The sequence below is a fragment of the Trachurus trachurus genome (assembly GCF_905171665.1).
Source record: "Trachurus trachurus genome assembly, chromosome: 8".
NCBI lineage: Eukaryota > Metazoa > Chordata > Actinopteri > Carangiformes > Carangidae > Trachurus > Trachurus trachurus.
In genome coordinates, this window is record NC_139905.1 from 6,294,593 (window position 1) to 6,355,540 (window position 60,948).

General features: G+C 43.9%; 2 protein-coding genes across 4 annotated transcripts in view; both read left to right on the forward strand.

Moving 5' to 3' along the window:
* Nucleotides 1–13,729, forward strand: part of tlk2 (tousled-like kinase 2) — a 20,035-nt gene extending 6,306 nt beyond the window's left edge. For 2 of the 3 annotated variants that reach the window (XM_083977961.1, XM_083977959.1), the window contains 19 exons: nt 1,030–1,107; nt 1,223–1,292; nt 1,384–1,427; nt 1,638–1,736; nt 2,656–2,757; nt 2,945–3,037; nt 3,257–3,367; nt 3,501–3,637; nt 3,875–4,027; nt 4,147–4,213; nt 4,450–4,547; nt 4,667–4,748; nt 6,078–6,169; nt 6,278–6,367; nt 6,510–6,679; nt 8,335–8,473; nt 9,844–9,955; nt 11,096–11,203; nt 13,012–13,729. In XM_083977961.1, coding sequence (XP_083834087.1) covers nt 1,030–1,107; nt 1,223–1,292; nt 1,384–1,427; nt 1,638–1,736; nt 2,656–2,757; nt 2,945–3,037; nt 3,257–3,367; nt 3,501–3,637; nt 3,875–4,027; nt 4,147–4,213; nt 4,450–4,547; nt 4,667–4,748; nt 6,078–6,169; nt 6,278–6,367; nt 6,510–6,679; nt 8,335–8,473; nt 9,844–9,955; nt 11,096–11,203; nt 13,012–13,185 — 2,019 coding nt within the window. In that variant the 3' untranslated portion in view covers nt 13,186–13,729. The remainder of the gene's footprint in view (nt 1–1,029; nt 1,108–1,222; nt 1,293–1,383; nt 1,428–1,637; nt 1,737–2,655; nt 2,758–2,944; nt 3,038–3,256; nt 3,368–3,500; nt 3,638–3,874; nt 4,028–4,146; nt 4,214–4,449; nt 4,548–4,666; nt 4,749–6,077; nt 6,170–6,277; nt 6,368–6,509; nt 6,680–8,334; nt 8,474–9,843; nt 9,956–11,095; nt 11,204–13,011) is intronic. The other variant, XM_083977960.1, reaches the window with a different exon arrangement.
* Nucleotides 13,730–21,096: 7,367 nt separating this feature from the next.
* Nucleotides 21,097–50,172, forward strand: mrc2 (mannose receptor, C-type 2). Its single transcript, XM_083977862.1, has 29 exons — nt 21,097–21,319; nt 26,345–26,749; nt 29,059–29,232; nt 29,382–29,546; nt 31,109–31,222; nt 31,492–31,635; nt 31,734–31,925; nt 32,764–32,918; nt 33,083–33,187; nt 36,197–36,312; nt 36,405–36,550; nt 37,747–37,964; nt 39,524–39,666; nt 39,796–39,892; nt 39,984–40,113; nt 40,260–40,292; nt 40,400–40,566; nt 40,854–41,022; nt 41,750–41,892; nt 42,101–42,212; nt 42,518–42,684; nt 42,778–42,886; nt 43,530–43,768; nt 43,884–44,046; nt 44,158–44,307; nt 44,572–44,685; nt 46,387–46,566; nt 47,300–47,323; nt 47,415–50,172. The coding sequence occupies exons 1-29, from the start codon at nt 21,193–21,195 to the stop codon at nt 47,633–47,635; spliced, it is 4,422 nt and encodes a 1,473-aa protein (XP_083833988.1). The 5' UTR covers nt 21,097–21,192; the 3' UTR covers nt 47,636–50,172.
* Nucleotides 50,173–60,948: the final 10,776 nt, after the last annotated feature.

A 60,948-nucleotide genomic window follows, 5' to 3' on the forward strand; every position in this document is an offset into this window, starting at 1 on the left:
CAGAGCATGGCATGGCTGCTGCCGCAGAGAAAATGGCGGCTCTCGCTAAGGCATCATGCCACAGCCACCCTGTATGACAAGAGATGAGATGTGTGTGGGGAGAGTGAGGGAGAAACGTGTCAACAAATGGCTGTGGAGAAATACAGGTTGGTGGTCTAAAAGCCCTTCAATGTCACCGAGCAGCTTCCTTCTTCATATTTTTTTTATTTTTTCCTGACCTTGAGCGGCCTCCCCCCCTCATGCCACCGCTGCTCCCCTTGTCATCTCTGAGTTGGCATAAAAGAAAAGAAAATTGTTATCCTTTGAGGACACACAGCAAGAAGAACATACATGGCTGCGGTAATGGAACAGAGAGGGGCAGCTGAAATTATTGAAAAGTGCATTTCCCTTTTGAACAAGTCTGATCAAACAGGCAAGAATTTTTTGGGGAGAAAGAGAGAGATGAGGGGGGGAGGAGAGGTGTAAAAACACGCTGTCATTCTCAGATCAAGCAGAGCATCTTTCTCCACAGAGAGAGAGAGAGAGAGAAGGCAGGAATGGTTAAGACGGTGGCGAACGGGAGAAAAATGGATGACATTATCTAAAGGTGACAGACGGAGGGAGGAATGGGTCCCCAGCAGCATGCCTAATGTTCAGCCATTTTAGGAGGGTTCAGTGAGAGAGCTCTTCGTGTGCTCTGAATGACTAAGTGCGTCTTCCTGATTGGTGGACAGTGCCGGCTGAATCCTGATGTGAATCATTTGACTGACAGGCATCATCGTCACCTAGGGAACTGGCGGCATCAGGACTGAATGATGCAGGTCTGGCTTCAGTGGGAAGTTAATGGTGATGGTTGGTTCAGTCAAACCCCCACGTCCCCCCTCGGCTCGTCACCCATTCGTTCTCTCTCTTGTTTTCTAACTCAGTGTGTGCGTTCGTTCTCTCTAACAAGTACATGTGAAAACCTTTTAGAGATAGATAGTGTTTTGTGCATATTTGTACCTTTTCGCTCCCTGTTTTTATGTATTTTTTATGTCTTTTTTTTTCCAGGGCTCGGGTCAGAATCAAAACGAGTCGTCCAATCAGAGTCTATGCAGTGTTGGCTCGCTTAGTGACAAAGAGTTAGAGGTGAGTCTGTGTCACACTTTTACAATTATTATTATTTTTTTTACACCACTCATCCCTCTGTGTCATGTCATCGTACGTTTGGTTGACCCGCGCTCTCTGGTTTCCCCCCCGACAGACGCCCGAGAAAAAAGCAAACGACCAGAGAGTGAGAAAACGGAAAGCAGACCACTTTGACAGCAGTCAAGGTAAGTTCGTATCTCTGCTACGATCTGCTGTCATAATCGAGTATTTCAAACCGCAGCCTCTCGTTGAACTCCTCCTTTCTCTCTCTTGAAGGCAAAGCCGGAGCGAGGGGGCATAAAATTAGTGATTATTTTGAGGTGAGTTGCAGAAAACCATCTTTTTTTTTTTCTTTTCCTTTCTCCTTCTTCTTCTTGTACTGAGCGTGTGTCCTCTACAATACCTCCACACTGGATGCGTAACTTTTCACATTTAATTTTCTAACACACTTCTCTCCTTTTTTTTTTAAAGCCATCTCGGTCTTTCCATTGAACTGCTTTCCTGTCCATCTCTCTTTACATGTGTGTCAGTTTGCGGGAGGTAGCGGTCCTGGTACCAGCCCTGCCAGGGGAATTCCACCAGTGGTCCGCTCTTCCCCACAACACTCCCTCTCCAACCCCCCTGTCACGGTGAGCATGTTTGCTCTATGGTCTGTCTCATGCTCCCTTTTGACTCTTCTTTCCTCCCATTTTGTTTCTCTCTCTCTTTCTCTGCTTGTTATTAACACCGATTACAGGAGAGAGGAAGAATCTGACGTGGTGGTTCTGTCAACTAACTAACATTCAGTCGCACTCACTCACTCACTGTGTTTTCAATCTGTCGTCATCGCCGGAGAAAGCAATCACGAAGAGCAGCGTTTGGTAGAAATGGAAGATACAGATAGAAATGCAAATACCTGCAGCACACACACACTCACCTGGAAACAGGCAGTTAAATGATAAGGGGGGGGTCTAGATGAACCTGTTGCTCACAGCTTTTGTAAAGCGGTGGCAGCACATCCAGTTAAATATGATGAATAGTTCAAAATCCTTGTGAAGTGTTTTTGCAGCGAGACTTTATTAACTTTTAACAGGCTCTCGGCTCATTTCAGTCTCTGCTCATTATTTTTATGCAACATGGACTCGTGCTTTATGATGAGTGGCAGCTCCAGGTGTTGAGAAATGAAATGAGCGTCTGTGTGATGGAGTCACCGTCATTATGGTTGTGTCTGAAATAACTTGATATACATAGTGAGCTCATTATTAAAATGAAAAAATACTTTCGGACACGACTCCACGGCGCAGTTATAATAATAAAAACGCTCCAGATCAGTGTCATCCACGATGCATTAACGTATTTATTGCTTGGTTAGTGTGTCTATCGATTATTTTTCACGCTGCATTGTGGGATACTACGAGTCCACTATATGGGGTATATTAATTCTCACTGCACTACAAACTATCAGAAACAGAATCGGCCTTTATTACAAACTATATAGTGAGTGGTGAGTGATTTCAGCCTGTGTGTGTGTGTAGGCTTTTCATTGGATGAATGTGTCTGGTCTTGCAGGTGCAGCAGGGAAGCCCCTCCTCCGTCGGCTCGGCCAACACCGAGCACTCGACGTGTTCGCTGAAGCCTGTTTCTCTGCACATGCTCCACAAAGCCACACAGGTACCGCACACACAGCACCTGGCTCTGCTGCTGGATGGTTTATTTAACACTGCATTATCATTGTTGTATAAAAAAAATCATCAAGTGGGAGATGTGGGTCTAGTTGTTGCATTGCATTTGTCACTGATACAGAATGATGCGTCATCAGCGTGTTAACCACTGTTCTGTCCTGACTTGTGTCCCGTAGTCTGACCTTACTATAGAGAAACTAACAGCGATGGAGAACAACAAGAACTCCGACCTGGAGAAGAAGGAGGGACGAATAGACGATTTACTCCGGGTACTAATCTCATAACGTTTCATCGCGGGCGTTCTGCTCTGCTGCCATGTTTTTAATGGTTTTCAGTGAATATCGTGTGGTCTTAATTTTTGGCATGTTAGTTGACACATTTCCTTCTTTGTGTAACATGTTTGTTTTTTTAAACTGTAAAATGGTGTTGATTCTTCTCGTCTGCTTGTCTGTGCGTTGTGTGTGTGTGTGTGTGTGTGTGTGATCCAGGCGAACTGTGACCTGAGGAGGCAGATCGACGAGCAGCAGAGGATGCTGGAGCGATACAAGGAGCGCTTAAACAAGTGTGTGACCATGTCCAAGAAGCTGCTGATTGAAAAAGTACGTAGGATATCAGAGTGATCGGGTCATCGAGGGGGTTGTGACTAATTTTAGAAGTCCTAATTTTAGCCCCGTGGAATCGACAGCGCCGGTTTGATGTCTGTGTTTTCTCTGCTCTCTCTCTCCCCCTCAGTCGAAACAGGAGAAGATGGCATGCAGGGACAAAAGCATGCAGGACAGGCTGCGGCTGGGTCACTTCACCACAGTGAGACATGGAGCGTCTTTCACTGAGCAGTGGACGGATGGATACGCCTTCCAAAACCTCATCAAGTGAGAGTCCTCATGTTCTAGCTTCAAACTTGATCCTAAATAGGAGAAACCAGACCAGAGAGAACAACATACGTTTCTGTATTTATTAGATATCACTTGTAATCTTTAGCTAGAGGGGGTAAAGACAGCTCCTCGGTCCAGGGAGCCAAAGAGCTGAGAGCAGATCAAACATACACAGACAAAGCAGAGCAATGAATCGGCTTCTTGATGTGACACTAATGCACCGGTCGTTTCCAGACAGCAAGAAAGGATCAACTCGCAGCGAGAGGACATCGAGCGGCAGAGGAAGCTCCTGGCCAAACGCAAACCGCCCTCCATGGCCCAGACTCCGCCTCCGAGCCTGGAGCAAAACAAACGTAAAAGCAAGGCCAATGGAACGGAAAGCGAAGCGTACGATGCTTTTGATTATTTATCTTCTCTCTTTTTTTTCTTTTTTTTGTTGTTGAAACGGCTGTTTTCCTTCTGCGTTCCTGTTGCACTGAGGTTTCGTTTCCTCTGTGTTCTCACAGGTTATCACAGGCAGAGTACCACGAGCAGGAGGAAATCTTTAAACTGAGGCTAGGCCATCTCAAGAAGGTAATGCTGTTATGTTTGGTTATAAAAGTTTTTTTGTTTCAACACGCAGCACTTGCTTTGGTTATTTATTTATTCGATGGATGGATGGATGGATGGATGGATGGATGGATGGATGGATGGATGGATGGATGGATGGATGGATGGATGGATATACTTTATTGATCCCAAGCTGGGAAATTACAGTGCAGTTTGGTTGTTTTATTAAATTTGCACCCGTTTGATATTGATCGTTGCAGGAGGAAGCTGAGATCCAGGCGGAGCTGGAGAGGTTGGAGCGCGTGAGGAACCTGCACATTCGTGAGCTGAAAAGGATCCACAATGAGGATAACTCCCAGTATGAGTTCCATTTCTTCTGTTGTCCTGTCCTTGTCAGTCTGTACTGTTGTGTCCCTGCCTTCTACTTCTTTCTAAACTTGTATTGTTTTTTGTGTTTTTCTTTCCAACCCCGTGCAGATTCAAAGATCACCCTACGCTAAATGACCGATACCTGCTACTCCATTTACTTGGGCGAGGAGGTTTCAGTGAAGTTTACAAGGTGAGAGAAATTACACAATGTCAGAGCTTTTATCTCATCTTCCTTGTTTTGTTGGTTTGTTGTTTTTATGTCATGGATGAAGAGCTTTTGCAAGATATTCTTTAACATTAGAACTCAGTTTCTTTGGTCGAGGCTTCCTGTTGTTTCAGCCCAGCTCTACTACAGGAGGACTAGTTTGCTGTTCCCTGTGATGTGTTAAATAGTTAGTCGATAATTATAAATGTCACACGGTTGTTTCATTTATATAATTAGTGGTTTTCTTGATGAAGCGTATACTTGGTAAAGACCTGTCATCCTCTGTGATATTGCTAACGTGCAGCACGCCCACGGCGCTGAAGCAACAGACAGATTTGATTTTATATCAAAACGTCTCTAAAGCTCATTTTTAGAGACAGTGTTTTCACAACGTTCAGCCTTGGTGAAGCAGCCTTTGTTCCTTAATGATCGTTGATTTCCACGACTATGGCAACACCTTGGAACCAATGCAGTCGAAAACAGCCGGGGCTGTTTTACAGACTAAAAAATAAGACACAGTATCAGGTCAGGGTCGATCATATGTTGATTCAACACAACAGTTTTCTGCTGCTTGATGTCAGAGATGTAGATTGAAACCTGGGGCCTGTACTGGGAAGGAGGCTTTGTGTTCATGATGCAGCTCAACAAAACCTTAAGCCCTGGTCAGAGTTAACACACTACTACGATGCTGGTTATCACCTTGGTTTGTTAAGTCCTGCTCTCCGCTTTGTGCTCTGTGCACATTCACATAAAACGGGGCATTTGGTGTCATATGATGGTGCGACAACGGCCAAGTTTATTCTTGGCCACATCAAAGTGAATTTACTGTATTAACTTCATCGATTATCCATCTGATTATCTGTCCTGCTGCGAGTCAACAACATTTTTCAGTTGTCTCCATAGACTGTATATAAAAGTAAAATATATATATAGCCTAATATAATGAGCTCCTGACGCGAGTCGGACCTCGCTAACCCACTAAACTGGCTTTGCAGTACAGCCTCTGGGTTGACATATACAGTTTATTGCACTGTTGAATATGAGCTCCTGTAGCTCCGAGAGTGAGTGAGCTGTGGAAACAGTTGAGGACGTGTGTTTCATTACATTACACTGAGTTGACATCATCAACATTTCAAAGTAAAAAATGATTGCAGCAGAATGTGAGAGTTGTTCCAACACCGTGTTGTTGTCACCTCGGTTAAAAATGATGAATGAACTGAAGCTGTTTAATGTGAAGAGAGAGACTCTCTCTGCGGCTGAGACGGAGTCGAGCCAAACACAGGTCACGACTAACGGGAGGAATTTATTTCCCAGGCCTTCGACCTCACGGAGCAAAGATACGTCGCCGTCAAAATCCACCAGTTAAACAAGAACTGGAGGGACGAGAAGAAGGAAAACTATCACAAGTGAGTGTTCACTCTCCAGCTCTTTTTTTTTTACTGCCACACTGTGAGTAATGTCTACTACTTTTTAAAAGAAATGGTGTAAATAAACTCTCTCTCTCTGTGTTTCAGACATGCATGCAGAGAATATAGAATCCATAAAGAGCTGGACCACCCACGAATAGTTAAACTCTACGACTACTTTTCGCTCGACACTGACTCGTAAGTCATTTTGTTTTAAATTTTACTAAAATTACTCATGTTTCTGCAGATTGTGTTCAACAGAAGTTAAACAGTTTGATCCTGCTGAAGTGGTTTGTAGATGTGGTTTCTAACCCGTCTGTCCGTCCTCGCTGCGCTGCAGGTTCTGCACAGTGCTGGAGTACTGCGAGGGCAACGACTTGGACTTCTACCTGAAGCAGCACAAGCTGATGTCAGAGAAGGAGGGCCGCTCCATCATCATGCAGATCGTCAACGCCCTCAAGTACCTCAACGAGATCAGACCGCCCATCATCCACTACGACCTTAAACCCGGTACGTCCCTGCCTGCACGCCGCCGTAACTGCTGCAACTCAGAGGGCCCGTCCACACGGATACAGGTGTCGGTGAATCCACATAAGTTTTTTATTGTTTCGACGTTTCATCAAGATGGAAACAGCGTTTTGAGGGCGACTTCCCAAACGGATGTTTTGTGAAATGATAACGTCCTATCCCCCATCGCTCTGACCTGTAACCTGAGCCACATAGCTGGACGTTAATGGTCTATGGACGTAACGTAACAACAACAGCCGACTACTGCAGCTGAATCTGTCAAATCATCATCGATCGTCATATTTGCACTGACACGACTCCCAGTCAACATTTAATCAACATATAATGTTTGGAGTTTAAATACAGCAGTGAGCTTTGTGGCTTCTTCTCTGCTTTTGGTGATTATGTGTGGCAGCGTTACAGGGTCACACACACTCCACACAGGTCTGGTGTATGTACGACAGCGTTTTGAGTCGTTTTCTATGGAGGCGTTTTGCATTCACTTTAAAAAATTTAAAAAAGCGCTATTTTTGGGAGTAATACATTTTTTCTGTTTTTTAGAGTAATTTTTTTCCCCGTACTTAACGAGATTTCAAAATCCCGCAAGAAGCTCCCACCTTAAAGTAACGTTTAACCGCTGCGGTCAAGCCTCCACTTCCATCATGGATCTATTAGATCTATTAGATCCATGATACGTATAAAATACAGTCGAGCTATCCCCTGGCATTGTTTTGTGCTATATCTATAAACAACAGTAAGAGCGTGTAAGGACTGATTTCAAAATAAAGGTGATCTTCTCAAACTGATTCAGTTGCATAGTTTGCAAGGTGATGTAGATTTTCAAAGGAAAAGCAACACTAATATTTCTTATTTTCACTGTGTTCCCTGTAAATTCAGATTGATATTGAAAGGAGACGACCTGTTATTACAGAACACCACCTCAGAGAGTGTCACTCAGAAAATATCAGAGCAGTCTGATGTAGCACCTTTGTTTTGAAACCACTCGTCACAATGCTTGCAGGTGGGAGCCTCTTGTGGGATGTAGAGATCTCATTAAGTCAGAAAAAAATTACTCTGAAAAACAGAAAAAATATTACTCCGAAAAATAGAAAAATGCAAGTGAATGCAATACGCTTCCGTAGTTTTCAGTGGATCTGTGTGTACGCAGATATTTCTTGAAATTAGTCTCTGGAGCAGCATTACTAGAAATAAAATTAGCAGTTGAAGTGACGCTGCTGCAGCTACTTCAGTATTATTAGTAGAGTTTTGGTTCTGGTTCAAGTGTTGCCCCAACATCATAATCATGATTAATGATTATCAAGCAGCTGAAGGGACGGACTCACAGGACGTTTATTTTCCTGTTAATAGATATGATTGAGTTGATTGGACCGAGCTGTGCTGAGTCTATTACAGTGTGGCCAGTGAAGGGTGAAATCAAACAGTGTCTCACATGTGAACAATTACATCATTTCGCCTCTAATCTAGTCGCTATTATTCCATTAAGATGTGAACACGGTTTATTATTACATAGTAGAACGTACGAACCTCCTGTGTTGAGCAGAGTTGAATCATCCACAGTGTAAATGTGATCATATATTTTTGTTTTTTTTTATGCTTAAAATGTGAAAATGAATCTTGACGTGTAATTTTCTGCTCAGGCAACATCCTGCTGGTGAACGGCACCGCCTGCGGGGAGATCAAGATCACAGACTTCGGCCTGTCGAAGATCATGGACGACGACAGCTACAACTCAGTGGACGGGATGGAGCTGACGTCACAGGGCGCCGGGACGTACTGGTAAGATCGCAGAAGGTGTCGTCATGTGTGATGCAATAAATCCTGCTTTTTATTTTTCTTTCTTTCTTTTTTTTTCGTTTTTTACCCTTGCCCAAACCCCTCAGTTCTTAAAAGGGTCAAATTTATGCCCGATAGTCAGAGCTGAAACATATTTCTCTACACTCGAGTGCTTCCCCCCACATCACATCACAGTCTGTCACGGAGCGGGTCGTATTTTTCTCTGTGGAGCCAGTTTACGCCAGAATTATATGGACGTTCAGAAGCTTCTCGCTGAGCTCCTTCAAGCCAAACCAACGTTTTAACCTCTGAAAATGACTCGATCCTCCATCTGCACTGGAAAGTCAGTAAATCACAGCAGCTCCCTTCATCTTATACGATCGCTGCGTCTGACAGGAGACAGGACGGAGTGAAGTTCTGCCAGAAGCAGCTTCATGTAGGAGAGTGAAAGGAGAGAAGACGTTCATTGTAGCAGAGAAAATGAATCGTTGCCCGTCGGCGGCAGTGGAGCTGTATTGATATTATGGGATTGTTACAGTTGAGGGATGCTGCTGTGATTAACTAGATACTAATCAAGTCATTTTCAGCCGTTTTTCATTAAATATTTATAATTGCTCAATCAGCTTAATGCCTGTAATCATTGATCGCCTGCTTTATAATACTGACAGACCACAGAACAGAAACATGTTAAGTACATAAAGACCAATATCGTACACACACACACACACCGTCTGTCAGAATTGATCGGTATCAGCTGATCTCACGCCGAGGATCCACTGGCGTCCGACACACCTCCCTGAGCTGTTCTCTGTCTCGCTCCCCATTGGACAGTGACCTCACGTCTCACAGATTAATTTGCATAAGTTGAAGTGGATCCCAGGCGTCACACATAGATGATCGATATCTGTAAAAAAAAAAAAAAAATGTGCGTTCTCGTCGAGGGCAGTTTTTCATCAAGCAGTCTCTGTATTTACCTCTAAAACAACTCTGTCTGGTAACGTTCTGTTATTATCTCATAGCGTGGTGAATGTGCAGGTCACAACTTGTCCACCAGAGCGTTGTGGAGTTGTTGGATTGTGTATTTGATGAGTTTGATGAGGGAAACCCAGAAATCCCATGAGCCTCCGTAGTGTAGCTCTGAGCAACTCGCGGCTCTGCTCCGCTGTTCTAAAAATAGCTTGCACCGACAAATAAAGGTAACGAACCTACTGCTATGACTATAGGGATTATGGCAATGGGCCAATTTGCCAAAATGTTTAACTATCCCGTTTTTATTTAGCCTTTATTTAACCAGGTAAAAAAGACCAGGAGGACTCAGTGATGAACATGTTGAGTTTTCATGTCATAACTACGTCTTTCTCTTCCTCCTGCAGGTACCTTCCTCCCGAGTGTTTTGTTGTTGGAAAGGAACCTCCCAAAATCTCCAACAAGGTGGACGTGTGGTCGGTGGGGGTTATTTTCTACCAGTGTTTGTACGGCCGAAAGGTAGGAAGAACTCTGAAGTTTATTACTGAAGTAAAAGTAAAATTATAAAGAAACTACCCACCGGAGAATTTTGTACATGTCGTAGTTACAGGAACTTAATTTTTAAGAGCTGGGTTTTCTTTAACAGTACTGGAACCGACCCTGTTTAATTGTTCCTTAAGGGCTGGGCCATTATGGCAAGAATCAAGATCATGATTAATTTAGCTTTTTACCTTGATTACGATCAGTCAATCAAACTTTATTTCTATAGCACTTTTCATACAGTTAAAATGCAACACAAAGTGCTTTCCATAATAAAAAAAGACCCTGTCCCTCCCCAGTAATGTGTGCTCTCTTTCTAGTCCAAGTTTTGGAGCAGCTATACTGTGATATCGTTTTCTTCGGAAGACCAGAAAGTAGAGGATTACAGTAGTTGATTCTGCAAGTAATAAAAGTATGTAATGACCTTAGTGACGAGTGGATGCACTCTGGCAAAGTCTTCCAGATGATAAAAGGCTGTTTTGGTCATGTTTATGATATGAGGTTGGAAATGGAAATTGAGGTCTGAGTCAAAGATGACTCGTAAGTTTTTTATCTGTTGACTTGGGTTTAGTGCCAGTGACCAGAGTTCCTCTCTCACAGCTTCAGAACCGATAACTAAGGTCTTGTCCACACGGAAACGGAGCGTCCCCCAAAACGATCCTTTTCTTGTTCCTTTTGAACAAATCTCTGTAACCACTGCATCGTTTATAGAAATATCTGCGTATGCGACTCAAAACGCAGTGGTAGATACACCAGGCCTGTGTGGAGCTTGTGTGGCTGCTGTGAAAGCTTCCCCGCTGTATTTAATATCAAACATTAAAAGGCAATTAAATGTTGTCTGGTCGTGTCAGTGCAAATAGGATGATCGATGATGATTTAACGGACGAGATTCAGCCGCAGTGTCTGAGGGACTGATAATAGTCGGCCATTGTTGTTATCGGCTCATATCAAGGCTCTAAATGTTGCTTTTGATTGTTTTCCCATTAATCGCCCAGCCCTATGTTCCTGTTTCTTTTTTACTTCTCTCATGTCTTGCCCACACTGTAGGGAAATGTGTATATACTGTATATATATTTTTGTTTTTCTAACAACTGCTCCTCTCCGTCTCTTTGCTCTCAGCCCTTCGGCCACAACCAGTCTCAGCAGGACATCCTGCAGGAGAACACCATCCTGAAGGCCACAGACGTGCAGTTTCCTCCTAAACCAGTAGTCACACCTGAAGCTAAGGTAGCGGACACTCACCCACCACCTCTGTGTTTCTCTTTCATGTGTTTACATCATGGTTTTGCTCTTGAGGAGGGAGAGAGGAAGGGAGGGAGGGAGGGGGTTATTCCTTAGAGTCAGAGCCATGTTGTTGAAATACATGTGTGTGTGTGTGGACACGATGTCTCAGCAACACTTTCAAGGAGCATCTTCAGATTTGTCAAACATCAACTGAGGCTGTTTAAGGTTCAAGTGGCCCAATTCCCATTTTTTCCTTTCATGTTGCACAGATCGGACCTGGAACATGAATGTGTAAACGGGGAAAAAAACACATGATACTGGATATTGTTAGATCGGGTTCAGGCCCCGTAACCGTTATATGTGGAAATACATCAGATACAAATCAGATCTAAACAGACAGATGGGGTATTCTCTAGCAATGTGAGTCGTATGTCATCAAAAATGCGTCGATAGCGCATATGCACGATAACTATTTTGTGAAACTGATACCGATAACATACCTGGAGATAAGAAAGACTGGTGAGCACAAGTGGACCTAACATATATCATGACATCAGTACTATAAACAAAACTAAAAACAGTTTTGACTCTTTAAATGAAGATGTTCTAGTACCAAGCCTTTCAGACATTTGCTAAAATATATCAAACAAAACTATTTGATATCTTAAATGAACATCTATTTAAATAAGGTGCAATACTTATTGATAAAAAAAAAGTAAAATAAAGACCTCTAGAACTTAAAATGAATACAAAGTGAAAAAGTTAATTCCACTAGTTAGAAATGTATATATACATGTGTGTGTTAGATTCAAACATTTCTATGTTAAAGCAGAAGTGAGTGATCCGGTCGTTTTCGCTAATGCTGCGTTCCAGGCAGGCTTTTGAAATCGTAAATTACAGCTTCAAGTCACAACTTACGACTTTGTAGCGTTCCAGGCAACCCACTCGTGTTTTTCCGACCTGTTTTACCGGTGAAAGTCACTATAACGGCCACTCGTAACTTCCGACCGGTGAACTCGTACCAGATCGAACTGGTACCACTTCACGGTCGGAAAAATACGAGTTTCCTTGAACGCACCATAACAGTCCTCGTCGCTACGTCACCACATTCACGGCGTTCCTTGGCTGCACACACAGCCCTGCATGCCGTTCTCTCTCCTCATTGGATAAAAACTGTAGGATACGATAAATGTTTTCTCTTCGGCTCAGAGCAGAGCAGAGGGACTGACAGACCCGTGTTTCAGTCCAAACACTCTATGTAAGTGATTGCTGTCGGAAGATATAACTATTTAAGACTTATATTAACACAAATATATCACTCACTTCTGCTTTAACCGCAGTGCTGACAAAATATACATTATATCTAATCGGGGCTATTCTTATTGGAATGACGTCATAATTTCCTGATATCGGGCCGATAATTATCGTGCAGCCCTCGTCATTTCCTTAAAACACGTAAACAATCGGACAAAAAAAATCGGGCATAGGCAACAAGTCAGAATCTGGCATCAAGGCCTGAAGTGTAAAGACTCAAAGATACTGTTTAAAGTTCAGTTTTGTTAAAAATGTTCAGCTGGATTCTGGAACTAGATTTTTTTTCGCCACACATAATTGTTTTAGTCGTTACTCAAGACTTCACACAGCTGTTGAGACAAAACTTCACACACACACTTAATATTTTCTGGATGTGACTCGACCGCGAGGCGGAGACTTTAGATATTTAGGATTTGTATCTTTTTTTATCTAAACACCATGAAGACGAACAGAATCTGAGCTCGCTCTCTAACTCTTCTACTCTTCTACCCCCCCAGGCCTTTATAAGGCGCTGTCTAGTCTACCGTAAGGAGGACCGCATCGACGTGCACCAGCTGTCCAGCGACCCCTTCCTCATGCCCCACATCCGGAAGTCGGTGGCGTCGTCGGGGACGCTGGGCATGGCCGTCGCCTCCACGTCCAGCTCCTCCAACAGCAGCGCCTCGAACTGAGCCCCCGCCCACCAGCGGACGGACTGAACCACCACAGAGAGAGAGAGGGAGAGAGTCGAACCGGGTGGGGTGGGGGAGGGATCCACTCCTGCTCCCCTCACCCCCCCCTCGCCTCCCAGCAGCATCCCACCTCCTCGCCATGAAGAGTCGGAAGACGACGGCAGAGATGAGACGTTACGGATGGGTTGGGGAGGGAGACCCCCGTCACCGTCACCGCCACCGCCACCCCTCCGCCCCCTTTCACCCCTCTACACTGCAAAAACTCAAAATCTTTCCAAGAATATTTGTCTTATTTCTTGTCAAAATGTCTCAATTTTAGTCAAAACTAAACACTTTAACTTGTTTTTAGACAGTTTTCACTTATTTCAAACACATTTTCAACAAAACGAGTTTTTTGTGCTTGTAATAAGAAAGAAAAACTTGCTCCACTATCCGAATTTGGTAACACTTTCCTTGAATAGGTATTCATAAGATTGACATAACACTGTCATAACCATGACATAACAGCTGTCATAAACATCAATGAATACTTATGACAGCTGTCGTTAAGTGTCATTCGGTAAGTTATGCCACTTTTGATGCAAAGTTGACATTATCTGAGATGTCCTTGTTATGAGAACTTGACATAATTTTTAAAGTTTGGCAATTAGGTCTGCTATGACAGTTTAAATTGTCTTTATGTCAAGTTGTCAGAACAAAAACATCTCAAACAATGTCAACTTTGCATTAAAAGTGACATAACTTACCGAATGACACTTAACGACAGCTGTCATAAGTATTCATTGATGTTTATGGCAGCTGTTATGTCATGGTTATGAATACCTATTCAAGTAAAGTGTTACCGATTTTTCTACTTATTTCAAGTGAAAATATGCTTGAAAGAAGTAGTGTCTAAAAAACAATCTACTTTTTAATGTGATGAGTCTTATTCAAGTATAATGAGACTTGTTTTGACTAGAAATAAGACAAATATTCTTGGTAAGATTTTGAGTTTTTGCAGTGTAATGCCCCACCCAGACCATCCCCTCCTCTCCTCCTCCTCCTCTTCCTCTGAGGGGGCGGCTCTGCTCTGCTCCGGGGGTCAAAGCCCTGGACGGCTCACACACACACACAGCGAGGAGAAAGGAGGGGTGTGAGGCGGGGGGGGGGGGGGCGAGGTTTTGTCAACACCGCCGCCACAGCGTCGGTCGGTCGGGGCTCAAGACGTTTTGGGATTTATTTCTTTTTTCTGCTAAACAAAAAAAGAAGAAAAGAAAAGGAGAAAGGAAAAAAAAGAGAGAAAATAATAAGAAGTATAGAAACTGCTTCAGCTTGGCCGGAGGAGACGGACTGGGGAAGACACACACACACACACAGAGACACACACACACCCTGCATGAGCCATTCTGGTCCGAGGTCATCTGAACTCTACAATCTCCAACGTTTTCATTGGTTCTCACCTCCCTGACCCGAACGGACAGAACCAACCACCCCCCGTTGCCCCACCCGTTGCCCCACCCGTTGCCCCCAGTGCTCCGGCCCTGTTCCTGTATCCAACCCCAAATATCTTACGGCACTACGTCATCCAGCCAAACCCCCCCCACCCAACCCCGACCCCACCTGCTTAAATTCCACACCCAGATAGTTTGTGACGAGGAGGGACAGACTCCCCCCTCCCCTCCCCCCTCTACCTCCCCCCTTCCTCCTCCTCCTCCTCCTCTTCCTCCCACCTCCTCGTCAAACTCCTGTGACCAAAGCTTATAACTTCCAGCTGGTGGCAGTGTTCCACCTCCGTTTTTATAATGAATGGTTTTAGAGTCGTGTTACGTGATGATGATGATGGTGATGATGATGATGATGGAGTGGAAGCTGTTGAAGAACGACCCCCTTTTACCTTTTATTAATTTTTTTTTAATTTTTAAAGAAAACACTTATCAATTTAACCAGTTTAATGGAGAAACTGTTGTGTTTTCTCAAGTTGCCTTTACAGTAATTAGAACTGTTATTGTTTTGTTTTTTGTTTTTTTGGATTGATGCCCGACCATAAACACACATATTTATTTAGGTATGTTTTGAATTTATTTTTATTTTTTATTTTTTTTGGCCAATAAAATGCAAGGGACTGGTTTACCTTATAGTACAGTGGAGGAGATTGGGCCTTAGCAGACAGTTGCATAAACCATTAAATACTATTGGTTAAAATGTGTTTGTTGTTCCAAGCGTCTCTCTGACATCACGTCTGCGTGTGTGTTTGTGTAGTCTCTATTTTGGTTTTTAGAGAACTGGACTCAGGAGAAAACTTCAGCGTTGCCACATGAGTGTGAAATATTCCCGGATGTGTTCATTTGAGAGTTCAGTTTGTTTTCTGGTGAGTCAGAAAAAGTCAGAGGGAGGATCGGACTCTGACCTGCTTCAGGGTTTTATGGATGAATATGACATTTGTACAGAGCTACAGGCTGAATCTGTAAAACCTTTTTAAATCTGCTTTAGAACCCAAAAAAACCTCAAAATCCAATATTTGTAATATTTAAAACAAGTAGGACCGGAGTAAAAACACACTGGCTGATGATGAGACTCTCCACCATCTGCCAAAATAAGAGCGTATACACACACACAGACATAAACTGTGGACTTTTATTTTTGTCAAACTATATTTTCCTCATGAGAAACACGGAGAAGACGGCGGATAACTCGCCAAGTTTCCTCCTCTTCACAGGATTTTAAACCATTAAGGAGAAAAACTATGACGGTGGTTTTTTACTGTCTGAATCTTAGTTGGAATATTTCAATGTAATTATGGCTTCTTCCCTTTTTTCATCTTCGTCTTCACATCTCAGGCTTCTCATGGGTCGACCACACCGAGTTGATGAATATGATGTGAGCAGATGATTAAAAAAACGCACACACACACAGTTGTACATTTTATAATACAGAGGAGAAACGGGAGCAAAAACTCTGACCTCAACATCAGACAGTTCAGATGTGTCACTTGTAATAAAAACAGGAAGTGAAGAGTTAAGAGTTAAGTTGAGGTGAAGCTGCAGAGAAAAAAAAAATTTGATTTCATCTTTTTTTTTAATGAAAATCTTTGGTCTTCTCTACCTTTTGATTTTATATCGCCATGGTAACCGCTGACAGGTTAACTTCAGCTCAAACAGTGACGAGACAAATCGCACTTTTTTTTTCCCCCACATGAACCAACTTGAATCCTTTTTTGTTTGTTGTCCTCGTCTCGATCCTCTGACAAGACTCAGCTCCATCAACAGGTTTGTTATGGTGGCCCAGAGAGCCCAAAACACTGCAACAAGGACACATTGTCACACACACTAATTCATTCATAAAACGTCATCAATCTGACAACACACCAGTTTGTTTCTCAACAAACACATCTATTATAAATCACATAATTGTCGTCTTAATCAGTGTTGGGAACGTTACTTTTAAAAAGTAATTAGTTATAGTTACTAACTTCTCCCAAAAAGTAACTGAGTTAGTAACTCCACTACTTCACTATATAATAGTAACTAGTTACCAGGGAAAGTAACTATTGCGTTACTTTTTCTTTCTTTTTTTTTAAGTTTAAATATGTCGAAGAAAGCATTTCACTCGCATTTGCCCTAAAAAAAACAAACGTGTGAACCGGAAAAATCACAAAAAGAAAGAGCACACGATTGGTCAAAAACTACAAATCCCACAATTATCTGGCCTCAACAATAACAGTAGTTAGTGTAAGTAAGGGAGAGTGGAGCTGTAGGTGAAAAGAGGAAACAACGCCACGTCTGGTCCTGTTCTATGTTGTTCGTTCACACGTCACCGTTTATTCGTTACGTCCGCGGTGTAAAAGGCCGTGACGCAAAGACGCGATTAGGCGCGAGACGCGGTATACGCGACTTTTTTTTTTTTGCGACGCTACACCCGATTCTTTTATGGCGACGGGACCTTCGCGTCTTCGTCCTTTTCATCGTGTTTGGCGGGAAGACCCGCAAGGGGCTTCCCGCCAAACACGAGGAACGCTTTTTTTTCGCTCGAGTTTATACGCGCGACCAAACACGAGATACGCGAGAAATGCGATTTATCGCTCGTTTTGACTTTGTGTAAATTCGCGTCTTCACGAGCCCGCCCATTTTCACTACAACAACAACATTTCTGCTCTCACCAACCATGGTTGAGGTCACAACGCTGCTGTAGCTGCTCTGGAAGAGTTCCAGCTGATGAGCTACAGAGACTTTAGAGTCAAAGAGCAGCAGTGCGTCGCTGTGTCGGACTGTTTGGATTTAATGAAGAAGCTGCACAGAGTCAGGTGAGCAGAAGCTCAGGACAAACACTTCGCTCCGGGACATAATGTAGCTACACCTCACATGTTCTTGTCTTTTACCTCAGGGAGATTAAAGTAGTGTCTGTTTCCACTTTCCCTCCGATCTCGGCAGCTTCCCTCTGCTAGTCTGTGTGTGTGTGAGGCTAAACTGTGTGGTTTGTGTACAAACTGAACACTGCCTCTGATTGGCTTAGCATGAAACCTTACTCTGCCTCAACCAATCATCATCACTTATGCGGTTGTCTCGTCCCTCCCTCCTCCCCCCTCCCCTCACCAAAGGAGAGGAGGAAAAAAAAACAACAGTTTAGCAGCTTCTGTCTAAGATGAGCCAAGTCGGAGGACAACGGCTTCACTGAGTAGTTTGTAACGCCCCTCATTTAATTGTCGGTAACGGTAACGGCGTTGTAACGGTGGAAATAGTAATTAGTTAGATTACTCGTTACTGAAAAAGATAACGCCGTTGTAACGCCGTTTATTTTAACGCCGTTATTCCCATCACTGGTCTTAATACAAAGTTCCCTGAGTCATTAACAGGAGTTGTGTTGCTCTGTGTTTTAAGTTGTTTTCAACTTTTATCCTGACCACTGTTAAAGGGATAGTTCAACCAAAATTAAAAATTTCACTCATTATCTATCACCCTCATGTCGACTAAGAGCTGGGAGAAGTTTCAGAGTCCTCCGTGGCTTCTCTGAGTTACAGCAGGGCTCCGTGCAGCACTGCATGTCCATATCACGGTTGAGAACGGGGCTCACTTTTCTTCGTCCAAAAAGACACACCAAAAAACATCCAAATACCTCCATACTACTCGTCTGTAATGTCCCTCTTGTATTGAAGCCCCAACATGAGAAATTGTTCCGCCGGTCGATTTGCACTGACACAGGCAAAGCAGTGAATTGAGACACTGGGAGCTTCCGCCAAAAACAAGCTTAAAATCTAGACTTATTGAATTTTTTTCAGAACAATTTCTCATGTTGGGGCTTCAATACAAGAGGGACATTACAGACGAGCACTATGGAGGTATTTGGATGTTTGTTTTTTGTGTCTTTTTGGACGAAGAAAAGTGAGCCCCATTCACAACCGTGATATGGACATGCAGTGCTGCACGGAGCCCCGCTGTAACTCAGAGAAGCCACGGAGGACTCTTGAAACTTCTCCCAGCCCTTAGTCGACATGAGGGTGAGTAGATAAAGAAATTTGAATTTTGGGTGAACTATCCCTTTAACCTGGGCCTGTATCTATCAAGCTTCTTAGAATTATGCGGCCTACCAACACTGCTAAGAGGTGACTTGTGAGAAAAAAAGATTCTTTGCTGAAAGCTTCACCTAAAAATTATTATAAGTGTCCAACTCACACTTTTAGTTTTAGTTTAAAACTGAATATTTTAGACATTGATTTTTGACATTGAAAAAAAAAATCAGAGGCCAAAAAAATTCAGTGCTAGAAATTTGATGGTTTTTAAAATTCAAAGTCTGATTTTGATGCTGAAAAAATTCAGTCTTAGAAATTCATATTCAAACTCAGATGGCACAGAAAAACTTCCATATTTTAGTAAAGTGTTGGACTGAATCTTAAGTGTCGGTCTCAGAGCTGAGTTGCGACAGTACTATGTGATGAAACTGAATTTTAGATTATGTCACTTCCATAAGTCCCTAGGAATTACCAATTGCTAAATGCAGGCCTTGTATTTAGAAATATCTCAGTGAATAGTTGATTGGCCAATGGGAGTGTGATCTCTTAAATAACTGGGGGGGGGGGGGGGGGGGGGGGGGGGGTGATTCTCAGACTTGAGAAAGTTGATATATAGCTTTTATTCTTTAATTTGAGAGTAAGACTGAATTCCTCAAATTCTCAGCAGTTAAGACTAAAATGGCACTGTTAGACGCTTGATAAATACGGCCCCTGGGCTCCTCTCAGAGAGCCCTGAACTCAGCCTAAAGATTTCTAGCAAGGAGTCAGAGTGATTTAGGAAGTTGCTGAGGGCAACTCTGAGTAAGGAGGGAACAGAAACTTGAAGCGAAGAGGTGTGGTTGATCTATAGATATGATTCATTCTGTTTTTAAGCTCTGGTTGGTTGTTAAAAAGGGAATTAAAAACAAACAAATGCACTCCTAGTGATGAACTGACAGTGAAATCCAGCCATCACAGAACTTAGACTGTATGGTATAATTATGGTAAATGGTAAATGGTAAATGGCCTGTATTTATATAGCGCTTTACTATACCTGTAACGATACCCAAAGCGCTTTACAGTACATCACATTCACCCATTCACACACACATTCACACACTGACGGCGGAAGCTGCCATGCAAGGCGCTAACCACGACCCATCAGGAGCAAGGTGGGTAAGGTGTCTTGCCCAAGGACACTACGGCAGCAACCGGGACAGAGCGGGATTCGAACCGCCAACCCTCTGATCATTGGACGACCCGCTCTACCACCTGAGCCACTGCCGCCCCATGAAACTAATTTTATATCATGAACAACTTAACACCTTTCAATAAATTTTGAGTCAGTTTTTTAAATGTCTTAGGATTCTTTGTGAATACGAGCCCTGGTTTTTTAACCAGTCAAAGACTTTTACCATCAGTCTCAGTGATTGTTGTTGTTGGATGGCGTTGTATGAGCGATCAAACACTGACACTGATTTCCAACATGGCTGCCAAGCTTTGAAACATAATATATAACAGGCAACCTACCAAATGTCTCATATACATCCTCACCATATAGTTAAACTTTTAATGTCCGTGATGTTTTGTTTTTTACAGAATTACATTTTTAAAAATATGGTAAAAATTACCAGTTCATGTTGATATTATATGTTTTATATCTACCTAGGCAAATGTATTAAAATAACATCAAATATAAATGTTTTTGTGATTAATTTCTGCTTAGTTTTAAACATGTAGCCTAACTATATGGATGTAAATTATATATTCATGTGACCTGCAGTATAGGAGACTTTATTATAATATCACATAGACATATAAATACAATTAGGGTTAGGTTGTGTTTTTTTTTTTTACAAAAATGAATTTAAAAAGTGTAACAAAGTGTTGATGTGCTAACCCATTATGAACAGTCCAGATTAATTTTTTATATATATATATATATATACATTTCTCTTTAGATCTGAACATTTCAAACTTAAACTGGACTCAGACTCTTGGAAACCACTATTTATGATATCAGAACTTAAAACCATGTAGGTCTATCTACATTTAAACAATGTAGACAGTTGTATCTGTGTGTTTATGGATTTATTTCCACTCCCTGTAGGTTTTACATTCAGATTCTTGCAGGTTCCTCCGTCTCAGTTCCTCCACAACAGAAACCTCGCCAGCCTCGGGGGCCGTGCGGGCATCCGGAGGTCCCCGGACCTTATGTTGGGAACCACACAAACACTGACACACATAGTCACACATGCACACACGCACACGCACACACACACACTGTTGACGCTGCTCCATTCATTTCAGTCTCATCTGACGGAGGCAGTCGGAGCTCTAGCGGCCAAACTCTCCACCAACTCTGCATCATCTCCGGCCTCACACTCACTCAGACACTCTGCGCTTCTCCGGCTCCACTTTTCTTTTTACTCCTTTTTTTGCTCTTTTTTTTTTTTTTTTTTTTTTGGAAATTTTGCAGCGTGTGTGAGCGTGCGTGCGTGTGTGTGTGTGTGCATGTGTGCGTATGTTGTAGTCTAGTTGTGAGCATGCAAGGCAACGAGCGTCACCGACACAAGGAATCCAGGGGAACATGGACAAATCGGCCACTTGTACTTTACAAATGCACTTTATATTTATTCATCTTTAGTCTGGAACTGAAGAGGAGCGCGTCTGGTGAGCAACAACCTCCACTCGCTTCATTTCATTCACGTTAAAAGTCGAGGAGGGGGGGGAGAGAAAAAAAACGAGGTGCAGACGGTGAAGTGTCGGTGCAGGGTTGGTTTTGTGTTTTTTTTGTCTTTGGCACCGAGTCGTCGTCAGAAAAGTGATCGGTTGTTGTGAGGTGTTTGTGCAAAACTGCGAAGCCTGATCGTGGTGGACGACTCGGTGCTTTGGTATGCCACGAACCAAAAGTCCGAGCAGTGAGTGGAAACAGATGTGGAGAGAAACTGGGGGAGGAGGGAGAGAGAGGGGGGAGAAGAAGAAGGGGGGCTGCAGGCTTCAGTTTGTCTTATTTGCATTTAGGCTATGCGTAAAGTTGATCCAAAGTTACGCACTTTTTGCACCGTTTTCGTGCAGTGGATGAGTTTTTTTTTTGTGTTTTTTTGTGTCTCTGTTGAGCAGAGCTACTTGTTGTGACGCGTCACTGGGCGACCTGAGGGCAGATGTGACCTTTACATCCTGTTACAGGCAGCAATTAACACGTCCAGTGCAAAGAGCCCGAGCAGACACAACATGAAACACGTCACACTCACAGGTTCTGTCCCACAGCAGCCATCAGCTCAATTAACCCTCTGGTTTATTATCGCCACCATCATGTTTTTTAGTTGGAGAGGTCGGAGGTCACTGACTGCACTCTCCTGGCTGGTTGTGTAGTTTGTTTTCATAGAGCTGCACAACATGTAAAACAAACCCTGTTCTGATTGTTGTGATTTCACTACAAATAGTGAAACACTGATGTGATTTTTGATGGTTTTTAAACTTGTCCAGATAATATTTTGGATTAATTCTTTAGTCCTAATAGAAAACAGTGCATCATAGGTCAGTATCATAGTTTTATTGTCAGCAGCATCATATGGAAAACAATAAACCACCTGTTTTCTCATCTGTTGTTCATTTTCCTTACGCCCATTCACCTCTGTGTTTGTTTATGAACTGTGTGTTTACACTCTCACAGCTTCACACACACTCTGAATCATCCCGAGGAGTTTCTTTATTTCTAAAAAAGAGAATAAAATGACTTGCACCCGTCTGCCATGCAGTCACTTTTCCCAGGTTGTGTTGATTTGTTTTTATGAAATGTTGTCTCTCTGGATTTATACAGATTGTTTTTCATTTTTCATTTTCTTCCTCTAGTCGGAGTTTAAGAGCGAAAAGTGTGGGTTTGATCTGTGTTGTTGTCCTGAACTCTCCGTCGCACTGCGAGATATTTAATCGAGTTGATGTTTGTCTCGTCTGAAGCAGGAAACAGAGGAGCAGAGATAAGACAGTGACAGAGAGTTTGAGTGCGAGGGTTAAAACTTCAAACAACTCCAGCTGCATGTGGAGTGGACAGTTTTAGTTGCTCAGGCTGAGCACACAGCAGCTGGATGATCCGTGGATATACTATACCTGCTCTGTGATCAGTGCTGCTCAGTGAGGGTGGAAAAGTTTCCTGACTTGCACTTTTTTCTTTTTTCTTTTCATGCGCCCTCTGGTTTCTAAATTTGAGATGCACTTTCCCAAAATGTTCCAGTTCCGTTTCTGAGTGTGGCTGCAAAATGCAAATAAGCCCTGTCCTCCTCCTCCTCCTCCTCCTCCTCCTCCTCCTCCTCCTCTTCTCCCTCCTCCTCTCTTTCCTCTCCCGTGCTTCTTGAATGAGGTAAAACTTATCCTCAGCCTGCGTTGCCTCACAGGCCGGACCACCATAAAACACCAAAGAAACAAACACAGCAGGCTGGAATTTCCTGCCTGTTTGTCCATTGCCATTTTATCACACTGACCCGTCCAACTGTTTTTTTTTTTGTTTTTTTTTACACTTCTTATCCTCAGACTTTTGTTGTTGTGTTGTGGGAGAGGAAAAAAACAGAAAAAAAAACACTCTCTCCATTTTGGATCTTTAGATGTTAATGTGGAGTCAAACAAATAACAATCCATTTAGTTTTAATTACCTGGCAGAAGCAGCGAGTCGCACTCATCTGTCATCATCATCATCACTATCATCACACACATCCACCAACACACTCAGGCAAAAACTTGTTATTGATTAGTCGGTCACATTCCTGAGCATTGTCCTCCAACCGGCTCCAGCAGATGACCGTATTGTGGAGGTGGAGGATTCTGGGAATATCGGCCTGTGTTGGCGAGCGTTGTGGCGCCGGGTTGTTCTTGGCCGAGGGTTTTTCAGCCTCTCTCTCTCTCTTTCTTTCTTCCTCTTCTTCTTCTTCTTCTTGTTCTTCTCCAGCAGGAAACAGTCTCCAGCATTTGGAGAAAGGGAAGGGGGGGTGACAGGGCGAAGAGGAGGATGAGATCACAGCAGGAGAGCTGTTGTGGCTTAGCTTTTCACAGGGCTCAATGGCTTAAAGTTAATCTGGAATTCTGCACTCTCTCTGATTGCCCCGCAGTTCTTCTCACATCAAACATCCCGTCGCGTCCCCCTCCAGACTGGAATTAAAACTGCTTTTTAAAAAAAAAAAAAAAATGGCCTTCTTCTCTGTCTGCAGCCTCGGCCTCAGGTCGTCTCGCTGCTGCTTCTGTAGCTTTTTGCCTGGAAGTTCTCATATTGTCACCATATTCATACTGAGCTCACACACACACACACACGTACACTCTTTTTTCTTTTTTTTCTTCCTATACTGGGGTTTGTTCTGGTGTGAAAATCTTCCCACAGGCCGAGTCCTGTGGTGTGTTTCTAGAAGTTTAGTTTCCATTGTGGGAGATTTATTGACGCAAGGGTGTACCAGCATCCCTTTTCTCTGGAAATGAACGAGAAGTGAAACCAAATCATGAGCCAACCTGTGTTTTTTTTTTAATTATTATTATTGGCCGTTGTGACAGAGAGATCCTGAGGTAATCAATTGGCCTAATTTCCCTCTGAGTTCTGCATGATGCATCAGGTTTTGTCGGTGGTTCAACTAGGTTATGGGAGATTGTGACAGTCTTCACTGTTTTCACTAATTGGGGATTATCAGTAATGGAGTATTGATCTGGTGCAGATCACTGATGTTTTTGACTTTTAAACGATTTTCAGATTGTTGCTTGTTTTCGTTAATATCTCGTCCTGTTTTGGATTAATGATCCAGACAAACGGCCTCATCCGAACATCATTCTTAATAAGACACAGTGTTTGTTTTTGTTTTTTTAAGCTTTGCTTTCATGCAAATTCAATATAGATTCATATATTGAATTGATATATCTCATATATGTACATGGGGAACTTTCAGAATGTGGAATTACTTCACCTATTGACATATTTACATCCATGTTAAGCCCATACAATGTGTTTACATGGACATGCATATTATGTAACTATATAGCCATCCAAAAGTCAATTTCAGTCAATATATGCTGATATCATAAACGAAATGGTCACAACATGTCATAGCCAATATACGTAAATCCATTGTTCATTCATGTGCATATATACATTTCACTATGGATGTTTCATATGTTTTAAAACGTATACAGAGGATGGATATATCTGATACATATGACATAGAGACATATGTATATGTCTATGTATAGTTTAAAAGGCTTGTTTTCCCTGATCCGAGTGTTTGATGGTGAGCCCAGTGGAGGCGCAGCAGCTGGGTGTTAGTCACTCAGAGATGGATGGTTTTATAAAAAGAGCAGGCTGGTGATTATATCTGATTACACACAGAGCACTTTCAAACTCACAGCTGAGCGGCTCTGTTTGCCACCGAGTTAACGCTGCTTCTGAGAAACTCGACCACAGCCAGAAAAAAAAAAAGGGGGCGTGTCCGTCCGTCGTCTCCCAGATTACAGGGATCTTTATGAGGGTCCTCATGAGACGCCATTGTCTCTCTGTGTCCATAAAAGCTGCAGCAACACCAGGAGAGTTTAGGAGCCCGAGAGGCCGGGGAAGTAGCTATATACCCACATGGGAGAGTCGTCCTTTTCAACCCAAAAGCCCAGTGATCTTTCCCACCTTCTTCCCCACTTCCTGGCCCCTCACAGGAGCCCGCCGAGGAGGAATGCCGAGGCTCTGCCGTCCCTCCTCTGAATCCGAATCTCAGCTCTGACGGAGCAGATTTCAGTTTATTTTTGGGGGATGTGTTTTTCTAACACAGTTTTAATTTAGAGTCACTCCCACACTCCTGACATGCATTTCTTTGTCTTTTCTTGTTTCTCTCCCACCTTCGCACACACACCAGCACATTCACAGTCCTGGAATTGTTTCTTAAATCTTTCTTCCGAGAAAGAAAAGAAAAACAAGAGTTAAAGCTAAAAAAACACATATTTTTTTAAAGGAGAAATGGTGTCAGGTTTTGTTCCCGAAACTCGGAGTCACTGCGTCTGGCGTCCAGCCGGCCGGCGCTCTGGAGGTGTCAGCTTCAACACATTTAGTGGCTCTTTTACTCTGTTTGTTTTGGAGAGTGTGGATGTTTATGAGAATACTGTAGCACCTTTCAAGCAGATACGGCTCCTCCGAGGATCAAGACCACGTGAAGCCTGTAAAGACATCAGTGTACAGTAGTGAGGAGTCAGACTGAAAACACCTCACCCCTGAGGATCGTTACAGCTTCGTGTAAATGAATCAAATTCAGTGTTAACATGTTCACTTACACGTGTGAGTCAGATTGCCATGATAAGTAGATCCACCAGCAGAAACCCCACAGCTCCGACTGAACGAGGTTAAACCGGGTGAATACTTCAGACCTGGTGAAATACTTTCAGCTGTAATTGCGAACCTTGCGTTAAAAACATGTGCAAGCACTTTTCTCACTTTATTGCATGTCATTTCAATTAGTTCCTGCTGAGACCCCTGTCATATAATGTGTATGCAGGGTTTCAGGATTATTGTTGGATGATTAGAGGATTAATAGCACTGACGTGTGTCACACAGTCGTTGTTATAACCCGGCACCGCAGCTATTATTGGAGGTATTGATCCAGTCCCTGACCTCATCTCTTGCCTCAGCAGCTGCCAACATGATCGACTGATGCCATTGTTTTCCTCTCTCTTTCTCTCTCCGCACAGCGCCGCTGGACTCTGACGACTTTGCTTTCTTCCACGAGGGCACCCGGGGGTGCCTGGGGGTGCGGGACCACTCCCTCATCCTGTCGCCCTCCTGTGGGGAAGCCAACCAGCGCTGGAAGTGGGTGACCCGCGGGCGCCTCTTCAACTTGGGCTCCTCGCTCTGCCTGGGCGTCACCACGGGCAACGTCTCCTCCAGGTCGGACAGGTCTCCTCTGGCGGTGTACACCTGCGACCACGAGCCGCCCAGAGTGCGTTGGACCTGGAGCTGCGGCCAGGTGCTGGAAAACCTCAACAACTACCTTCCCTCGCCCTCGGTCTGGAACTCCTCCGCGACCCCTCCCCCTTCCAAGCTCAAATGGAGCGTGCACGGCGGCGTGCAGGACCTGTGTGCCAAGACATATCGTGGTGAGTGCAGTCACAGCAGCTGCAGCCTGCACGAGAAGGCCTTTTCAGATAGTCATTCTCATTGAGGTAGAGGTCAGAGTTTAAAGGTCCCATATTATGAAAAACAGGTTTTTTCTGGTCTCTACATACATAAACTGATCCTCCCTGAGCCTACCAACTCCTAGAATGAAGAAAGCAAACGGGTCCTGCATCAACTCTGCAGCCCACCGACTGGTAAAACGGTGCTAAAACAGGCTGTTCAGACTCAGCTCCTGTGATGATGTCACAACGGGAGCGAGGCCGGCCCCTCAGTGCGATAAAACGCCTACCACGTCTATTTCTATGGCTGCTGTGCACAGCAAGAAACTCCTGAGCTAAATTGATGAAATACCGACCAATTTTAAGTCATAAAGTGGTAATAATCTTTGCCGTGTACAGTAACCATGTTACTTAAAGGTGCAGGCACAGAAACAGCTTGTTCTCAGTAGAGCTCATTTCAGCGACTTTTAGACAGCTGACATTCAGGACCACGGATCAGTTTGGGGCAATACATTTCGAATACAGTTTAGTTGGACGTCTGACAGCTGAGTGAAATTGAGTAAAAAGAGTATAATATGGGACCTTTAAAACAAGTTAATCCAGGTTCAAAATGAAGCCAAGTTTTGTTGCATCCTTTCAACTAAGTTTAGTAAAGACAATCTTGGGCAACAGGAGTTGGAGCATAGGTGGTACTGCTGTGTGTCTGTCACTGCATTTATTTTGTGACCTAGAATCTTCTTCATCACAACTCCAGTGGGTTGAGTCTGTCTTCCAGTTTTCTCTGAGGAGCTAGATTTTGGTCGATCCATCTAAAAAAATGCAGCAGTTAAACCTCAACTTGTGGTTTAAAGCTAAGCAGAGATCACAGTTCAACTGGAGTCTAAAGTATTGATGCAACAGAATTAAACAAATGAATCCAAGATCCAGCCTCAACGTCACTTTCCTGGCCGATCAAGTCTGTAAACAGGAAAGTGTTTCATTGATCTATCTAGAGACATAAATAACACAACCATTTAGAAATAAGCAATGAATAGAATGATAAAGTCAAACTCTGATGAGATCATCAGAGACGTTGGTCTGATTCATCTCCAGATGTGCTGACCCACTTGCTGCTTCACTGTATGTTGCAGACAGAGCCACTGTTGTGAATGCCACAGCTGTATCTGATCAAATGAGGGAATCTTTTAGGACAAGTGGCCGTGTGCCAGCCGGAGAGCCAAGGAAAACATAGCCGGTGTTTGTAAACTGCAGTAAACACACAGAATCGTCTTGGCCCTCAAGTATATTTGTATTTATATATAGTTTTCAGTCCAGATTAAACCCGACCATGGTGGTTTGCAGCTAAGCCTCATTTCCGGTATCAGATGTTCTGATGGCTGCCGGTTGACAGACTGCACTGTGCTGCTCTGTCTGTAGTTAACAGGCTCTGCTCGATTGCAATTAAAACCAGATCTGACGTGAACGTAAGACCAGAAAATCTCTTCTTCACTTTCTTCCTCCTCCTAAGTCTTTTCCCTTTTCTAGTGGCAAGGGAATTGAGTGCATTGACATGTTTTAACTTTCAAGTGTCGATCTTCACAAAGTTTCTTTGTGAAGTCGACTCGCGGCTGAGAGAGAAGAATACCTCTGACATTAGTCAGCCAGAGAAGCAGCTCCAGACAGCGGTGGAGCGGAGAAGAGGGAAGTCAGGGAGGGAGCTTCAGAAATCTTTTCCTCCCTCGTTTAACATGTCTGCCCTACTTTCCATTGGCCCAATGTGTTTTGGTAACACCACAGATCCAGCCTCTCCCTCTCCCTCTCTCTCTGTTGCCCTTTTCCTCACACCACACTACACTGGTGGAAAGTCGAGGCTCCTGTAGAGCGATAACCTCAGGGTATTTTGTCAAACTGCAGAAATCTGATACAGATAATTAGTTAAAAACCTGTGTGAGATCTTTGAAAAATCCTGATCTTCTCTTTTTTTCTAAGTCTGTAGCTGCTCTTTCTGTTTTCACATAAAGTTCATAACAAAAGACCCATGGTGTTCCTTCCAATAGGCCTGTTTTTATTTGTTTACTCTTCCCTCTGCTGACCACGGGTTGACTTTGCTGTTTTGACTGGAACTTCATCCTCTATTTCCACCCTCTGTTTGATTATCCAAGTCTCTGAGAAAACAGATAAGGTATTTGAGTTCAGCACAGTGTGCAGCCACGACTTTAGACAACACACGCGAGGAGCATCTCTGCTGCTGCATGCAGGGATTTACCTCCCCCCCACCCCCACCCCCTCATCCTCTCTCTACTCTCTGGCAGAGATCTATACCATCCAGGGCAACTCTCACGGCCGCCCCTGCTACCTGCCCTTCCTGTACGACGGCCAGTGGTTCCACAGCTGCACCAGCATCGGCCGTGAGGACGGTCACCTCTGGTGCGCCACCACCTACGACTACGGCAAGGACGAACGATGGGGGTTCTGCCCAGTCAAGAGTGAGTCATCGCTCTGCAAGTTCAGCATTAAGTTGTTTCACTGGAAACTTTGTCAGGAACTCGATGAGCTCCCCCACAGTTTCCTCCTCTGATCTAACTGGCTCCTTGTCTTTCTCTTCTTTTCTTTTTTTTTCACTCCTCGCTGGCAGGCAGCGGCTGTGAGACTTTCTGGGATACTGACCCGCTGACAGACAGCTGTTACCAGTTCAACTTCCAGGCTACGCTGTCATGGAGCGAGGCTCGGATCAGTTGCCAGCAGCAGGGGGCAGACCTGCTGAGCATCACCAAGCTGCACGAGCAGACCTACATCAACGGTAAAGTCAGCTAACTCCGATGTGTCGACAGGTTCTGGAGCTACTCGTCTGAAGTAGACTGTGATAAACATGTTGTGTTTCGGTCAGAACCTTCTTCAAGAAATCATTTGCTCTAGTGGTTATTTCCAGTTTACTGGTCCTCGACATTATCACTGCAAATAGACACACCACCAAATAATACCCTGAGAAATTAAAAAGGAAATACAAATCAATCAATGCTCAGTAAATAGTTTAACTATTGATTTACAGGAAATATTTTGGCCATATGTAAATTGTAAATAAAAATGAATGTAGCCTCAGTGACGCCACCCACAGCTTTCTGTAGAGCATTTTTAAAGCTCAGAGTGAGCTGCTGAGCCGTCACCATCTTGGCAGCACCTGACTCCACCTCCTAACCCCTAGATAATCCAAAAATGGGAAAAGAGAAGGGGCCTGTGGAGCTGAAACTTCGGCGAGATGCAGTACAGTTGAGGAAGGAAATATTTATTCCCTGGGTGGGTTTCTTAAACTCCCCAACCCCATAGGGTCAAGGTTTGGTCAGAGTCCATTCAATTTACTGGTTGAAACTGCAGTAAAACCAGAGTTTCTCCTATTATTATTAATTATAATACTGTATTGACATCTTATGAGACTGATTTGAGCTTTTTCTGGGATGTTAAGCAAACGGTTAAAAATGAGCAGCTAAATAATGCACTCCCACTACCACTGACTCTAGTGTTGTATATTGTAGTTTTGTTCTAAACAATCGTGATCACTCCAACTTAAGAGACAGGAAGTGTCAACCATTGGCTCTTCTTGTAATGTGTTAACCTTTACATAAGATATCTTTGCTTTGGCACATTTAAATTTGTAGCAACACCCTCAATATCTTCAGAACTTTAAACCTTAATAAAATCAAAATGAGTGCATTATTATTAATAATTCATCCCCTGCAGAGTCGTCACGCAGGGGGAAATAAGCTGTGGAGACCAAAACAGTTTCTCTACCAGGCTGTAAACATGTTTATTTTAGCTGTAAAGTTGGACCTTTTAACATGGCAGTCTATGGAGACATGACTTACTGTTAGAGACTCACTCTAGTGGCCAGGAGAGGAACTGCAGCTTCTGTCACTTCAGTGATCGACTTTTTTTTTCAGGTTGCTGCTTGATTTCCACTTTTGTCTCGTAGATTCAATTTGAGCCTTTGTCTCAGATTTAACAACAAGAATCAATAGCGGTGAAATGTGCCGTGCAGCGTGATGCCTCACCGGCAAACACAGACTGTTTGATTTGCTCCTTCACTCTCCCAACAGGAGTAATTGATTTTTCGAGGGTGTTGTGACCCTGCTGCTGATATCAAGCCACGCTGAGGCAATTCATACACAACTGTTCTGTCATTTACCCAGCGCTGTGTTGACAGTTAAAATCATGGCTGACTGGAGAGGTCGTGAGGCCTGAGTGGAGGCGGAATATCGAGTGTTTCCTTTTCTACCGTCACAGAAGTGCAAAGAGAAAGCAGACTGAGTTTGCTCGTGTCATATTTTACAGCAGCTGAGCAAGTTGTTGTGCTTTGTGCTGTTGTAGGTTTGCTGACTGGCTACAGTGCCTCTTTGTGGATCGGCCTCAACGACCTGGACATCAACGGCGGCTGGCAGTGGGCCGACTCCTCACCTCTTAAATATCTCAACTGGGAGCAAGGTTAGTGTGTAAAACCAAGTCAACCCTTTCTGCCCTTTTCTAAGCTTGAAGCATGATCTTTTTTATATCCCAGAGACGCCTGAATGAGCATGCTCTTTTCATTTTTAGCAGCACTGTGCTCTGAGTTCAAGCACTCACTTGGCGGCCTTCCAGCGCAGCCACACTCTGTTGGTCACTGCAGTATTTGGGGGTTAAGTGCCTTGAACGAGTGCGTCTCTTGACAACAGTGACATTCTGTAGAGGTTTACATTTCTCCCTGTCGTCCTCAGACCAGCCAAACCACGCTGAGGAGGAGAACTGTGCTGTGATCCGCACTGAGTCATCAGGTCGTTGGCAGAACCGTGATTGTTCTGTTGCGCTGCCGTACGTCTGTAAGAAAAGGCCCAACGCCACCCTGGACCCCTTCACTACAGGTCAGTGTGGACGCATCGAGTCTGTTCAGGTGAAGCAGAGCGGTGTCAAAGGGCCACGCTGCAGGATTCAACAGGTTTTTATCTCTCTGCTCCTGCAGATTCGTGGGCAGATGATGAGAAGTATGAGTGTGATGTGGGCTGGCAGGCCTTCCAGGCCGGATGCTACAAGCTCACCTCAGAGAAGACAGACTGGGATACAGCGCAGAAAACCTGCCAGAAGATGGAAGCCAACCTGATCAGCATCCACACTCTGCCTGAGCTGGAGTTCATCCTGCGCAACTTGAAGAAAGGTGATTTGTTAATTCCTCTTTCTTTATGCTCCTGTAACTCTTCTTCCGAGTTGCTCTGTTGCCAAAAATGAAACAGAACCCTCACAAATCACATTCACCCTTCACTTTGTCTTTATTTAATCTCTTTCTGACACGTCAAACTCGGCCCTGTGTTAACCTGCTCTCTTTGCCTGTGCTGCGGGGTTCCCACTCGTCGTCAAATCAAAGGAATAAAATGTGCATTTTCACAGATTTACCCTTGACAGAGTCTTTAATGTTTTTATGTAAAAATGTAGAAGAATAAAAAAAAACATCACGCTCAACCAAGAACAAAAAGAAAGAACAAGAGTGCGTGTAACTGTTTTTGAAGTGCAGCAGGTTCGTAAAGAGTTCATACACTCAAACCTATCACAGCACTCTTTATCTATTTTTCTAGTTTTCTGTTTCTGTTTGAATCTCAGTTGAACAAACACGTCCATGTGTCAGATGTGAAACCTTTAAGAAAAATAATTAAAATACAAACTGGGAGATTTGGATGTTTTTCAAAAATATAGCTAAACATTCACTAAGTGATGGCTTCCAGCTGTTTTCCTACATCACACTATTTAGTCATATCCTCACATCAAACCTTAACAGTAGTGAGAACCAGATCTTTTTCCTCTCTTTCTTTCCTGAGCTGAAAAACAGCTCGTGAAGTGAAGTGAGGAATCAGATTTTTAGGTCATGGATCCAGCTCCGGCTTAATTATCCAACCTCATGGAAAATGTGAGAATTTCACATTAAGGTCATAGTTGGATCCCACTTCTCTTTTCCTCCACCGTCGTCCCACTAACCCGAATGTATCTGTGTCTGCTCTCAGACATCGATCAGCTGTGGATCGGCCTCCACGACACCGACATGCAGATGGACTTCCAGTGGACCGACCACACGCCCGTCATCTTCACCTACTGGCACCCGTTTGAACCCAACAACTTCCGCAACACCCAAGAAGACTGCGTCTCCATCTGGGGAGCTGTGAGTTGACCCCTTCACGCAGCCTTTGCACTGACCCCTGAGGCCCCGGGGATTCCTTCGCCTCACAGTGAAGGACTCTGACTGTCGGGCCAGTCTTCTACGTTTGTATATATCTAACAGCTGTCCTCTCTCTGTCTGTTTGTGCCTCTGCTTTTCATGTGCAGGAGGGCCGCTGGGATGACAGCCCCTGCAACATGACCCTGCCCTCCATCTGCAAGAAACCAGGAACAAAGAGTGACGGGAAGCCGCAGCACCAAGACTGCAAACAAGTACTACTCTTTTTCTCTCTTTGCATTCGGCACTTCATTTTTCCCCATGACCTTTTTGCGCTATAAAGAGTCTATTCAGATCTCCTGCAGCATTTCAGAGCTCTTATTCCAGCTGCTGACAGTCTGCAGTGTTACACCGAGCATAATTATTATTCTAAATATTTCAGCCATTCCTTCATCTCTGCCCCCTTTTTCCCAGAGCTCCCCTTCATCGCTCAACCCTCCACCGGTCTACCAGTCCGCCCCCAGTCTGTAACTGTAATATAAATCACTCCCTGAAGACTTGGAGGCTGAACAGGCTACGCCAACCAACGCACACACTGACACATACTTCTTTGGTTTAACAGATTTTTCCAGTTAAACGCAAAAGACATCATATTTTTCAAAGGGAGCCAATGTTTGTCTCTTCATTCAACAAGTGTAAATAGTCCATACAACATTGATATTCCCACTCTTTGTACCTACGTGGTGAATTGAGCCACATCTGGAAGATCCATCAACAGCTCAGTGATTTCACGCTTCATAATTCTCTCCATATGAGACTCAACATACCTGACTCGTCCCTACCTGAGCAACAGCCCATAATACTCGCTGTTCAAGTGCTGAGATTAGTGCCTGAGTGATGTGTGACCAGAGGTGGACACGGTTCACAGCTCCACCTCAAGTCCTCCCGGTCAAACATGAGACCAGTACAAGTGAAAGTTTGTCAAAGTTAAAGCACTGAGGTCTTGATTTTAAAGATATTTAAGTATCAGAAGTATCAACACATTGCTGTATTGTTCTGCATTTACAGAACTTAATGGCTCTAATGGAATAAAAAGCTTGTAGAGGATGGGAATGGACAGAAGTCATTTGACCAATCACAGCATGAAAACATTAACTACTACAAGCTGTGTGTCTGTGATTAAATAAATGATTCATATCTCAACATCATGAATGTTTTAGTCAGTGATAATGTTTGGTCGTGTTAAACACGGCCAACATCAAATCTAAATGAACCGTTGTTTGTTTCTGAAGCTTCAAACACAGACCTCAGATCAGATCTTGGTCTCTGGTGAGGCATCATCTGTCTCATCTTTATCTCTTCTAACGAAGCATCGTTGGGACACTGACAGGTTCAGACAAGACTGACAGGAAAGGAGAAGGCTCTGAATGTTTTTTTCTCCTGTGTTCACCAAAAAATAGATGAAAATTGAGAAGAATCCTTCATAGAAACATAATGGAGTCAAAAGTACATTATTTTTCTTTAAACAGAGTAAAAGTCAGAAGCTTCTAAAAAGATAATACTCAAATAAAAGTACTTTATCACTGTCCACCCCTGAGTGTGATACTGGAGCTTATCAGAGAAACCATAGAGTGTGTCCTTCTGTCTCTGTGCCCTTCAGCAGTGTCGTGTTTTTGCGTGAGTTGATTTACGGTGCAGATGATCTGCTGCCGAGCGTCGTGCTGCTCCTCAGCTGTTACGTCTCAGTGTGGACGGACCATTTGTTTGGCGTAATGAATCTTTACCCCCTCTCTATGGGAGGGAGGCATTATGGGTGGTAATGTGACAGGGGTCATTTGGCGTGGCACCCGCTGCAGGGCCCCGTGTGGCAGCGCCGCTTTGTTTTCCAACAGATGATCTCATTCTCACGCAACATGTGAAACAACAGCAACAGAAAGCTGCGGCGAACGCTGCACCACACGATCCCCCTGAACCATTTACCACATCCAGAGCTGAGCTCATCTCTCAAACAACTCCGCGGATCGCTCATTACTGTAACGCTGCCATTTTACCCGGTTGCTAACTCTAACTCGCACCGCTCCTTCTCTCTCCTTTCTGTTTCCAAAGACGGTGATCATCAGTGGCTTCATGTGTGATTAAACAGCGAGATGAGAACGCACTGATTGCTAATGTCAGACGCAGCCTCGGGTGGAAGCAGCTGCTGAGGCCCCTCAGCCACGGGGGAGAGGGGGGTGCCTGGAATAATTGAAAATGTGAACTCTCTGGGATCCTGTCTTCATTTTTGTGAATATTTAACTGTTTGAAGATACAGTTCCTGAATAATGGGCCAGCTGTCCAGATGTTGTTGGATGGGAAATGTCAAATTTTGGCACTTTCTAGAAGAAAGAGAGGAAGAGTGCCCTCTGTCTTCAGGGCCTTCAGGTGTCTGTTGGATCTCCACCAAATGAACAAGCAAATCGAGAGCATGTGGTTGAGTCATGCATGATTTATAAAGGCTAGACAAGCATCAGTCGTATCGGTGATATCAAGCGTAATATCACCACACACACAAGGTTACGGGAATGAGCTGTCAGTCGTTAGACGGCTGATGTTTTGACTGTACGACAGAGAATAGAGAAATGAGTTTCAACAGATCGAGTATCTGCAGTGGGTTTGATGGCTGAGCTTTGTGATGTCGGCGTGATTGCACAAAAAGCCGGAGGTTGAGCTTATGCACACAAAGCTGTCACTGCTTGTGCAATATCTCCCCCCTCGTGACCCTCTGTGAGTTGGCCGCTCTCTACGTCTGTACACGTCCACAGCTGCACTACTTGAGCTGGCAGGAGGGAGCGAGGCCAAGGAAAGTTATTTCTGCAAGCGCAGACTTGTTCTGTCTTATTCTGCCTCCGGGATAAAGTCGGATTTACTTTTGTTATGAGTGATAAAATAAATTGTTTTCGGAGATACCTTCTTCACAGAGGTATCTCCTTGGTGGTATCTGTTGCTTCTACTTCACAGATGTGAAATTTAGTGGGAGGTTTTCAGGGCAGAAGAGTAAAGTGTTTGCAGTGGAACAAATATTTCTCTTCTCTGTGTTATTTGATGCTGTGTTTTCCTTGAACTGTTCCAGTTTGTTGCTGGCCTGGGTAAGTGGTGTTTCTGAAACATGATCGGTGTAAATGCCCTGAACTCAGTGGGCTGTGAGTCTGACTCGCTTGAAATTTAGCACAATCCATATACAAAACATTATCTGAAAATCACAGTGATGGGAGAAGTTTCCAAACTTCCTCTTCCCTTCTTGTCAGGGCTGGAAATGGCACAGTCCAGCTTGTTACTGGGTGGGAGAAGATCTTCTTTCCTTTGATGAGGCCAGGACTTCCTGTGGCGACCAAGGAGCCACCCTCGTTACCATCACCAACAGGTAATACACAGCAACACGCACATACTGTACTTTAACATATCAGTCTGTTTGGTCACTGGCGATCCCTAAACGCCTTCTTTACACCCTCAAAGGTTTGAGCAGGCTTACATCAACAGCCTTTTGTTCGGTCGCTCCGGAGATTCCTTTTGGATTGGCCTCACCAACCAGACCAGCCCCTCTTACCGCTGGCTCAGTGGGGATGAGGTGTCCTACACCAACTGGAACCGAGACCAGCCAGGTTGGTCCCAACACATCATGCTGAAATGAGTTTGTTAATGATTCACTCCAGTGGAAAATTAAGTTTTAGGGAGAGATCAGTTTTAACACCATTTTTAGCTCATGCGTCCTTAAAATCTCTCGATTATTTCCATTCTGCTCTATTCATTGGTAGCACTATCTTCTCTCCACACTGCTGATCCGCTTCTTTATCCTTGTTGTTATGATTCCCTGAGGGGATTATGAAAGTTTCATGTAATCTATAGCTGGAGATTTTCAATTGCCCAAATCATGAGTTGCATTCTGAACCAGAGCCAGTGGTGGAATTAATCTGCAGAGAAGAAGCTGGATTGTTCCCAGGTGTTTCTTCTTTTGCCAGGATTCAGATCCAGAGCCTCATCCTGTGTTTCCTGATTTGGCATCTGTGGCATCAGCTTTGACTGGTTGACAGTTTGCCCATCTGAGAAGACAGCGGGCGTATGCCCTGATGTTAACTTAATGAACCGAATCTAGATGGGCGTGTTGAGGAAATTGTAACTGAAATCGTGGTAGTTTTGTCTTCCAACAAACTGTCATGGCAGCAGCTCAGGAGGGAGGCAGACACACAGGGGATTCTCCTTTTGAAAACTTCATCCCATTGTGGTTTTTGGATTCAGATTAGCTATAATTTATAAACCAGACCTTCAAACATATTCCTCTAGTCTTAGAGTCACTGATAGATCCAAAGATATGGACTGAATGACCTCTGCACAGATTACAGTCCTACGATGGGTTGACTGGTTAAAACTATCAATTTCCACCTTTGTCTAAAGATTTTATTCACATGACAAGATTTGTTGTAATGACACGTCATCCCTGTTCCACCTGCTAATCCACCTGGGGTTGTTGCACCTTAGGAGCTGTAGTAGAAAGACTCAGTGTTGCCTTCAGCCCTCTGGGGGGAAGAGCAGAGAAACTACAGAAGAAGCTGAAGTTTCTACCTGCAGCTTTTTTTCTTATAAATCTCATCCTGTCATTTTTGAAAATATTGATATGATGACATCCATCACTTAAAAAAAGACGCTGATGCACATACAGTTGATGAAGCTATGATCCATAATGAGGAAACAATTCTCTTCCTCCGTATCATCATCCTCTTATTTCCTCACGTGTTCCTCCGTGCAGCCTCTCTTTCTCTCTCTTTCTGCTCACCTACATTTCACCCTGTGTCTATTTCAGTCAACGTCGACCGCGGCTGTGTTTCCATGGCAACGGGCATCGCAACAGGTCTGTGGGAGGTGAAGGAGTGTGCGTCATCCAAGGCGAAATTCATCTGCCGACAGAACCAGGACACGTCTCTGAGCCCCGAGCCCCCCGTCCCTCAGCCCACCCCGAGTCTCAGCGGCTCCTGTCCCAGCGGCTGGAAGAGCAACAGCAACCTGCGCTATTGCTACAAGGTTCGTCCCACAGACGTGTCACACCATCATCCCACTGCTGGAGGAGCTTCTTCTAACTTCAGACACACTTTACTTTACTCTTTTCATGACTCCACACACAGTCCTGTTTCCAGGCTGGTTGTGATGCATCTTCCAGAAAATCAGTCTCTGTTTCTTTGTTTAATTCAACTGAAACAGTTGGAGAATTTTATGACCAAGACTTTACTGTAGTTCTCAAGAGCTTTTTGTTTGTTTTGTCTGGTTGGTCCATCTGTACGTCCGTCCCGTTCTCATGGACACAATATTTCAGTAACGTCTTCATATTTTAAATAAACCTTCGTTAGGATTCAAGTATCCCTCAAAAAACACAGGTTTAGCCCTGATCTCAGTAAGTCCTTGAAGGAACTTCCTAAACACTAGGATTCAGGGACAAACTGATGAAATGTGTTGTTGCTCAAGGGTCAAAGGTCACAATGACCTCACAAAACCATTTCTCAACACTTCACACAACAATTCATGACATTTAAAGGGATAGTAGCATTTTTTTAAAGTGGGGTTGTATGATCTACAAATAGCCCCTAAGTGCTTTAATTGCAGTAGAAGACTCTCTGCACTCCTCCCGTTAGCAACGCCAGCCCATAATAGCCCTGCCCAGAGATTTACAACATACAGTGTTGTGAACAGACCCAAAGAAACTGCCTATTTTCGTGGCCTAAAAGAGGTTTTACCTGAAAAAAAATACACAGTTCCATTGTTTGCTATAATATAATTTTTTCAATCCCTTCAAAGTTCAGGAAAAACACAGTTTTTATTTGGACCTAACCAACTCACGTATCCCTCCGGCCCAGGGTTAGTGCCCGCCGATCAGCAGTTGCTGGGCCGTAAAGTATACCCCCGCAGCCCCCGCGAGGCGGGGGGGCCCCGCATGCCGTGGGGGCCCCGCCCCCGCCCGTTAAGCCGGGTTTCCACCGAATCAATGGTCCTTTTTTTTTTTTTTTTTACACCGCAACATATGGTTCACGTCATGATAACTTATGTATTTTGGCCATTCAAGCTTCCACAGTCCATAGTTCTCTTCTTTGTTTGATATTCCAAGACAGTTTTGGTAAAGTAACCATGGACAGCTCCTAGGCAGGATTGTTCTGCTGTTTTGTCGCCGCCGTCAACCCCCCCCTCCGTCATCGCGGGGGCCCCGCACGGTTACGTTATGGCGCTGAGCAGTTGGTTAGGTCCAAATAAAAACAGTGTTTTTCCTGCACTTTGAAGGGCTGGAAAAAATAGCAAACAACGGAACTGTTTTTTTTTTTTACGTAAAACTTCTACTGCAATTAAAGTACTTAGGGGCTATTTGTAGATCATACAACCCTACTTTAAAAAAATGCTACTATCCCTTTAATACAAATGGTAAATATTTTAAAACGTTAAGTAGATGTAAAGTGAAACTAGTCTGAGTGGCGGATGATACAACTGCAGTGACCATAGTTCTGTCAACACAATCTGTAATCTTAATTCTCCAGCTGCTTGTTTTTTCACCCTTTGTAATTAGACTGTTATTACATATGAGTGCTACCTGTGCACAGGTGTTTCATTCCTCCCACCTGGAGCAGAGGCTGAGCTGGCTGCAGGCTCACCTGTACTGCCAGAGACATGGAGCCAACCTGCTGAGCGTCAGCGGCCCAGAGGAGGAGCACTATGTCCTGCAGGTCCTCCACGAGGCCTTTGGGTAGGTGGCCACCTCTGACCAGGTGATGCATGATGATGATGATGATGATGATGATGATGATGATGATGATGATGATGATGATGATGATGATGATGATGATGATGATGATGATGATGATGTATTCCACAGGGAATCTGAGGACCATGAGCAGCATTGGTTTTGGATTGGACTGAACCGTAGGAACCCAATGGACAACGGCAGTTGGAAGTGGAGCGATGGACTGGCTGTGAGTACAGACAATGACGCCTAATGATTCATTAATTGTGAGTTAAAAATATTTTGAAACAGAATCTCTTAATCTGTATTTCTGGTCTCAGTTCACGTACCAGAACTTTGGCCGCTACTATTACAACATCCGTCAGTGTGCTGCAGCGGACCTGGGCACTATGACCTGGCTGGCCATGCACTGTGACTCTGAGCTGGACTGGATCTGCAAGATTCCCAGAGGTACAACCACATTGGACCTTTCCTTTGTTCTTGTTATTGTACAGTTCTGCAGGTTTCAGTCCTAGAGACATCAGACCTGGGGTTGTTTGTTGCTGCTTGTTGGTTGTATGTCATTCATACACCCTTCGTTGTTCCTGTGTTTTCAGGAAACGCTGAGAAGGATCCAGAAGTCTCTGAAGGTCAGTCTTATTATTTTCTCATCTTTTAGCTTCACTTCTCAACATGTTGAATAATCTCTCTAGTGTTTATTTGCACCTTCCTTTCATGTCTCGCCGTGGTTGGTCAGGCGCCAGTTCACCGGAGTGGATTGCCTTCCAGGAAGCCGAGTATAAATTTTTCGACCACCGCACCACTTGGGACCAGGCCCAGAGGATTTGCTCCTGGTTTGATTCCTCGCTGGCCTCCGTCCACTCAGCTGAGGAGGAGGCTTTCCTGGCCAACACGTTACGCAAGGCACTGGACACTTTATCAAAATGATTTGATTCATAAAATGTTATTGATTACAGTGGTTTTAACTAACAGTGGAGCTTAATCTGGGGGAAAGCATGAGATATACTAAACACTGTGTATGAAAGTCACCACTAATTATGGCCTCTGTGTTCTGTATGGTAACCACACTGTGTGACCGCACTTAGGGGTTGTACAATCGTATATTTACAGTAACACTGTGTTGTAAATCTATTTCTAAAGGACACAGTGGCCTCCACAAGGTTTTTTTACAGTCTCTCTCTAATGTTCAGATGGTGAAGGTAGAGGGCGACAACTGGTGGCTGGGGCTTCACACCTACGACAACGATGGCCGTTTCCGCTGGTCCGATGGCTCTGTGCTTAATTATGTGTCATGGGCTCTTGGGAGGCCACACCCCCTCAGCCGGGATCGCAAGTGCGTCCATTTGTCCGCCAGCAAAGGTAAAAACAGCCGGGATACTATTATTATTATTAGTTTATTTAGGGGACATTGTGCAATGACATTAATCATTTACAGAAAATGAGAAGATGGTTGCACCAGATTTAACTCACAGCTTATTTCCATCTGCAGTCCCAACATGTAACATATAACAAACAGACAAGAAACGCAGACCACAAACTACTATACAAGAGATATACACAAATACACAGTAGACAGCACATAGACAATACAAAAAAACAACAGTTTCCACATCTAAAAAGACTAGATCAAGTGCAACACACCTGAGAGAGGTGTACCCTATCCTATATAATCAATGGAGAGAAAAGCTAAGTCTTACAAGATACAAATATAAAACATTTTAGATTTCCACAGTTCATATTCCATAAGATTTTAAGATAATGTCATGAATTGGGTGCATTGAGAAATACTAAGATACATTTTTTAAGAGACTAACTGAGTAACAAGTGCCATTGTTTTAGATAATAAGAGAAATTTAAGTAGTTTGATCTGCTTTTCAGGGTTTCAGGCAGCTTGTTCCATTCTTTGATGGCTGTCCATGAAAAGACAGATTGTTTTTTCATAACAGAACGTGGCTAAATCAGAGGTGGTGCACTAACAGGAAGCCCCCAGGAAGAATAGCCGATGCTGCTGCAGGTGCTAATGGGGATCCTAATAAAGAAAAGAAAGAAAAAGAAACACAATGTTGTGGTTTTCACTTCCCAACAGCGGACTGGGCCGATCAAAAGTGCCACTCTGACCTGCCCTACATCTGCAAGAGAGTGAACGTCACTGGGACCATTCCTCCAACTCCATCATCCCCCCACCCGCCTGCAGGCTGTCCTGATGGATGGGCTTCCTACCAGCATAAGGTAGAGTACAACACAACATAACACACCAGGATTTCATCTCCCTGTGTATTTGCCATGTTAGTTGTTTAAGTAAATGTATAAATAAACACACTGTTCCAGTTTGGTAGTGAGTGAACAGAACAGGAAGTGCATAAGATGTTTTTTCCTGCTGTGCTGTCCCAACTTAACCCGATCAAACCTAACCCGAGCCGTGCTGCTGTTTCTGCAGTGTTTCAAGGTGTTCAGTGATCAGTCATACCGGGTCACATGGTCTGCATCCAAGTTGAAATGTGAGACAGAGGGAGGTATACTGGCACTGGTGTCCAATCATCTGGAGCAAGGTAATTACAGCAGATTACAGCTGGCATACACTCACAGACAGAGGAGTGGTGGTGGTGGTGGGTGGAGGGTGGAGGGTGGAGGGTTGACCCAGTTTAAGTTTCTCAAGTTACTTTTTTCCACTTGGATGTAGATTATTATTAGGTCTTATTATATTTAGAATTTGTGTTATGTGTCTTTGTGGGCAGCATCACATTGATGAAACTGACTAGACTGATTTCCTGTTTATCACCAGTTTAGAACTTCATATTTGCACTTACCTGTTCTTTATGTCACGTCACCAACATGCATACCGTTTCCCCCACAGCCTTTGTCACCACCCTGCTGAACAACGCTAGTGTTGACCTTTGGGTGGGGTTGACCTCCGACTCCAAGGGTCATTTCCAGTGGGCCAAGACAAGCCTGCTCAGCTACACCAACTGGGGCCCCGGGGAGCCGCTCGATAACAGCGGACCACACCACAACAAAACACGGGTAGGAACTCGCCAGAACTCACCAATCGCAGCTCTTGTCATGTTATCCTTCCATGTTACTTCCTGTTCTGATGATGTCACTGTCACCTCGTAGGGAAACTGTGTGGTGATGATTCATGGAAACCCGCTGAAGAACACAGGCATGTGGGCCTCCCGAGCCTGTGAGATGGAGAATAATGGCTTCATCTGTCAAAGGCATCAAGGTGCGATGTTCGATCTTAACCACAAAATTTTAAAAGTTATCACCTGAAGCACAAACAGAAGTGTGTTGATGTAGCGGTTTTGGTACTCATCCTTGCGTTGTGTAGTTTTAACATACGAGGCAGACCTTCACCGTTGGCAATCTCGCCGTTTATTATGCACACATGGACTGACCTGGTAGAGGAATCAACATTTACAGTCAGTCCAGTTCTTCTTCTCTCACACACACACACATAGGCTACACGGCTGAAAAATGTTAAATGAAAAGAAAGTGCAGGGCAGCTAACACGTGTAACCCTAGCCATTTTGTAAACAGAAATAAGAGAAAAACACCGTAAACTTTTTATGAAAAAGGACGTGCTCGACCGTTCGGGAGCTATATGCTTAAGAAATACAACTTAAACCACCCCTTAGTATTGAAATTAAAGTAATTAATATGAAACAATAGCGGAGCTCGTAGCTTGTGCACCTACCAGGGAAGTAGCAAAGTCCGACTGCTGCACGACCCTTATCCACAGGGGTGATGCATTTAATTACCATAGGAAAAACAAGTGTTTGTGTTGTGTGGTGAGTTTTTATGGAAAGTGGAATCAAATTATCTTTAAACTCTGTTACATTGACACATATTGTTGTTGTTGTCATCAGTTCAAGACAAACCCCCAGCACCCGCCCTGATCCCCGCCACCCTGTCAAAGCCCGTGGAGCTCGGTGGAGTGACGTACCGGGTGGTGGAGAAGCGCCTGGACTGGACCGGTGCTCTGCATCTGTGTGAATCTCTGAATGGGACTCTGGCCACGGTGAAGGATCCCTTCCAGCAGGCGTACCTCACGCTGCTGATCAACAGCCTGCGCCGGCCGGCCTGGATCGCTCTCTACAACTACGGAGTGAGTCAATTTACTTTAGAAGCCCCATAAAATGAAGATTTCCATGTCTTTTTTTTTTGGTTGCGCAGCTAATTTAGGTAGGTTAGGATATTAATAGTTAATTTCATGTTTTCAGGGACGGAGCTTCACCTGGATGGGTGAGGAGGAAGTGTCATATTCAAACTGGAAAGATGGGGAGCCCAATCAGATGGCTGGATGTGGTCACATGACAACTCCTGGGCAGTGGACTATGACTCCATGTGATGCTAAACTGGATGCGGCCATCTGTCAAATTAGTGGTAGGCTATGTATATGTGCAGCAACGTACAGCACCAGGGGGTTCATTTTATAAGGAATTAAATGAATTATTTAATTAATTAATCTTTCCCTGTTGTTTCTCTCTCGGCCAGATGAGTCTGTGAGCCACCAGTGGAGCTACCCCGGCATCTGCCCCCACTCTCTGGGAGAGTTTGCGTGGGTGCCTTTCAGAAACCACTGCTACGCCTTCAACCTACAACGTCTTAAACTGCAGCAGGACGCACGCATGTCCTGTACAAAAGGTAGGAGGAATAGCTGCAGACTGAGCTCGCTCACAGTCCTGTCGAGCTGCCCCCCAACAGCTCATGACACTCAATTGAAAACCAATTAACACACTTCTGACCTTCTGTAACTGCAAACATGATTGACCAAATTGATCAATATGTCTAAATTTAGAAGTGTTTCATCGAGCCTCATGCACCATCGCTGAATCTCTCTCTCTCCGTGATCAATTCTGGTTTGTTCCATCTCTCTCTCTCTCTCTCTCTCTCTTTTCCCTCCTCTAGTGGGAGCAGAACTTCTCTCTATCTTGGATGAGACGGAGAACGGATTTGTGTCGGAACATATCCAGAGCTATGCAGAGCAGGCACATGGAGCTTGGCTGGGCATTAGTGTGAAAGGTCCAACCACACACACACACACACACACACACACACACACACACACACACACACACACACACACACACACATACACACACACACAGTCTTTCCCATTTTTTTCCACAGCCGCACACTTTTTAACCTTCAACTTTTCAAAAGTTTAAATCCAAGCTTATTAATTTAAAGCTATTTTTAGTCAAATTATCTTCCTCTGCTTGCAGATAATTTCCCTAATTTAATATATTTAACCTGATTGATTATGATTTTTTTTATAGAATGATCATGAAAAATTAATTAAGTAGAGTAAAACCTGATTAAGACTGTTTCGCTCATGTCTAAATGTGATAAGGCAGGTGCGGTAAGTTCATTTATTTAAACAGCATTATTATCACACTATTAGATAATTAGAGCAAAGTACCCTGAAACATGCCTGGGAAGCTAAAGAGAACAACTAGGCTAAATAATAGAAAAACTCTACAATAGATGATAAACTCTGTATTAACATCAGTATTTACAACCTCCTGCAGTGACAGAGCACCGGTGTTTGCGAACATTACTCGATATATTTTGTACTGGTAAGCGAAGCCAGCACTGGTAATGAAAAGGTGAACTATCATTACCTAGCTAAACAAGACCTAACAGTTCATTAGCTAGACTGTAAGTTTAGGCCAAAGTCAGAAACTAGCAAACAGTGCTTAGCCACAGAACGTCACAACAAAAGTAAGAAGATTAATTCTATTAAAGATCAGCTATATTCAAACTAGCTGTTAGATTAATTAAGTTTAAAGGGTAACTATGCAGGATCTTTACCGTAACTATGCTACATTTAAATACATTTGTTAAGTAAATGGCCGAAAACAAACCTTGAGCCTCCGACCCGGTGTCCCAGCTCGATCGTCTCGGCAGCACCATGACACAAATGCACCCCGTAACCGGACAGATAAGACTACACAAATATACGTCGTAACGCATATGATAAAATGTTATCCACCGATTGCTTTCTCGCCGGCTTCGTTGAAAACAAATGCCATCCGAGAGGAGGGTTAGCAAAACAGAGGACTTGCATAGTTCCTCTTTAACTAGCCATAGGCCATCTGCCTTAGGTTTAACACAATCTACTTCAGAAAATAAGTTCAGTTAGCTAAATTCACTACAGCTAACATTAGTTAGCCAAACTGTGATTTATGGTCTTATTTAGAAAATTAGGGCTCATCCAAAATACTTACCACAATCTAATGTTGATCATACAGTAGCCAAACAAGTTAGTTAAATACAGTTTATCAAACATTGGTTAGCTTTACAGCTTACCCGTTTGTATGCTAAACTTTAACGTCTTAGGGCTTAGGGCTTAGTTAGAAGCTAACATTTGCATTCATCGGTAGATAATTACCACAATTTAATTAGGAAACTAAATAAATTCAGTTAGAAAAACTTATTAAGTTAAAAGTTTGGCTAAACCAGCTAACATTATCTAATTTCATTTTGGCTAACATAGGTTAGTTAAACAGGTTAGCTACCGGTTATTTAGCAAAACACAACCTGATTGAGAAAACAGTTAAGTAAAAGTCTATAAAACAAGCTGCAATAGTTGCTGCTACTTACTGTACATTCAGCCACAGGAGGGAGGGAGGGCCCAACTTTTCCCAATACAATGCTCACCCTGTTTGATAGTGTTTACTTTTCTGAGTATACGGTTGTGTGGTTGTGTCCCTGCTGCAGGTAGAACTTTGGTGTGGAGCGAGGACACTGAGATGTCGTACGCCAACTGGGAGGCACACGACCTCGCCTTCTCTGTCCTGTCTCCAAACTCCTGCTTCTGGATCCTGAGCAACAGCGGCCTGTGGAAGCCGGGCTCCTGCAGGAACCGCACACACGGAGTCATCTGCAAGCGGCCACGCAGTAAGCACACACACACACACACACACACACACACACACACACACACACACACACACACACACACACACACACAGATTATTAGGACAAAATTGCATTTTAAAGGGACAACGAGGAGTTTGTATTTGGTTATAAAAAAGTCTCATATAAATGTGGATGAATGACGTTACCCACTTGTTATGGGTCAATTTTTGATAAATATATCGTTTTGTCTTTATAGTTATTTTGATAATATTACTTAGTGGTCGGCTTGCCCAGCATTTCCTACTTTCGGTTTTGCAGACACTGCCCAGCGGCGGCGGGTTATGGGGATAACACCGCCGGATCGCCGTTTATGGTCGGAACTACGACAGTATCTGATCGTCTTCAAACCTCCGACTTTCATTCTTGATTTGAAAACGTTCTTGGCAAAATGCTTTCGCTTCCGCCCATCTTGCGCCGGTCCAAGAATTTCACCGTGCACGTGGAGGCTCATGGGAAATGTACTGTAGTGTGAAAACACCTTGCTTTCCAAAACTCCTCGTTGTCCCTTTAATAAAGTTAACTTAAATAACCTTTTCAATGTTTGCTCACAGCATACATGGAGGATGATCCTGCAGGAGTTTACATACAATATGCTCTCATTTAATCCAATAAATAAAATTAATATTACTGCTGTGCATTAGAGTGGGTTGTATCAGCTAAACTTAAAGGTAAATAAAAGTAATGAATTTACAATCCCTTCTTCCATTTGCAGGTGCTGAACCTTCAGCTGTAACAAGTAAGTATGATCGCCAGCTGTCAATGTTTGTACCTGAACCATGTTGTGTTCAGCTGCTAATCCAGACTTCCACCTTCTGTCTCTGCCCCAGTGGATGGAGACCATCTGCCCACCCTGATCGTCGTCATACTGACGGGCCTGGTGCTGGTGGTCCTGGTTGTCGTGGTGATCTACTTGTACCGCCGGCGAGCCATCGGGGCGCGGGGGTCCTACGAAGGAGCTCGCTACAGCCGCACCAACTCCAGCCTGGCCGAGCAGACGGAGAAGAACATCCTGGTGTCGGACATGGAGCTGAACGAGCAGCCTGAGTAGCAGGCCGACGCTCTGACCCGAGACCCAAGACCCAAGACCCAAGACTGGACCCGACCGGACGCAGGAGAGGCTGAATTCGTTGTGCTGACTCAGAAACACATTGTGGCATTTTTATGTGTTTGTCTTTTTTTCCTTGTTTCTTTTGAAACCAAAAAAAAAATGCTGAAGGGCTGTGTAGAGCGCAGCAGATGTATTTGTATTTACTTTAGAAATTGAACCCCCTCGACATTTTTCAATCATCCTTTTACAAAGACTTAACAGTTCTGCAAATTTCTCTCCAGACCAAATCGGACCACTCCATATGAACAGCGAGAGCATCCGTGAAGGCCACAGATGGATCCACTGGGAGTTTTAGTTTTATAGCAGCTGGAAAAGTTCAGCATGAAATGGGTTTTATGAAATGACTCCTCGTTGTCCTACCCTGGTGCCAAAGTTAATTTTTTTTTTTTTTTTACTTGGTGTATATTTCTTTTCTTGCTCCCATTTTGATTGAAAGACTTATAAAGCAAGAAAAAAAAGGACAATCACAGCCACAGATTGGCTCTCAGCTAAACAAAAACCCACTTTGCCTCTGTCCTCTAAACACGCAGTCAGTCTACTCTTCTTCAGGACCAAATTCATTTTTCAGTTTTGTAATTTTCCATGCCATGACAGTATTAACCTTGAGGTGTGTTTTTGTTGTTTGTTTTGTTTTTGTTTTTACTGCGTCCGCGTCCTTCTCGTTGACTTTTTTGTTTGTCATTATCCGTGCAGCTGCAGAGAACTGTTACTGATGATGCATGTGTGCTTTTTGTGAGCCTGCCTCTCTCTCCTCCTGTCTGATCTGACACGTCAGCACCAGCTGTGGGACGAGCGGAGCGGAGGCGGGTTTGGGGAGGTCGGGGGGGGAGGGGGGGTCCAAATGTGAAATGTGTGGAAGGTGACAGGGACCAGTGACCTCAAACCGTCTGAGGGCAGTACACTAAAAAACTGTGCACATAAGTAGAACCTAGTGTTGAAAGCTGGTCTTTAAATAGACTCCATTGTCTTTTGTCTTTTTTCTTTTTTTTGTAATGGTACAGCAGGACTTGAGGTTTGTCATCAAATGAGCTTCTACGGCTCCGTGTACGTTCTGGCACTTTCTACTATTATCTTGTTCTAAATCAATCTTCCGTCGTGCGCTTGCCTTTAGTCATTATCCTTAAGATTCAGCTGCTGCTCTGTGATTCCTAACTTTTTGTTTCTTTTGGCTCCTTGTGCCTCCATCTGGAGCTGATTCAGCATTTTTTAAGGACAGTAATTTTCTTTGTATGCACCGTGAGAAAAGAAAAAAAAAAAAAAAGGTCTTCTTTTTGCAATTTGATATTTGTCTGATTCATCATTTTTATGGACCACAATTAACTTTTTCTTTTTTAATCGCCAGGGTAATTTTCTCTCATTCCTGTCTTTTCCTTTTAATGACGCAGGTTTCATGATGTCTTTTTCACTCCAGAACAACTAGGTAAAAGACATTTGGAAACGTTCCCTACTTTTATGGGATAATTGCCAACACTTGAACCTCTCGTTGCCCCACTAAGGAAAACATCCCTCATGTGAACGACAGTGTTGTATATACAAGAGCCAAAAAATGTTTTAAAACAGAATTCACTCTTTCGTAAGAAGAAGAAGAAGAAGACCTCCTGTCGTTTGTTATTTTGTTTTTTTTTCTCACACTTGTACATTATGACCATTTGCCTGTTAACATTTTTCTGTCTTTTTTTTTTCTTCTCTTGCCTCTTGAGTGCATTTCTGTGCTGCTCAGAGAGGAATGCTTTGGAGCCGTTTCAGTCTGAGGCTTTTGGTGTTTCACTGAGCGGCTGTGAAAAAAAAAACTGCTTTTTTTTTTTTTGCTCCTTGAGTTGGACTAAGATAGAGGGGGAAGGTAGGAGGAGAGGGAGTAAATAGGAGTGTGTGTGTGTGTGTTTGAATGTGTGTGTGTGTGTGTGTTTGAATGTGTGTGTGCAGTCTCCAGCTGTGGAATGTTGAGTCGGCAAGAAGAGCTCAGTGGCACGTCTGGAACCAATCAGAGGAGGAGGGCTCAGGGACATGAAGGGTCAGAATGAAGATTGGGGCAAAAAAAAAAAGAGGAAAAAGTTGAAAAAAAAAAACATATGAAGGAGAAAAGTAGGGGAGGAGTGTAAGGAGGAGTCGTGGATGTAGAGAGAGAGGAAAAGCAGTCGGCAGGAGGAGAAGGAGGAGGAGAGCTGTCCCAGGCTTACCCCGGCCTCTGCTGGTGGTTCACCGTTACAGGTCGGCCTTCTCCATCCATGTGTGTGTGTGTGTGTGTGTGTGTGTGTGTGTGCAGGAGATGTGAACTCGCCACCGAGGCGGTGACGTGAAGATGGTGTGTGTGTGTGTGTGTGTGTGTGTGTGAGACCCTGGTGAGATCACGTCTGCGCTGCAGGCTGCCTCACGTCCCTGTGAAGTTACCTGAAGCACCTGTTCAACTGTTTGTCTGTTTTGTTTTGTTTTGTTTTTAAGTTTTTGTGTCATTTTTATATGAAATGAATAAAGTCTATGTTCTCAAAAGTTTGGCTTTAAAACTTATTTGTAGTTTATTATGACTCTGATGTGAAGATGGTTTAAGTTTTTTACCTGTTGCAACTTTGGAGGAAATTACAGTAATGAATGTGTAAAATGTTGACTGTGATGTTGATAAATGTCCACAAGAGGGCACACCTCGCCTGCTCTGTCCCATCACTCCTCCTGCTCACAGCCACACAACTGACCCACACTTGTCAGTCACATGTTGAGACGTGACACTGTAGACAGGCTCTGTCTGCAGCTCAGCTCCTACTGCTGTTTGTTTCTCCTTAGATTCATTAAATTAAGACGTCCTTGTCAACACTGACCTGAAAACAAAGAATGATATTTATTGGACCACAAACACACCATGGTAACAGTGTTTTAAAAGAAGCCTAATAAACCAAACAGACAGAAATAAATGTGTTTGAGACCAAGCAGGGACAGAACCTTTTCAAAAGTAGCTTTGATTCCGACTAAAAACATTTCAGAAATACAAATGAATGAAATAAAGTAAAAGCTTTTACAAGAGGTCAGGTGTCCTAACAACAGAGGAAGGATGCACATACAAACTAATCAGCCATATTAGAATACAAGGACAAAACCATTCAGTAGAATCAATACAACCCCCTTACCCCCCCCCCCCCACCCAACAGTTCTTGGTTCAGTCCAGTTCCTGGTCCCCTGTATTTATCCAGGCTCCGCCCACGCACACCTCTTTTGGCCAAACCAGGAAGTAGGAACAGGTAACTCAAAAACACAAACAGAACATGATTAATTCCACTTATCCGGACAGAACAATGTGAACCAAGTGTATAATAAGAATAATACAGTGTGGTGACAAAGCACAGAATGAAAACATAAAGAAACCAAACAAAGTGTTGTGATTGTGTTTGAGCTCCCACAGCTCCCTCCAAAACAACAAGCAACAAATCCTACTTTTCTGTTTTATTGATTAAATATCAGTTTTAAATGTGAAAATCATCAATGTTATCCAGTTAATTCTTCTGTTTATCCTCTGTTTAGTCCACCACAGAGACTCTTGACCTGAGCTGGGATCTCAGTCCTCCTGTCCCCCCAGCTGGACCACAGGTGGACCGGGTCAGCAACCGACACAGAGACAAGTGTCCCAACGCCTGCTGTGATGGGAGCTGGTGTCCTCCTCCTCCTCATCCTCCTCCCAGAGACCTCCACCTCTGCAGCATCACATCTGAGCTGGTAAATTGCTTGTTATTCAAATCAAACTGGCTCTGTGTAATCCGTCTCACTTAGGACGGGTGTCAAAACGCCGACTGCACGCCGCAGGCACTCAGTTTAAAGCATCCGGGTTTGTCTTTTTTTCCCCCCACCACTTGTTTATAAGTTGCACAGCCCCCGCCTGTCATTTTTAATGTGTCTCTGTGGTGTAAGGGAACTATCCTGGAGGAGTTTTAGTTTTTTAGTTTTTGTACTTATACTCTTTACACATTACAGTGTCTGTCTGCTGAATGTCAGAGGCTGATTTGCATTCAGCTGTAACCTGTTGTTAGATATTACGCCGGTCGTGTTGTATTTATCGCTGCACCCTCCTCGTCCTCTGTGAGACATCAGGTGTGTTTCAAAGTATCTCAGCGGCTGAGGAAAAACATTTAATTGAAATGTTTCCCTGGCAACAGCTGAAGGAAATCTGAAGTGTTATATATACAGATTGATATGTGTGGTAGGTATGTGTGTGTGGGACCTTTTCACCCATATCTCCTGCTGAGAGAATCTGGCCTATCGAGCTTTGCAGCTACAACTTTTCATTTTAATTACTCTGCTTCATCAGGTTTCATCCGCATTTTGGTTTTTGTCTCTTCTTCCTCATTCGACGCCTCACTGAGATGAAATTGGGGGGAAGGGGGGGTGAGGATGTGAGGTGGAGCAGGTCGAGCCATGAGGAAGGTTTCATGGCGGCCCGTGCAGGCTTCTGTTTGCTCGTGTAGGGAAGCAGCCATCTTGCCGTAGGCGGCTCGAACGCACCTGTCTGGAGTTTAAAGACAGACAGTGACGCCTGAGCTCTCTGCTCTGGGAGAGAACAGAACAATATCACTGCTTCACTCCCTCTTGCCTCCTCTGAAGTGCTTGACTAAAACCCATCATGATTAATTAACCGACAAAAGAGGAGAGGATGGAGAAAGAAACTCCTTCAAACACCTCGGCTCATGCCTAATCAATGTCCTCTTAATTTGAAGGTTTGATGCTCGGATCGTTTTTTTCTCTCGTGCTGTTCACAAACTGCTGTTTATTTTTCCTTCCTCCCACTCCAAGTTTTCTTCCTATCTGACAGTGTTGGCACTGCAGGTTGAGGGAGGGGGGGAACCAGAGAGAAAGCGGCGATAAGTGAAATTAAAAACCCATTCACTCTCCTCAGTCATCCATTTGGAGGCTGGCCAAAGGAGAAGCAGCTGTTGGGTTGGCAATGGGGGAAAGAGAGAGAGAGAGAGAGAGAGAGAGAGGGAGGGAGGTTTGAAAGGAACAGGATCGTGCACTTTCCCTCTGAAAAGGAGAAGCTGCCAGAAAAAATCTCAGAATATCGGCGTCTATAATCAATCGCTTTTAGTGTCTAATAGCAGCCCTGAGACTGAATGTGTATGTGTTCTGTACCAGAAAAAAACAGCTCGTCCCAATAACCACACGACACGATCGCACGAATTCCCTTTGACCAAACAATATGCACTGATTGAGGTGAAGGGTGCAACAGAGTGTTTTTAATAACTGTGGTGCAGTCGGACGTAGATGTGACCTTTACCTCAGGGTGCTGTTTGGTTTGTGTGAAGAAACTCTGACCTCATCTATTCAACAATCTTCTTTAGGTTTCACCAGAGATTTTGAGCAACTTCCCCTAAGAGCTGTGTGGGTTACTGCAGGTGACCTGAAAATCTTCTTTCACATTTTATGTTTTTATTTCGCAATAATAAATCATGGTGTAGGTCTTGTGGAAACTCGTAACTGGAGGCAACAAATCTAGACTTTTAAGTGTCTATTTGTGACTAATTTGTTGAACTGACTCACCTGAACCATGAAGGTAATTCATCACATTGATGAATTCAAGTATTTTAAATCTAATGTTGATGTAAATCAGACCTGCTGACTTTGCAGCACCGCCAACAGCAGCCTAACAGTCCAGCCCGCCCTGAGAGGTGAATAGATCTGTTCTCATAGATTGAAATTAAATATGATTGTAGTAATGAAGGTGAAAAACGGTGGTAAAGCTGCTTCTCAGTCGCCATCTTGGCAGAGCTTGACTCCTGATTAATCCAAAAATGGGCAAAGATGGATTGGCTCAGGGGCATGTATGGGGCCGAGATGGCGCATTCACATCACTCAAATAGACCACACCCTCAGTTTTAACCATGACTTTAAAGGCTTAATATAAAGGAAACAGGTTAGTAAATTAACAGTTGTTATGAAGGAGGAAGCTAGTTGTGGAGATTTCCCACTTGCCTACATCCCCTGAAGTTGGAAGTAACCCAGAGCTCACAATCCAAGATGGCTGCTCCATGCATCAACAGAAAATTAAAGTTGAACATTACACTGTTTATTAGTAATTGTTGTTTTTGTGTTGTTGAATTGCCGTACTACCAACAGTTTATTTGTTTATTATACAGATCCCCATTAGCTGCAGCAAAGCCACAGCTATTCTTCCTGGGGTCCAACAGTATCAAATATACAGTTGAAAACACAAAACATAAACATTATAAAAATTAAAAATAAAAAACAAGTGAGCGATATGCTTCACCTAACAAAACAAAAACAGAATAAGTGTTTACATTTCTTAACTGTGCTTCATTCCTTCTTTGTTATATTAATTGTTCACATACTAATCCTATTACCCATATTTCTACATATCATATATGTATACTGTACATCATTACACATCACACATCATACTTGTATATACATTCATTCTACAGAATATACATTATAATAACACATATCATATATCCATCGAAATATACTCCATATATAAATATACCATGTTGTCTTACTTTGATAAATGCTGTTTTATTAATATTTTGAATTTGAACAGTATTTTGCTACTTCTACCTCCTTGTTATCGCCTGGTATCAGCTAAGAGTTGTTGCCAACTTGTCGTTCCCAGCTCATAAAATACACCATCAAACTGTGTGGGGACCAAGGGGGCAGTTGTCGGTCTGAGAAGTGAAGCTCACTTCCGCGTTCAAAAAACTGCAATCCCCTCGGATTCCTCTGGGGGCTGGTGTCAGAAAGCAGCATTCTCCATAGACCACCATGTTAAAATCGCCGACTTTACATCCTCAATAAACATGATCAAAGCCTGGTGTCAGCACGTTTTTTGGTCTCAATCGATAGTTTCTACCCCCGCACACACTCTGAGGGGGGTGAATCTTTTTTTAACTATCCCGTTTTATTGTTATTAGGTTAAAACTCTGGCCAATTAGGGCGCGGAAACGTTGAGTGACAGGTCCGAGCAGGTCCGGAGACAGGCTGCTTCGAGGCCAGTGGGCGGGTTCTCGGCCGGCCAATCCAACATGGCGCTGTTCAGGCCGCCATATTTGAGTCACAAAAACAACTCCCCAAAACCAATGGGTGACGTCACGGACGCTACGTCCATTCTTTTTACAGTCTATGGTGGGGACTGACTCACCCTAGTGGTCAGGAGAGGAACTGTAGGAACGTTTGTAGCCTCCATGTCGGCTTTGTTTCTCAGCCCTGAAGGTTTCGGATTTCTGTTTTTTTCCCTCTTAAAGCAACTTGTCTTCTTCTAACAAAGTCATGCATCTTCTTATTAAACATAGAGTTTCAAATTGCGGTGACAGTCAAATCAAAGCGAGAGGAGGAACGGGGGTTTGTGTGTGATTTGAGTGTGAGCCTCTGATCTATCAGAGCGCTGAGACTCGATCTGAGCAATCCTAATATTATGCTTTTTAAGTGGTCGCAGAGCTCTTGTGCTTCTCCAGCTTTATTTTCTGTGAAGGCAGCACAGAGATGATGATGATGATGATGACGGCGGCGGTGGCGTCGTCCCCTGTTGTCTGCAGAGATGAGGGCTCTTGGCTCAGATTGCTTCTGGTGTGTCATCATCATCCAGCAGGACGGCGGTGGCTCTCCGTCCACCTGTTGTCACCCGCTGGACGCTGGAGCGGCTTTGCCAAACTCCTCTCAGTCTGTGAGCGTGTGGAGTCAATGTAATAATCTCTCTGGCCAGTGGGTCGCCCGATAAACACTTTGCAGGCAGAAGATGATGCACTTCACTCCCAGCTGCGAAGGTCCCATCTGGAATCAGCCATTGATTTGTAGAGAGAATGTTTTGTGTGTGTGGGTGTGTGTGTTTTTCTTTTCGGCCGTGAAAACAACCCCTGTGTGCCAGCTTCTTTAGAGCAGGGGGGGATCAAATTCCCTAATCTTTGTCCAAATCAAAGGCTGTACACTTCAAAGTGACTGAATCAGCAGAGATGCACAGAGAAGCGCCAACACCAGAGCAGGAGGAAGAAAAAAGAAAAAAAAGCTTTGCTGTCCAAACTCATTTTAACTCCAGCCTTTCTTCTCCCCTCCTCGTTGTCTTTTGCAGCGAGTTTGCAGCGGCATCGTGCTTCTCTTTGAGTGTGTGTGTGTGTGTGATGGACAGCCATAAGAGAGAAAACTTAGAGGGCCAGGAGGATGGATGGTGTGTAGAGGCAGGTTGGTGGCGCGGGAAGGGGGGGGTATGGGTTTATATATATGTGTGTGTGTGTGTGTGTGTGTGTGTGTGTGTGTGTGTGTGTGTGTGTGTGTGTGTGTGTGTGTGTGTGTGTGTGTGTGTGTGTGTGTGTGTGTGTGTGTGTGTGTGTGTGTGTGTGTGTGTGTGTGTGTGTGTGTGTGTGTGTGTGTGTGTGTGTGTGTGTAGGAGAGGAGCCTGGGTGTGGTGTGGTTATCTCCTCTGTGCAGATGAGAACATGTTTTTGCCTGCGGGATGCTGCTCTTTCTCAGGCCAAGGACAGCATCCATGTGGTGAAAAGGATTACAGGCACGCCGTTCCCAGTCTCAGCCTCTTTTTTGGGGGGAGGGAGAGGGGTATATGGGGGGGGGGGCTGGTATCTGCACTTGGTTGTCTTGTTTGTTGGCCATTTTCCGGCTATGTAATTAGCATCCTTAATGGAGCCTAATTAGGTTCCTGCACAGTTTGTGTTGATTTCAAAAGCAAAGCCCCTTTATGTACAGATGATGATGATGATGATGATGATGATGATGATGATGATGATGATGATGATGATGATGATGGAGATGATGATGGAGATGATGGAGATGGAGATAAGAGCAGCAGCTCCGCTTCTGATAACAACCCTTGTTTCCTACCAAACATTTTAAAGCTCTTCAGAAATGGCCGTTTGTCCTGTTTGTCGCGCCTCCTTCCACGAGTTGCCGCACGGGTTTACCCGAGTAAGGACAACAAATTTGATTGGTCGTTATCGAGCGGGCAGGATATTCAATGTTTGGGGTGGGACCGAGCTTGGTGTGTGTGTACAATGGATGTATTATATTATCGGTGTGTACGAGTGTGTTTAGCTAACGTAGCTAACTGTTAGCTAGTAGGCTAGCTACGTTATAGCTTGTTAACTTAGCTAGTGAGGCTAAGTGATGGAGCGCAGGGATCTGGAGGAGGAGAGTGGAGGAGGAACGGAGGAGAGTTTGTGTCGGTTAGGGATGGGCATTTCGAATAATTTTCTAACCGAGTATCCTAACCTTGTCGTACCCGGGTAACTACTGTAATGAAAAATAAAATGACGTCATGTCTGACGGACAGATCGCAGCCGGTGCATAAATGCGCTCTGTCCGTCAGACAGTCCGCATTACTGACACACAGCGTCGTCAGACAAAATATCAGGTGGATAATAAGAGTAGAGACTGGAGTTTAAAGGTGTACAGAAAAGAAAATTGAATTTAAGCCCACTCTGGGTCATTAAATTAGTGTAATAACTCATCTATCAGACGATGCAGGCCAAACTTTGTGCAAAATTCTATTTTTGAGTAAATCCAGGACTAAAGTGTGTATTATTTTTTTTCGCATTGGATAATGCAGGCGCACGGATTATACGTCAGCCTGTACACGATTCACCGGCCACTGATATTGGATCCGTAATCCGTCATTCAAACGTCTGACACACGCACACACACACGGAGCTCGGGCTCGCCCCAAGCTTTGAATATCCCGCCCGCTCGATAACGACCAATCAAATTCGTTTTCCTTACTCGGGTAAACTCGTGTTGCAGCTCGTGACAACTCGGCGCGACAAACAGGACAAACGGCCACCACAGATTATTGAAAAAGGTTTGAAAGTCCGAGGCTCGATCCAAAAACGCTTTTACACAGCAAAAAATTGCGTTGCTTGATCCGAAACTGTTTAACACTACAAAAAGCCGAACCACGGCATGATAATGTAGTTTGATCCGACACTAGACTGCGCTCTAACGTTGTCGTTGCCGTTTTTTTAATCCTCACCGGATAATAAATTCATAACCGGATAGCAGATTGCCTACTCGGGTACCCGGGTACTCGGGTAACCGTGCACATCCCTAGTGTCGGTGGTGGCGGACGAGTCAACTCGCTTTTCTCAGACGTTTGATTGACGGATGACAGATCCAATATCATTGGCTGATGAATCGTGATTCGTGAGCAACGTGACGCATAATGCGAAAAAAAACTACCCCACTTTCACCGCGGATTTACTCGAAAATAGAATTTTGCACAAAGTTTGGGCTCCATCGTCTGATAGATGAGTTATGTTAAGACCCATAGTGGGCTCAAAATCAATTTTCTTTTCTGAACACCTTTAAGATGATTGATTTTTCTTTCTTTATTGCCTTTTCTTGACCCTCAGACACAATCTGTTGAACTGTTTTTGGGGCTGAACTGAGGTCAGTTGACTACAGGTGCCCACTCCTCCACCTTCGCCTCGTGATGACTTTTTTTTTACTGTAAACAACAAAAGGCGTCATTATCGTCCTGGACCATGCGGGAGACGGGATTAGACGCGTCCTCATTTGCATGGATTTCCACCCCAAAATAATAATAAGGAAGAAATAGAGACAAAAGGTGAAGTTAATTTATGGAAAGCTTGGCTGCTCCTATGCTCGCTGCTTTGATGCTTAATCCGTTATTAACCGCCCCACACACACATATACACACACACACACACACATGGCATTAGGCATACAGGTATACACACAGCTTCTTGCACACACACACACACACACACCTTGCGGAGCTGAGGATTCCTGAGTCAGGGTGAAGCAGGTACTGAAGCCAATATAACCCCTCTGGGAAATAAAGATAGGCCGAGGAGTGAGATGAGGCCACAGTGAAGACAACCCAATCCCACTTGTGTTTACTCTCTCACCGGTTTCCAGGGCGATGGCAGGAGGCTCTGTCTCTTCCTGTGGAGGCGAACCCACTTAGAGGAGAACACTTCGGCCTTGAGACTAAAAATGCCATCCATGTGCGTGTGTGTGTGTGAGGGAAATGCTTCATTATCAGGACCATTTTTTTATTTATTTGTGCAGCAGACATCTCTGAATGTGACAATGCTGCTTGTGTGTGTATGAGTGTGTATGTGTGTAATAAGGAACTATTTTCTAACAAGAAAGGTTTTTCTGCTTAATTATTGACCCATGGTTGACAAAGAAGTGTCACATCTTGGATACTGTTTATTTCTGTAGGTGCATTTTGTGCTAATAAGTCTCTTCCTATAGTCACACAACTCTCTGTGTGTGTGTGTGTCTGTGTGTGTCCAGTGTTTTGATGCTGAGTGTTTTCCTCCGTGAAGCAGTCAGGATATGCAGAGATGAGCTCCATTGTTGGCATAAATTGCTTGGCCCAGGCACGCTGCCTCTCCACTGGGCATCTCCTTCTCTTCCCCGACTCCCCCCTCCCTCCCCCTCCTCCCCCACCCACCTCATACTGATCGATCTAATCCTTAGCTATAATGAGTTTCTCTGTCTGAGAGCGAGGGGTGGGCCGGGCCATGAAGTGGAGAGGAGGAGGAGGAGGAGGAGGAGGAGGAGGAGGGATACATTGGTTCGGTGTTGTTGGTGATTAGGGAAGACGGACTCGGCCGGTGAGAAGCAGCCGTGATATTTATTTATCTCTGATCTGAGAGCAGATTCATGAGCTGAACTCTTCAGGAATCCCACACTCTGTTGCACTGCAACCGTAAACTACATCAACAGCATCCATCTGGATCCAGCTTCAAAAATTATTTCCATTCACCATTTACCTATTAAGAACTTTTAAAGCTGACATTAAGTTGATAAAATATTATAATAAATAACATAGAACCGAACCCCTCAAACAATCTTTATATCAACAAACCTGTAAAAAGTTTAAATTCAACCCAATAATGAACAGTGAATGTCTTCACATCCCCTGTAGATATTCAGTGACCAAAGATAAAACCGCTGTCACTTTCTCTCCGGTTGTAAAACTATTATAAACTCTTTTGCAGTGTAAATTAAAGTCATAAGCAATTAAATTTATATTCATAAATATTTATTGCTCTTCCTGCATTTTTATTTAATCATCTCACCGGAGCCTGGAGCAGCTTTCTTTCTCCCTCTCTCTCTCTCTCTCTCTCTCTCTGCAGTGTTGCTGCTCATTTACCTGAACTCAGTTTAACTATAAACGTGTTAATCATTGTATATTTCTGCAGCGTCTAAACAGCAGCAGAGCGACCACCTGCCACAGCCTTAGCAGCATTAAAGGGATAGTTCAACATTTTGGCAAATTGGCCCATTGCCATAATCCCTATAGTCATAGCAGTAGGTTCGTTACCTTTATTTGTCGGTGTAAGCTGTTTTTAGAACGGCGGAGCAGAGCCGTGAGCTGCTCAGAGCTACGCTACGGAGGCTCATGGGATTTCTTGGTTTCCCTCATCAAATTAATCAAATACACAATCCAACAACTCCAAGACGCTCTGGTGGACAAGTTGTGACCTGCACATTCACCACGCTATGAGATAATAACAGAACATTACCAGACAGAATCTTTTTAGAGGTAAATTTATGCAAAACCGAGGTAAATACAGAGACTGCTTGCTGGAAAACTGCTCCCGACGGGGACGCGCATGAGCGGTTTTGCATGAATTTACCTCTAAAACAACTCTGTCTCTTAAAGTTCCGTTATTATCTCATAGCGTGGTGAATGTGCAGGTCACAACTTGTCCACCAGAGCGTTTTGGAGTTGTTGGATTGTGTAGGATGAGTTCATTGAAGGAAACCAAGAAATCCCATGAGCCTCCGTAGCGTAGCTCTGGGCAGCTCGCGGCTCTGCTCCGCCGTTCTAAAAATAGCTTGCACCGACAATTAAAGGTAACGGACCTATAGCGATTATGGCAATGGGCCAATTTGCCAAAATGTTGAACTATCCCTTTAAGTCACTCACACTCCATAAACATTGGGCTGAAGTGAAGGTGCACAGGTTCAAAGCAGGTGCATATACATAATTTCTAGACGTTCAATCCCAGAACACTGGAAGAACAGAACAACCCCCCTCCAAAAAAAAAAAAAAAAAAGTAGTGCATGCTCAGCTGGAAGAGAGATGAGGCCGGGGAGGCAACAATGAAAGGCAATCTTGCTTCCCCCCCCCCTCTCTCTCTCTCTTACAGAGACCAGACAGCCGAAGAGACGAATAGCAAAACTGAGACGCTGAGACAGAACAGACAGGACTGCCTGTAGTTCACAGACCGACTGTCCATCATCTCCCAGAGAGCCGGCACTCTGCACATCAAGGTGGAAGA

Excerpts from the sequence above, each read along its gene's own strand:
- mrc2 (XM_083977862.1), top strand. The coding sequence starts at position 21,193 with ATGCAAGGCAACGAGCGTCACCGACACAAGGAATCCAGGGGAACATGG. Across the intron at positions 31,636-31,733 it reads CCTGGACCCCTTCACTACAG|ATTCGTGGGCAGATGATGAG; the intron begins GTCAGTGTGGAC and ends CTGCTCCTGCAG. Across the intron at positions 44,047-44,157 it reads GGCCATCTGTCAAATTAGTG|ATGAGTCTGTGAGCCACCAG; the intron begins GTAGGCTATGTA and ends TCTCTCGGCCAG.